This window comes from Tursiops truncatus, chromosome 5 (genome assembly GCF_011762595.2).
Source record: "Tursiops truncatus isolate mTurTru1 chromosome 5, mTurTru1.mat.Y, whole genome shotgun sequence".
In the NCBI taxonomy this organism is placed as follows: domain Eukaryota; kingdom Metazoa; phylum Chordata; class Mammalia; order Artiodactyla; family Delphinidae; genus Tursiops; species Tursiops truncatus.
In genome coordinates, this window is record NC_047038.1 from 90063726 (window position 1) to 90135814 (window position 72089).

The following is a 72089-nucleotide window of genomic DNA, read 5'->3' on the forward strand; positions in this document are numbered from 1 at the left end:
ATCATTTCTTCTATTAAGAATGATAATTTACCTCCTACTATTCAAATATTTTTGCCCCTTCTTTCTCTCTCTCATCTAATGCTGACAATTATACTAGTTAATAATAATTTATCTTATTCCCAGGTTTATTATGAATATATCTAGTGTTCTCCATTAACATGATATGGACTCTTGACTCCATCTATGTATAATAAAAATAAATCCTATTATTTATATTTTAGTAAAAGTATTTTTAAAGTCAAGAATGGATATTGAATTTTATCAAAAGAATTTCATCATCTATGGAGACTGTTATGATTTGCCCTTGTTCTCTTAATATGTTGAATTAAATTAATAATTTTCTTCATGGTAAGTCCTATTTACACTGTTGGTATGAATCACACCTGCTCTTATTTTTTCTATTTTTTAAAATTTGCTGCTGAATTTTATTTTCTCTTTTTTTTCAAGATTATTATTATGTCAAAATTAATATGTGAAATTGTTTTAAAGTTTTTATTTGTGCTTTGTTGGATTTGGGTGTCAAAATCATGGAGGCTGAATACTGAACTGTGATGATAAAAAGCATGAACCCTGAAGCCAGACTAGCCAGGTTCAAATCAGCTCTGCTGTTAGTGACTGTATGACTTTGGGCAAACTATCCAACCTCTCTGTATGTCTAGTTCTTTCTTACTATTAGGATGTAACTCTTCAAGTCCCAAATGAAAGGCTAAGTATGTGGTAACAAGGACCCTCCTTTTTTTAAAATAACTATGTAAACTTTGTTCACTGTCCAGCCATTACATTTTCATTTCTACTATGCCCTTGATATCAAACTTTACACTTTATTTGCAGCTTAGCATCATCCTACACTTTAGTTTGCTTCAACATAGGGTAATGAATGACATTCTTGTATAACGTTTTATTTGCCAGCAAGGTAAATGTTTTTGCCCTTTTTTTAAAAAACTGCAGTATAGTTAATTTACAATGCTGTGTTAGTTTCAAGTATACAGCACAATGATTCAGTTATACATATATATATATATATATATATATATATATATATATGATTTCTTTTTCAGATTCTTTTCCATCATAGGTTATCACGAGATATTGAATATAGTTCCCTGTGCTATAGAAAAGTCCTTGTTGTTACATATAGTAGAATGTATCCGTTAATCCCAAACTCCTAATTTATCTCTCCCCCCACCCCCGCTATCTCCTTTGGTAAACATAAGTTTGCTTTCCATGAAGGACTCTCTTTTTGATAAGATTTAAACTCTAACTTTTGTCCCCATCCTTGTAAGTCTGTCAATAGCTCTGTTCAGTTTTCCTGTCCATCATCCACTACTTTCTTTGTTGAGAATCATCCAAAGTCCAAATTGTGGGGCTCACCACACTCTCTCCCAGATGTGGAGGACCCCTCAATACCTTCTGCTACCTATCTGATGCCTTCAGATCAATGCTTTCTTTTACTTTGCTCCATCTTTTCTAGGTATTCTCAGTGGAAAGGTTAATCCAAAATACCATAGTCTCCCCACTTTTTATAATCAGTCTAAAACCTAAACAAACTAAGATTTTTGGCTATAGTAATTATTTTACTTTTGTTTATATCTATTATTTTACTTGCTTTTCTTACTTCTGTCCTCATGTCCCCTCTTGTGTGTTAAACAATGTCTACTGTCTTGTTTTGCTATTTCAAAAAGGTGTTTATTTATACAAAATTTTACTTTTCTTCTATATTTTTCTTGAGATCTGACAATGTGTGCCTCTGGTCATTCTACTGTCTCATCACAAGGCCCTGAGATCTTCAATGATATCTAAGAGAACTTTGATTAATACTCTGAGCCATGCAAGTTTATGGCAATGTACTGTCATGGTTTGTATCTGCTCAGTGGAAATATCTTTCTTGTAAGTGTTCTAAACGTGCTATGCTTTCTCTTTTTCTTTTCTCATTTTTTCTGGTCATAATTTATAAGTGGTGTTGGGAAAGTTGGACAGCCACATGTAAACCAATGACTTTAGAACACACCCCAACACCATACACAAAAATAAACTCAAAAAGGCTTAAAGACTTAAACATATGACACCATAAAACTGCTAGAAGAGAACATAGGCAAACCATTCTCTGATATAAATCGCACCAATGTTTTCTTAGGTCATTCTCCCAAGATAATAAAAATAAAAACAAAAATAAACAAATGGTACTGAATCAAACTTACAAGTCTTGCACAGCAAAGGAAACTGTAAACAAAATGAAAAGAAAACCTACAGAATGGGAGAAAATATTTGCAAATGATGAGATTGACAAGGGCTTAATTTCCTAAGTATACAAACAGCTCATACAACCCAACAACAAAAAAAACACAACTCAATCAAAAAATGGTCAGAAGACCTAAATAGACATTTCTCCGAAGAAGACGTAAGATGGCTAATAGGAACATGAAAATATGCTCAACATCACTAATTATTAGAGAAATGCAAATGAAAGCTACAATGAGGCACCATCTCACACCGGTTAGAATGGCCATCATTAAAAAGTCTACAAATAACAAAGGCTGAAGAGGGTGTGCAGGAAAGGGAACCCTCCTACACCGTTGGTGGGAATGTAAGTTGGTGCAGCCACTATGGAAAACAGTATGGAGATTCCTTAGAAAACTAAAAATGGAATTATCATATGATCCATCAATCCCACTCCTGGGCATATATCCAGACAAAACTATAATTCAAAAAGATACATGTACCCATATGTTCATAGTAGCACTATTCACAATAGCCAAGACATGGAAACTACCTAAATGACCATTGACAGATGAATGGATAAAGAAGATGTGGTACATACATACAATGGAATACTACTCAGCCATAAAAAGAACAAAATAATGCCATTTGCAGCAACAGGGATGCAACTAGAGATTATCATACTAAGTGAAGCAAGTCAGAAAGACAAATATCATATGATATCACTTATATGTGGAATCTAAAATATGATACAAATGAACCTATCTATGAAACAGAAACAGACTCATGGACATAGTGAACAGTCTTGTGGCTACCAAGGGAGAGATGGAGTGGGAGGTTGGGGTTAGCAGATGTAAGCTATTATATATAGGATGGATAAACAACAAGGTCCTACTGTACAGCACAGAGAACTATATTCAATACCCTGTGATAAACCATGATGAGAAGAATATTAAAAAAAGAATGTATATATATGCATAACTGAATCACTCTGCTATACAGCAGAGATTGACACATTTCTATAGTAAATCAACTATACTTCAATTTAAAAAAAGTTTGTTTTCACTAAAAATGTACTCAATTAGACAGTAAAAGAAATATGTACAATATAAATATAGTTTTAATAGCATTGTATATAATATACAATAAGGGAAGCATAAAAGTTTGGAGGTCAAAAGCAAAGCTCTGATTCTTTACTGCTGGGTTCAAACCCTGGTTCCTTGTGCCTTAGTTTTTTTCTTTTTGCTTTTGTATAAAATAATAAATGAAAAGAGACTAATAGTCATACCCTTTTCATAGGGGTTTGTAAGAATCAAATCTGTATAGTTTCCTAGGGCTACCATAATAAAATACACAGATTGGGTAGTTAAAATAACAGAGTCCTGGAGGCTGGGATGTCCAAGATCAAGGTGTTAGCAGGTATGGTTTCTTCTGAGGTCTCTCTCCTCAGCTTGCAGATGGCTGTATACTCACATGTTCTTTTCTTTGTGCTCGTGTATATATCTGATGTCTCTGCCTGTGTCCAACATTCCTCTTCTTATAAAGACTCCAGTCAGATTGGATTAAGGCCTAGCTTAATGGACTCATTTTAACTTAATCACTTCTTTAAAGACTCTATCTTCAACTAGTCACATTCTGAGGTACTGGGGGTTAGGACTTCAGCATATGAGTTTTGGAGGGTATAATTCAACCCATAACACAAATCATTGTCCATTCTATTTCAAATGATAATTTTTTACCTTGATAGTGCAAAATTATTCTCACTCAGACTGGTGAAATCAACATAATTAGTTTAAAGGAATGGTAAAAGAAAGAAAAAAATAGTGATTCTGTAAATAGAAAAAATTGTTTGTAAAATTTGTTATATTTTAATGCCAGCAATAAAATCATGTGGTCCATGACTAAGGCTGAAATGAATAAATAATGTTATGAGTATCTGTAGCAAATTTCAGTTAACCTGTACTTTTATAGATAACTACAGAATTTATACATTACTGAAACTTTCAGATTTTCTACAATGTCACTATTGTTTAATGATAATTATTTGTAACTTTAGATCAGTAAAATGTATGCTTTCAAGAGTCCTCTACTCCAAAGTTTATCTAGTCTTGTTAAATAACTTAGCTATATCCTTGAACAAAATAAGACTTCAAATATGCAGCTATTTCAAAACTGTTGTAATGTTTATGCTTTCTGAAAAAAATTCTAAAGAAAAAATTAAGCTGAGCCTTTCCAAGTTTATATTATAGCATTTAGAATATAAAATTGATATCAATTCAGGAACCAAAATGAAGACAGACATCACATTTATAAATAAACAAAAACTAGAGGAAGGAATCACATTAAATTATTTCTTCTTGTCCTTCATGCTTGAATATGTAGTACAATATAAACAGCTGAAAGTAAAATTAGTTCTCATACTGTACCTAATGGTAAGTACTCCTATTTTTTTTATTACTTATCCTCCCAAACAAAGTTTAGACATTCAAAAAAATATGTCCTATCACTCAACTCTGTTTTGTGAAAGACAAAGATCCTATTCACTCTATATTTTGAAGAGTCATTGTTTATAATTTAAGTATCCTACAGATATCCAGCAACTGCGCATACATGAAAATATTGCTTAAACTGTCACAACATTGCAACACTCCTCACTGAGGAAGTTTATATCTGTTAAACTTTTATTTATTTAATAATAAAAGTAAAGGACCCTTTCTGACATTTTGGCATGGTTTATCTCTAACCGTGGTCATGCACAAGTTGTGTGTGTGTGTGTGTGTGTGTGTGTGTGTGTGCGCGCGCGCGCATGAGCGTATGTGTTCAGGGGGAACTCACACTTTATTTCTTGAGTACCTTCTATGTTCCAGGGATTATTTTCAACATTTTGAATATGTGAAATTGTTTCAACCTCAAAAGTATCCCCTGATGCATGTTATGTTAACTCAATTCTACAGATAAAACTGTGATTCAAGCTTGCTAAACCACTTCAAGCTAATAAGTGTAGGGGCTGGGATCCAAGAATGAAGTTTAAAAATAGTAAAAATCATCATTAACAGAGTCATTACCCCATGGAGTTACTTAGTCCATTCTCCTGTCTTTGGACAAAATTGCACTTCAAACATAGATAGCAGTCTGCCCTCCACCTCTGCTTCCCCCCCCTTAAAAGCTTCAAGGACAAGACTCTACACCAATCCCTTGTGGTCCATTCCAGTCTCTAGTCTTAACTGCCAGAGTACCTCCTGGAAGCCTCTAATCCTTTAAGAACATTCTGATTTGCCCTGTTGATACCACGCAGGACCCGTGTGGCTCCTGGGCACTAAAACCTTTCTGTATCTCCCATTTCTTGATTACAGCAAATAGGCTTCATTCAGCCTCCAGGACCTTCCTTGAGTTCCAAGGGGAAGGCTCAAACAGTTGCTAGTTAGGGAACAGAGGGGATTCAGAGACAAGGGAGGAACAGTCAAGAGAAACAATAGTGCAGCCTTAGGGCAGGGTCCTGGCTCCCCCTCAAGGGATATACACAACAATATCTTTGAGCTGTTTTGCAGATACTGAAACCCCCAGCAGGTGGGAGAAATTAACGGAAGCCAGCCGGTTGGAACCAGAAGGTTGATGATGTTGACTCCCACTTACCTCACCACCAACCAATCAGAAGAATGTCCACGAGCTGATCACACCGTCTTTGAACCATTACTGTAAAACTTCTCACCACTCCCTCCAGGTTGGGACACACAGTTCTGAGGGCATTAGCCCACTGTGGACCCCTTTGCCTGGCAAAGCAATAAAGCTATTCTTTTCTACTTCACCCAAAACTCTGTCTCTGAGATTTAATTCAGTGTCAGGGTACAGAGGCTGGATTCGGCTTCATTATCTCAGCTAAAGGAGAGAAAGTCTGTTCACCACCACTCAAAACTGAAAGATTTTCTTTCTACCCAACACACCCCATTCCTGTGGCTGTTCTCAGTTGTCTGCTCAGCCCAGAGATTCCAGCATAGACACTGATCTGAGTCTGTTCTCATGTTTCACCCTGGGTTCCCAGGGCAATCCTGCCACCAAATCACAAGTTCAAGTAAACTCCTGGAGTCCATTTGGTAACTTACATGAACAGACTAATCACCAGCATTAATCCATGTTTTCATTTCAAATGGGAATGGCTCTAAGTTGGGCTAGATCTCCTAGGGCTTACCCGGGCGATCTTAAGTACCTGTACGACTGCATATTCAACAAGGAGATCAATAGGAGTAATGGGATAAATTTAAATACCTCCAAGCTTCCCAAATAGATAAACAAAAGAAATCTAATGAGTTTTACCTATATTTTTACACGTACATTTCTATGACCATATCTATGGCATAATTATTTCTCATTCTTAAATGAATATAATAATAATAGTTATCACATAGGTTCTTTTGTGTATCCAATGTTGTCTTTGTTTCCAGTTACAAACAGTAGATTCATAGGCACCTCTTTGCTAGATACTGTCTTTATCAGGTCTCTGTTGTTACTATACAATTCTACAAGCCAAATAAATTCATAGGTTCTGTACTGGGTATGAGAGAAACTCCAAGGGGAAAATGAGTTCACAGAGGTTGACTAAACCTCTGCTTTTCAATGGCAAAGTTGTTTCATCTCATGATAATTTTTATGGACTGTTTTTTTTACAAATTGTAAAATACATATGTTGATCTTATTTGAGGAATGCTGTTAAGAATGAGGTTAATCTATTCGAAGTAAGATTGTAATTTCTGACTGACATCTTTCCTACTTAAAAAATTGTAACAGGGAAGAGTCAATTTTGACTCCATGTTGGATCTGTTTCTTTGACTTTAGCCTTTGCTTTTCGTTGCTTTTGTTATTATAACCATACATAATGGCCTGCCTCAGGGAACCCTACCCACCTGTGAATGGCTGAAAGAAAGAAGATATTAACACATCCCCTCCCAGAGGCTGGCCATTCCAGGAAATGTTTTGTAAGACCCAGGGCCCCTTTTACTTTACTTCCTCCCTGCCTCTCCCTCTCTATTCTGCCTTTTTACTTTACTTCCCTCTCTGATTCTATAAAAGAAACTGGCATCCAGACCCTGATAAGATGGTTACTTTGAGACACTAGTCTGCCATCTTCTCGGTCTGCTGGCTTTCCGAATAAAGTCGTGTTCCTTGCCTCAACACCTCGTCTCCTATTTATTGGCCTGTTGTAAGGAGAGCAGAGAGACCTTGCACTTGGTAACAAAATGTAACAAAATGATTTGATGGCTATCCAGTTCCAGTTCTGACATGCAAAGAACTTAGAAGATATCACTCCCATCCTTAGAATAAAAAAAAAGCTGACAAACTGAAAATCAACAGATTTCCTTGTACCTATCAGAGAACTGAGGTTACAGGACAAACTGTCAGCCAAAAATCTAGAGGACAGATGAATTCAGAGAGTCACTGCTGAAACCTGCTTATCTAATGCAGAAGTCGCTAGAGCTATAAACTGGTCGGCACATTTAAATGGTAATTTTGATGAATTGTTAGAGGCTGAATGTGGAGTAGTATGGAAGTAAGAAACCCCTGGGGGTTGTCATCTTAGGGAGTCTCCCATACTTTCATGGGTTTTATGTCCAGGAATCCATTAGTTTCTCATGGAGAAGACCCAAGAAAACCTCCTGGCTCGGGCAGGAGGAGGGGAAGCATAACCCTATAAAATATGCACAGAGCATTCTCCATAACAGAAGCCTATTCTCCATAGGAAATACTTTACCAGAGCCTTATCCCATCTAGGAGAAGGACATTTATCCAACTCCAGCCCCTTCTATTCTTAGTTCATATAAGGGAGTCAAAAACAAGCTAAGGCACACTTTCGAAGCTCACATCCCTGGGACACAGACTGATTAAAAGGCAGATTTAATCATAAGATTATAGAATACTTCTCTTCCCACACCTAATCACCATGACATGGGGCTCTGGTATAATAAGAGTAGATTATAGCTGAAAGAGCTGTAAGTCGTACAGACTCTTTGAGGAGGAGTACTTAGAGAAGCCCTAAGTAATGAGGGAAGACTGAAAACAAGGACTCTAGAGGAATTTTAAGCCTCTCAAACCTACTGCAGCAAACATTGAATACAGCCCAACTCATAGCCAGATTAACATAAAACCTCACACTAAAAGCCGATTTACCTCAGTTTCTGTTACCTGATACATCATGTCCAATTTTCAAAAATCACAAGCCATGTTCAAAGGCAAGAAAAAACACAGACATATCAACTGACAGAACTCAGATAGGACACAGATGTGGAATTATCAGATAAAGAATTTAAAATAACTATGATTAATATATTTAGGACACTAATAGGAAAAGTAGACAACACACACGAACAGATGTGTTAAAGAGAAAACCACAGGCACAAAATGTCACCTGTGCTAAAGCCCATGATACCAAACTTAGATTTAACACTTGACTTAATTGCTTGACCTTCCCCAGGAATGTAATCTTAATTGGCCAGTCTAGAATTTTCTGATCAGCACCAATAAGGTAGTCTGTCACCTGAGTCCTCTCCATTCCCCAAAGGAAGAAGAGGTAATCCGAATGATTGATCCTCACACTTCCCCCAAAAGAAATGACCTGGCCTGAAATAATCCTTTCTTTTCTTTTACTAATAGCTTCCTTGGGCCACCATCTTTCCGTCTTTGAAAGCCTTCCTTTTGTACAACTCCTTGGAGTGCCCTTCTAATTTATTAGACGGGATGCTGCCCGGTTCATGAATCATTGGTTAAAGCCAATTAGATCTTCAAATTTACTTGGTTGAATTTTGTTTTTTAACAGATGGGTAATATAAACATAGAGATGGAAATTCCAAGAAAGAATCAAAGGGAATACTAAAGATCATAATACTGTAACACAAGGGAAGAATGCTTTTGATGGGCTCAACAATAGAGGGGACACAGCTGAAGAATGAATCACTGGACTTGAAGATAAATCAACTGAAACTTTTCAAAACTGAAATGTAATGAGAAAAATGATTACAAAAGTAGAACAATGTACCCGAGAATGTGGAAAAAATTTTAAAGGTGTAACACACACACACACAGTTGGAATACCAGAAGGAAAAGAAAGGGGATAGGACGGAAGAAATATTTGAAGTAATAGTGGCTGAGAATTTTCTGAAATTAATTATGGACACCAAAGCACAGATCCTGGAAGGTCAGAGAATATTAAGCAGGATAAATAACAAAAAATCTACAACTAGGCAAATTACATTCAAACTGCAGAAAACCAAAGACAAAAGGAAAAACTTGGAAAAAGCTGGAGAAGCATGTTCTTGTAGAAGAAAAAGGGTAAGAATTATAGTCAACTTCACATCTGAAACCATGCAAATAATAGAATGGAGTGACATAATTAAAGTGATGGAAGAAAAAACGACCACCTAGAATTCTATATCAAGCAATATTACCCTTCAAAAGTAAAAGAGAAATAAAGACTTCTCAGAACAACAAAAACAGAGAAGTAATTGCCTGCAGACTTGCCCTGTAAAGAATGTTAAAAGCAGTCCTTCAAGAAGGAAAACAGTAAAAATCAAAGACATGGGTCTACGTACAGAAGAGAAAAAGCACTGAAGAAGGAATAATAAAACATTTTTCTTGTTAACTGACTAAAAGATAGCTGCTTAAATTAATAACAGTAATAGCAATGCATTGGATGATTGTAACATGTGGGTAAATGAAATAAATGACAGTAATGTGATAAGGGATGGGAGGAAAAAAATTGGAAATACCCTGTCATAGGATACTTGCCCTACATGTGAAGCAGTATTATGTTATTTGAAGATGGCTTTAGATTAGTTTAAAATGTGTACTTCAAACTCTAGAGCAAGCATTACAACTTTTAAAAAAGTATTATAATTGATACACTAAAAGGGGAGGTGAAAGAAAATCATATAAAACAATCAATTAAAACCAGAGAAGGCAGAAAAATAGTTGAAGCCAAAAATGGAAACAAAGGACAAATGCAATGAATAGAAAACAGTTTCAAATATGGTAGGTATTAATCCAATTATATGAAAAACACCACTTTAAATAAGAATTGTTCTAAATATAGCAATTAAAAGAGAGATTGTCAGAGGTCATAGATAAGAAGACCCAACTATATGATGCCCATAAGAAACCCACTTTAAATACAAAAACTCAGAAAGTTAGAAGTAAAAGGATGGAGAAAGGCATACCATGCTAATGCTAATGAAAAGAAAACTGGAGGAGTTTTTTGATTTCCAAAAGAACATACTTCTGAATAAGGACAATTACGAAGGATAAGGCGGGGCATTACATAATGAATAGGGCTTAATTCTCCAAGAAGACAGAACAGTCCTAAACGTGTATGTGCCTAGTAACAGAGCATTTAAAAAAAAAAAAAGTGAGGTAAAACTGATAGAAGTGAAGGGAGAAATAGACAAACCCATTATTACAGTTGGAGACTTCAACTCCTCTCTTTCTGTAGTTAATAGATCAAGAAGGCAGGAAATAAGTAAAAATATAGTTGAACTGAAGTGCGCTATAAATCAACATGCCCTAATTGACATCTATAGAATACTCCATCCAACGACAGCAGAAAACACATTATTCTGAAGCTCCCATGGAACATTCACCAAGACAGACCATATTTTAAGCCTCAACAAATTTAAAAGAATAGAAATCATAGGAAGTCTGATTTCAGAGCACAGTGGAATTAAACATGAAATCAACAACAGAAAAATAGCTGGAAAAAAATCCCCAAATATTTTGTAATAAGACAACACACTTCTAAACAACACTTGAGTCAAAGAAGTCTCAAGTGAAATTTTAAAATATTTTCAATTAAATGAAAATAAAAGTATGTCTTATTAAAATCTGTAGGATACAGATGAAGCAGTGCCTAGAAGGAGCTGGGATGCTCTGCTGATTTTGGACGGGCTTCCTCATGAGTCCGGAATTTGGCTGGCGGTGGGATGATCTTGACTGGTTTGGGCTAAGGGCTTAGCTCTGCTCCACATGTTTCTCATCCTTTTCCTGGAACCAGTGGCTAGTCCAGGCAGTGTTTTTCATGATGATGGCAGAGATGCAAGAAAGCACGCCCATCCACGCATGTACTTCTTAAACCTTAGCTTGCACTACATCTGCTTACGTCCCATTGGCCTAAGCAAGTCAGGTGGCAGAAACCAGAATCAAGAGGTAGGGAAGTGGCAAGAGGAGGGTGAATATTTATGAATAATAATCTATTTGAATAATCTATTACAATGATTGTGCCAATTTCAAAGTGTTGTATTGGATGAGATATTAATTGATGCAAGTTATGTTAGCTTTTAGCCTCGTAGCTAGCACATAGTAAGTGTACCATATTTGTTGTCTATATTTATTATTGTGTTAGGCTCTGAAAATAAGACAGGCATAGTCCTTGTGCTCATAGTGCTTATTAAGAAAATAGATAATGAATATGTGAATACAAGAAGTGTCAGGTGCAATATCTGGGGGGCACACTCTTCAGAGATAAGATTCATCAGAGATAAGATTCATCTTGCATACAAGTCTAACAGTATTGACAATTTAAATTCATGCATAAGTAAAATTACAAATTACTCCAAGTTACAACCATTAAGGCTGAGAATAAACAAACTTAAAATATTATACACTTGAATTCCATGGGTTTACTGTATTGCATTAGCCTTTTATCCAATCTTGGTCATTTAAAAAACAATAAGAACCTGGTATGGTTTGTAATTTTCAAGTTGCTAAGTTACTGAACTCTTACTATGGACCAGGCACAGTTCTAAATACTTTATGCATATTTAAGACCCACAACATCCTTAAGGGATAGTAATACTATAATTTCTTCTTTATCAATGGCAAAAAACTGAGGCACAGAAAGCTTAAGTGACTTGCCCCAAGTCATACAATTAGTAAACCGGGTTGTATGGATTTGAAACCAGGCAATCTAGCTCCAAGCACTCTTTTTACCTTCCACCCTCTTCAGTACTTCTGCATATATCATCCTGTTTGATGCCAAACCCATTCATTCCCCTAAAGAACATTAATGGAGCACTGTTTATGTTCCAGGTACAGAGCCAGGAGCTGGAGGACATGAAAGAAATGTGACACATGGTGCCTGGTTTACCATGGGGAAGAGGAAAGAAACTTAAAAAGTTCCTCAAGCCTTTCTAGTGTCGTCTGGGGAAATTCAATCCTTCTCCCACATCCATCTCTGACCTACAAAAGAGGAGGGTCTTTTGTGAATTCTACACCAGAGTTCTCCAGATTGTCAGTAGGATCCCACGTGCCAGAAACCTCTATTCCTAAGGATCTATAAGTCACCTGAGAAAAAGCTCTTGATTGTTTTCTACTACTCAGGTTTCACAGTAAGGAGAAATCCCGTTTTCCTCAACAGCATTACATTCTGTTTTTATGTCACACACACACAAAAACAAAAAAGAAACAAACAAACAAAAAACTACGTCTCTCTACTGTTCATTTTCTACAAAACCAGATGGTACAGCTTCATGCTTGACTTACTCATAATTCCAGCCTTTTTGTTCAGCCTTTGGCTAGAAAACATTCCGAGTTTTATGCCCTCCATGCACCCAGTCACTTCTCGTCCCCAACCACTACTGCTTTTCTACTTCAAGCTTATGACCCTCAACTGTCTTCCCCTCTGAGTGACCCTCTTCCTTATCTGATGAGCTGTTTGTGCTGGGGAAAGGGTTGACTCTTGGCTCTGCAAGCCTCCAATGGCTTTGTCTGGGAACCAGTTGCTGACCTCCAATAGTTTACTCCTTTGGGCCTCTCAATTCTCCAGCTCCTCTAATTCTCATGTAAATAGACCCTCAGATCCTGAACTTAAAGGCTTTCTCTCCAAAGCCTGAGTTACTGTGAGGCAAAGTGTCTGTACCTGTGTTAATCTTATACTTTTGGAGTACATACTACGCTGAGGAGATGTGCCTTCCTTGCAAGAAAGAAAAGTGGGGCTCTGGTATTGCTTTAAGCCAAGGGGCTTATTAACCTAAGGTAGCCTAATGTTGCGTAGTTAAAGGTTAAAGCTAACCTGGGGTCAAGTGGAAGCCAAGGAACAAGTGGAGCAAAGAGTGCTGCGTCTGAAGGGTGAGATGGGCCCCCAAATGGGAGGAGGAGCCACAAAGGGATTGGCTTTTAGAGGACTCAGGAGATGGAGAACAGGATGGAATGTGGCTGGGGATTCAGACCTGATCAGTGAGAACCAGGTGCTTGGGCAGGAGTGAGAAGGGCAATTTACAGGAACCATGCCAAAACAGACCAGTCTTGGGAGCCAAAGGAACACAGGGAAAGACCAGGGATTCAAAATCTCACAAACCAAGTTTCAAACCCCAACTCCATCACTGCTTGACCTTGTAAATGTTATTTAACCTTCAGGCTCTTATCAGTAAATTGGGAATCATTACGTCTACTCAGTGGATTGTTGTGAGGATTAAAAGGAGGAATATGTGTAATAGACTTAATGTTTCACACACAGCAAATATTCAATAAACACAAATTCTCTCCCTTCTTTTGCTTCCTATTCCTCTCCCCCTCCACCATCCACATCCCAATTTGAGTCATTTTTATAAACTGGGTTTGTGTCCCCATATTACACAAATGTGATTTTAGGAAGTTCTAATAACCATTTTCAATTCTTCTTAATTAGTTTAAAACTATGGAATGTCACCTTTGTGCTTGAAATACCACTTATCTTTCTGAGAATAATCTGTTCCCATTCCTGACAGACTGATAAAATCTAAAGAAATATTCTAGTTTTTCTTTTGAATGAAATGAAATGGTCTTTATCTAAACAGGCACGAAGAGTAAAGCAATAAATAAACTATCTTGACCCTTAAAGAAGAGAATGTCTTCACTTACCAGAAACAAAAACAGCAATCCCTCAAAACTTAGCACTGAATTCTGAGCAAAGGGGTTAAAATTTGTGTAAATTATCTAACCAAATTAACACAAGCCCATAATATAAATTCCAAACTTCTGATGTCAGTTTTAAAAGATGTAAGAAAAACTGCATTCTAAGAAAATATAAGGACCCGAGCAAATACTTCAGTTTTACTGCAACTTTGTGCCTAAAGTATTGCTTGAAATACACAGAACAACATATAAGAAAGTTTTTAGTTTATATAGTGACTTCAGGAATAGTCGTTTTTGTCATAAGAGGATTTAACCTATAAGTTAAGGAAATTATTATGTGCAGAGACAGCTGTCAAACTTTTTACCCAATGACATGTTTCCTTAAATGAAATTTCCTATGGAAGACCTGCATATAGAGCAAAATGTAGCAAAAGTGGGAGTGAGAACCTGGAATCCATCCACTCCAAGAACACACATTTTCTCTCCCATTTCTGACCATGACAGAAACTCTGAGCCCCCATCCACTCATATAGCCAATATGGCTTTAAGTCCCACAGGACTCACCACTGCTCTAAAGCATCTCTGATCTATGTGTTTCTTTTTTCTAAATTGCGTATCACAGCCAATTAGTGTGTAATTAAATACATTTTAATGACTCTCACCTATTCCATCTTTCATATGAGATAAAATAGAAGAGATCACAGCACATTTCAACAAGATAAAAGATTGCTTTTAAGACACTTATTTCAGAGAGATGTAATTATATATTCCTGGGTATGCTGCATCAGAATGTAAAATGGTTTTAAGCCTCAGACAAGAAAAGTCTGACAGACCCCACACTACTTCATGAGGTTGAGGAAACTCATGAAAATTATAACTTTGCTAAAATAACTTTGCTAAATTTTGCTAAAATAACTTTGAAACGACAAACTGCCAACTCTAATATACATAATGGAACTGTGTTCAGAAAAAAAGTTACAACTGAACACACGTACAGGCCAATCAATGAAGAATCCGGAGGCATGAATTTTGTTAGTAATAAAAAGAAGTAATTTGGTCTTCTTAGCTGTTTATTTTTATTTATGTATTTATAATTTATTCATTATAAGTACTATGCTATTTTTTCCTCTCTATCAAAAACTGTTTAGTTAAACCTAAGATTGTTGAATAACTTGGGCCGTCTTATGCCTTCTATCATAGTTGCTAAGTTCTTCATACATCAGGGATATAGATGTAAAGGTATTTCAAATACTTCAAATGTAAAAAGTGGCAATAGCAGTAACTTGGTTAATCCATGAAATTGGGTGATGCCACTTCTCTTAATAACAATGCAGATGTGTTTATCTTTCAGGCCTCAGTATCATTCCTGTATTAATTGTCACAATGATGGGCATCCAAATATGATAAGCATATTTGTCTTTTTCATGTGGAACACAAGAGTCTTGTGTTGGTTGGGCTCCTAATTGCTGGGTTACCAACAGAAGGAGTCCCTTGGCTCCTCAAGCTGTAGGATTTTCTCAAAATGATTCATCTCATCTCTGACCAGTTCTCAGCATGATTCAAGATGTTATAGTCTTTAACAAGCAGCATTTTCTGGAGATTGCTTCAAGTATTTCTTTTGCTCAACAGGCTTTTGGCTGTCCACATCCTGTGTGGACAGGATCCTGTCCACCATCCTGTGACACTGTGACTTGTGAGTGGTACTGATCAGTGCAGAGAAGTATTGTTAAATTGACCGGGGGATTTTTTGCAGAAACGAACGCCTACGGCCATAATACGTCTCTGGTCAAAAATGTGTTAAGTGCCTGCTTAATGGGCAAGTGCTCCTTACCATTGGCCCTAAATTTGATTCGTAGATATCTAACAAAACTGGTCTAGGAGCTTGTTGAGATAAAATGCACACTGTTAATGTAATAGGATTATACTGGCAATAGTTATTAACATTGTCATGTTGGATCACTGCCAGATATAGGACAACTGAGTCCCAATGTAATTTCCTTCTCTTCTTATAATTTATAATACGGAGTTCAGCTTTGGTAATCAACAAATTCATTCAACAACTATGTATTTAGTGCCTACTATGGGCAAGACACTAGGTATAGCAGTGTATCCAAACACAAGTAAGGTATTACTTTGGCTTCAAGAATATTAGAATCTGGTATTCAGAATACAACTTTTAAATCACCCCTAACAATAATAAAAGTCAATACTTATTGTGTAACTTATTATGTGCCAGGCAATGTTCTAAAAATTTTAACTTCAAGTTACTCAGAAGCATAGTTATGGATCCTTTCCTCATAGCGCTTATTCTTCCATGAGAGAAGCAAAGAAGCAAATACATGAAGAGCTGATAAGTTTTATGATGAAGAAAGTTCAGGATGTAATAAAGGCCATCACTGGAAGTCCTTAATATGGTCTAGAAAGATGAGGGAAGTTTCCCAGAGGAAGTAATAATAAAGTTGACACTCATTTGAATGTGAGCCAGGACAAAAATTAAACAAAATTGCCAAGAACCTGTGGCTCAAGTGTCATAAAACTATTTTGAACTAAACAGTCACAAAAGCAGAAATGTATAAACATTGAAGCTTCCATCCTCAAATTTATCCTCTAACATCAAAAGCTATCCCTAGCCTATCCCAGCCTATCCCTATCCATTGTTGAGCTTGATTTTGAATATCTTTTATTGACTTGTGATTTTGGAGAGTCAAGGACTTATCAGAGCCACCAGAGACCTTGGTACAACAGACACCAGAACAAAGAGTGGAAGGTTTCCTCTTAGGATGCCATGATATCCATTACAAGACTGGCAGCACAGGGTAACTGCAAAGGGAAGGGCAGTTTACAATCATTCCTTGTGGAGCCCCACAGCTACCTGGGCGATCTTCTTTCCAAATCCAGAGACACACTCTGTCATCTAGGTAGGGTACAGGAGGCCTCTAGGAAATTGGTTCAAGATTCATGTAAAACTCAGGTTTCCTTTTGGTGAGATTTTGGGTTTCCTTTATTTTTCTTAAATTCTTAGGAATGCAGTTACACTAACCCAGGACCGATAGATCTGAAGAACTATTTCCTCTGGTACAAAGCTAGAAAGATAACTAGATTTTACAAATAGGTATGTATTAAGAGGCATCTTTAGAGGAAGGAAAATTAATGCTGTTACAGGCAGTTCGGGGAGTTGATTGGTGAGATGATGGGAGTTTTGAAGAATCTTGAGTCTGAATTTACAGTCCAAGAGCCACAGTAACTTGAGAGGAGACTCTAGGAGTTGTAGGACTGGCATTCCTTTCACATCATTTTTTTAAAAAATACATTTACTTTTTATTTATTTTTGGTTGTGTTGGGTGTTCACTGCTGTGCGCAGGCTTTCTCTAGTTGTGGCGAATGGGGGCTACTCTTCATTGTGGAGCTTCTCATTGCTGTGGTTTCTCTTGTTGAGGAGCACGGGCTCTAGAGCACAGCCTCAGTAGTTGTGGTGCACGGGCTTAGTTGCTCCGCAGCATGTGGGATCTTCCCTGACAAGGGCTCGAACCCGTGTCCCCTGCATTGGCAGGCAGATTCTTAACCATTGCACCACCAGGGAAGCCCCTTATTTTTTTGATCTTATGCTATTCTGAAGTCCAGATCAGTTTAAGTTCTACAGCACCATATAAAGATTGAAGATGATGACCCATGTCTGTTTCTCTAGAGTCAGCTAGTTGCCCTCACTGCAGATACAACAGATACTATATATGTGTGTGTGTGTGTGTATGTATGTATGTATACTCTCTATAGAGAGAGTACCTGTTGTATGTATTGGGTTGGCCAAAAAGTTCATTTGGGTTTTCCCACAACATCTTACAGAAAAACCTGAACAAACATTTTGGCCAACCCAATATCTCCCTGTACCCCCTCACCCTCACGTACAAATAGTGGAATAGGGATAGGTAGGAAAGGAATAAGAGGAGAGACCAAAACATTTAAATAAGGAGTGAATGAGATAGTAGGTATAGAATCTCAATATGTATGTATAGATCACTTTGTCCCTAATCCCTCTATTAAAATATATAAGGATACCTTCTTAGAGCTATGTATAGGTGAAGAAAATTATTTTTGATATTTCCCTCCAAATTAAATAAGCAAAAGATAAGAAAAGAATGTTCTAGTAAGGCCCACCATAAGCAGCTTCCTTATCTTGTTCACTTGAATACTATATGAGTTAAACAGAGGCCTGCCTGGAAGAATGACTCATCTCTATTACATGAGTTTTACACGTAGTTTTGATGACTTATTGGGAGGCCTGTGCTATGAAATATTCCCATGCTGAGGCTCACTGACAACTCCTCTGCTAGTAATATTTAGTATCAGAAGAAATACAGGACATTATGTGCCTGTAATCTGACTTCTGTCCTCTCCATTCCACTGAACTTTCTCCTGAAAGGTTACCAGTGACCTCATTCTTGCCAAACTTCTTCCTCCATTCCTATTGTCTTGACCTCATTGTTCCACCTGCTACTGGTACCTATGCCTCCTGTTTGGAACGCCCACCTTTTGCTTTGGGAATCCAGCACTATCATGGTTGCCCTTTTAAATTTTTGACCCTCTTATATATCTTGGCACTAAATAAATATCTGAGATGAATGCAAGGAACAATTATTTCCAGGTTTTACAGATGAGGCTACTACAGTATAAACAAGCTCATAAGGTCAAAAGACTCACGAATGATAGGAGCCAGGATTGCAACTTAGTGCTTCTAACTATTATTGATTTAGTGTCTTTCTTTCTTTTTCTTTCTTTCTCTTCCTTCCTTCCTTCTTTCCTTCCTTCCCTTTCTTTCTTTCTTTTTCTTTCTTTCTTTCCTTCTTTCCTCCCTTCCTTCCTTCTTTCTTTCCATAAATTTTTTTTTTCTGATTTTTGGCACATTTATCATATACCCTTTTTTCTCTCAGAAAAAAGTGAAATTTTTGTCATAAATGTGATTTGGTTTATACTACAATACAGTCCTCTTTATCTGCAACAGGATCAAGATTTTCAAGTTTCTAAACCCCACATAGTTTTTGTGGAGTTTATGATTTATAAGTTGTAAACAAGGGGAAGAAAATGACCAAAACACCTAAGCAAAAATACTACGGGAGATGAAGGCAAGATTTAGAGAACTGGAGTAGCCCGTTTGGAAGATAAACTACTTTTTCAAATCCTGAGGACATTATCTGTGCTATCACTCTAGGATATTTTAGCCAATGCCTAAAATTGCTCAATGCTTAAAGCACATACAGTCAAGAGATAAAAAGCTGGGCTTCCATCTTCTCAGTACCAGATTCAGAAGTCATAGAAAGCTATACCATTGGAGATCATATGGTTCAAACCTGCATTTTAAGAGTGAAAAAAATCTAGCCCAGAGCTGTTAAATGACCTATACAAGATCACACAAAAGTTTATGTTCAGTCAGGACTAGAACTTGGATCTAAACCATGTGACTCACTATTCTTTCTTTTTTCCATGTTTTAGTTAAAACATCAAGCTTTCTGCTTATAAGGATACATTCATTTGAAGCCCTTCCCAAACCAAATGAATCACAACCTTTGGGAAAGTAAGGCCCAGACTTCAGGAATTTTTTCCGAAACTGACTGAGTTTAAAGTGCAGCCATGGGTGAGAATTGGTGTCTAGCCAGCCGTACAATAAATTATTAGCAATTACACAAATCATTCCTTACAGAGTAAGATGCATTGCAAGATAGAATACAATCTCATTTGTGTGTAATTTTATTGGGGATAATTTCTAAGTCAAATAGATATTACCAGCGATAGCCAATGCAATCTTGGCTTTAATAGCTATTGTTTTATTGCTCTCACTAGCAGGTTTTTAACCTGTCTGTTAGTGGTAGTGCTAAACTGAGAAAAAATATTAATCATAAAACAATTCCTAGGATTTTTGTGGCAGTCTATCTTCTAGATATTTTACCCCCAGGGTCTGCATCAATTAAGCAATCCTAGGTAATGTTTATTGAGACATAGATTTAGAAAGTAATTCAGATATCTTTGAAGAGACTGCCAGACAAGAAAGTTTCAAGCTTAAGTATCTATTGTGTATGTTTTGTCCTTTTCCCACACCTGATAATGACATTAACATTAAATATTTATGAAACTACATAAATCCATAAGCAATCATGCAATAATCATGCCGATGATTTAGAAATGAATTGCAAAGTTTCTCAAAGGGTGATGTGTGGTTGTATGAGACATAAAATGCTTATGGAATGATTGTTGAATCAGTGACTCTGAAAGTTAACCTTTTAACTGTAAAATGTTGCTTAAGGAGTAGAAGCACCAACGTAGGCAATGTATGATCACATCCTACTAGGAGTTAGGTAAACATGAAATAGCAGTGCTTTAAATAGGGATAGCTGCATTCCTAATTCATCATCACTACGTGTGCAATTAATGCTCTGTGGGTATAAGCGACGGAAGGGGAGGCTCTTCTATTACTAGGGCACAGTTCACGGCAAGTACAAGAAGCAGCAGCGTCAGATATCAGGTTCCTAATATCACGTAGTATCTGTCTTTTTCTTAATTACTGAATGATTTTTTCAGAGGATTCTGTTGATGAAATTCACAGGTGACATTTCTGATGGGACATTTGTAGAATAAAATGTTTTACATAAGCACAATGAACCATAAAATAGTAAGATTAACAAATGCTTTGGCAATGGAAGCTGGAAGGCTGGCACACCTGATTTTCTTCTTAATAGGATAACAGCAACATAGGACATTCGTCTTAAGGAAGGAGTATAAAAACTATCTGCAAAGGGATGTGAATGCTCTTTGCAAAGAATTTGAGACTAGAAAACTCCAGAAACGTGGATTTTAATGAAAATATCTGAGAGCGTCGCACATATAACAAGCACTGCACTTTCAGTGAACCAGGTGTTGCTATGGGTCAAAGCAATACAGTGTGATGGTGAAAGAGTCTGGTACCACCTGGAGTCAGGTTGCCTGGTTTGAATCCCGTCTCTGTTGTTTATGAGCTGAAGGGCCTTGACCAAATTCCTTACTATTTTGCCTTAGTCTCATCTGTAAAACGGAAATAAAAATGTACTGACCTCATGGGTTATTTAGAGGAATAAGTAAGCCATTATATTTTAAACTACCTAGTGAGTTAAAAATGTTAGGTATAAACAGTAGTTGTCGTTATTATTATTATTATTAGGCACATCCATCCACATTTAGATTTAAGAACAAATATCCACTACTTTCATGTTCCTTTCCACCTATGGTTCTGAATCTAAACGGAACCACAAACAGAAGATAGTGTCTTTGAGTGAATTCACTGATCTAATCAGTTAATCGGCCATCCACACCATTCAGTCAACATTCAAATGGTACGTAAATTTTTAAATGTTTTGGAATCATTTTTGGTTTCAGAAAACTCCTCAAATTATCAGGTCAATCAATAAGAAATAATAATTTACTATTTATTAGACTTTAAAGCTTTCTAAATTTTTACTTTCCTCTACCTCTGTATATACTGAAAGAAAAACAAGGAAATTTTCCTTTTTGAATTCTTATACTAATTCTCAATTAAGAATGGATTAGTCCAGAGGAAAATGACTTTTTAAAAAAAAGTCTATGATAAAGGTTATTTAAAAAAAGGGAGGATCACTACATTCAATATATATTCCTCCCTTCTTTATTTTTGTCTCTAACTGTATATGATATGAATAAATAAATCACTGAAAGATGGCATGGCAGTCTGTTGATTTTTGGTCAAGGAGAAAAGCAAAGCAGTCACTTTTCCATAAAGGTGATATATGGGGATAGAGAGAGCCCAGAATTTTGCTTGGAAATCTGTGTTTTATTTGTAGTTTATAAGACACTATTTAGCACACAGTTTAAAAATTATCCTGAAGGACATAAATTCTTCATTCAAGTGGAACTTGCTAAAAAGTTCCCATATGGTTAATATTTGGCTAAATTTAGAATAAAATCAGTTTTCTTTTTTCAGAAGTTAGCATCTGATAGAACAGAATTCATGTTCTAGGACTCATATTTTGAATATCAAATTTAATAACTTGATCTTGAACACTTTCCTATATTTTTCAACACCTTCATTGTAAAAAAAAGTAATCCAGCACCACTCCACTGTAGCAGTTCTTGCTAAGGATTAGCTAATAAAAGACTTTAAACATTTTGTGTTATATAAAAGCTAATTCACCAAAGCAGGTATTATCTGTTGTTAGTTTGAAAAGCAGTAATTTCATAATAAACAAGTGCCCGTTGCAGTCCCAAGGAGCACTGACTTGAGGAGAAAAGCAAGAGATGGAAGAAGTATTGTGAGGTTTTATCCATTCTTGTCTGAGGCTAGATGCTAGTTTTTTAGGTCTGGCCCAGGGCTGGATTTGGCTATGGTCTGTAATAGGTTTATTGCTGATACCCATTCAGGCCTGTATGTGGATGCTGCCAGCCCAGGGTTTCCTAAGTCCCCTAAGAAGACCTCTTATAATGTAAAAAGATTATTTTGCCACATCTCCCCCCCTGACAGAGGTTACATGTTTGTTATGTATCAATTAAACTACAGGTGCCACCAAGCCACCTTAAATTCATTAGCAATTTAAAATGAATACATTTTAATAATCACAATACTCAATGTACTAGATAGATATTTAGACTATAAATATTATTTATATTTACTAACCATTTGACAAAGAAGATCCCCAAACCTCTCAGATTGGGAATTGCTGATCTGGTTGATGTCTTTAAGTCACTTCCTAGTTGGAAAATTCTCTATGACTTGATTATTTTCTTCCCAAACTGTCGTATCTTCAAATATATTTTGTGCCTTTAAGAGGAATTATGATTGTACTTCATACAATGATACGTTTAAATGAAAGATTAATGAAAACTGTTTCCAATTATTAAAAAAAAAGAAAAAAGAAGAAGACGGCTATTTCGCACAGGCAGTGGCAAATCTTCCCTGATGTATCATGATGGAGTCATTCTTGAAAACTGATGGCTAGAAAATTGAGTAAACATAGAACCAATAAAGAAAAGATTTCTTCACACCATGTGAACTTAACCCGTAGAGGAGGTCCTTGCTGTGGAAAATTTTGGGATAAGCACAAGGATTTTTTTCACGATGATGATATTTCATGCTTGCAGGCATTAGCTACGAAGCCCCAAAAAATTCCTCTTCACATATCAATACCAAAGAGTTGACTGTTGCTGCATGACCCCATTTTCCCCAATGTGTTCCCACCCCATCCTTCTTTTGAGCACAAACCACAACACTGTATTTATGGAAATAAGACACTAATTAGGACTAAGACATTCTTCTTCCTGTCACTCCTCGTAGGTCAATGACAGGCCATTGTGCAAAATAAGGAAATGCTCCCAGTTGACCCCTCATTCTTTCCAATGAATTCGGCTTTAATTTTTCAGACACTTGAGTTATTTCTTTTCCAGATCCAGTTTGTAAAACAGAAACTATTACGAGCCAGCAGTCCCTTTTCCTAATTCTAATTTACCAAATCTGGGATCCCTGTCAATGTTCCATAAAACTAACCCATTGCCAGGATCATCTTTCTTGGTTCCATTTATTCTTTTACAAAAGAGCAATTAAGTGACAAATTACTTACTGCTTGTTTTCCCTCTGGATTCAGAAGTTAAGACTTAGGAACCCATAATCCTACCTCTACCTTACCATGCATTCATTCATTTAGCTCATGAATACTGCCAACCTATTAAGTACCATCATCCTAACATGTGTTTACATATCACAACAGGTATTTTTAACGAGTGCCAACTCTGTACTAGGCATTACAGAAAGCACCTTCATTATCTTCCGATGAGTTAGATACTATTATTATCCCTATTTTACATATGAGGAAATGGAGAGAGGTTAAACAACTTGTCCAAGGATTCACATGCAGACAATCTAAATCCAGAACCCATGATCTTAACCACTGAGGGAAAGACAAAGTGTTTGTTTCCAACATGAGAGTTCTGGTGAAGGAGAAAGAGGGAGAAAGAAAGGAAGAAAGGAAGGAAGGAAGGAAGAAACAAAGGGAGAGAGGGAAGGAGAAAGAAAGAAAAAGAAAAGAAAAAGAGGGAAAGAAAGAGAGAAAAAGAAAGAAGGAAGGAAAGAGAGAAAGAAGGAAAGAAAGGAAGGAAGAAGAGAGAGAGAGGGAGGGAGGAAAGGGAAAGGAATAATAAGAAGAAAACAAAAAGTAGAAAGGTAAGGAGTTAACCAACATCCATTAGATTCCATTTTCCATTCAACTATGCTGTCAGTACTGCTGTATTGACACACTGTTTTCAGGCCCTACAGGGGAAATACAACAAGTAAGGCAATTTATGTATTCATACAGATCTGAACATATGACTGACAAACAAGAAAAGTTAACAAATCAAAGTAGTTTCATCAGGTATGAAGTACCAGATCTAGAATTCTGAGTCTAGGGGAAAGATAAACAATACAAGCTGTAAGAGATCAGAATGGAGAGAGATCCCTGTAGGGTCAAGAAATCCAGGCCCTTGAGGAGAACCAGGAAAGTGAGTAGGATTTGACCAGCTCCAGTAAAACGCAGCCATTTCCCCAAACTCTGACTCCACCAGCACAGGGAGGAAAGTGGGAATAAGTAAAGGTAGAGTGAGTTTCCCAGCCTGGCTGGGGTGCGAAAATTTGTCCGGTGAACTAGTGGGAGCTGAGGCTGAAAAGACTGTTGGCTTTACATTTGTGTCTGGCCTTGTCCAAAAGGCAACGGGAAGTTACTGAAAGATTCTGTACAGCGGAGTGACAGGATTAAGGCAAAGTTCAGAGAAGTTAAATCATTTAGGGGAAGAAATGATGATTATGAAGAAATAATTATGATTATTTCTTCATAATCACTAGATTTTGAAGCCATAAATGCCTGTACCACGTAGGAAGCCGAGGGACTTCGAAAGAAGGTGTAGACACAAAAAGCAACTCTGGGCAGTGGTGGGTGTGAACACAAAGAAAGTCCTTGAGCCACTGACAAGTTTCAAGAACTTCCGTAAGTCACTCACACACACACAGCTCTCCAAATGCACGTACTGGGAACTCCAGCCCTGGCAGGAAGACTGGCTGACTCAAGTTACGCCTGTCACCCAGAGCAACTAAAACCGCCCACTATCCAGCAGGCGGTCCCACAGCGCAAACCAACGCTTCTGGTCCATGCTCCCTACCTCCGCCCGCAGGAGCCCGAGAGGGAGCTGCAAAAGTGTGGGGAGTAGTCCCCGGCTCACCCGAAGAGCATTGTTTCATTCCTCAGCCACTCGCAGGTGTTCAGAGAGGGAGGATGACATCCGGACAGTCCTCCGGCCACTCCTCCCCCGGAGGCGATTATGAAACTCCGGACAAGCAGTTAGTCCTCAGTCCCCAGGCCCCGCCCCGTACTTATAAAGGTCTGGCGTGGGCTGTGGAGTTCACTTGCCCTACAGACCGGGTGTCGGAGGGAAAAGCTGCTTAAGTGACGCGTGGCCGCCGGAGCTCCCACAGCGCCCGCCGCCGCCACCGCCACCGCCGCCTCCGCCGCAGCCCCTCCGGTCCCCGCCCGCCCGCCGCCCAGGCCACGCCCGCGCCCCGCACAGGCTGACGCGGGGAGGAGGATGGAGCCGCGCCGTGCCCCCTGGGTCCCCGCGCCGCTGCTCTGCCTGGGTGAGTCCCCCGCCCCTTCCCGCCGCGGAAGACTAGACTGCGCGGCCCCGGGGCAGCTGTCCTTTCACAAGTACCGCGCTTTTCACCAGACTCAGGTGTACTCCGTTTCGAACGACGTCTCTCGTTAGGCGAGCCCGTCTTTCCCTCCAGCAGGCGATGGAAGAGGGTGGGGTAGGGGAAGGGGCTGGTGTTAAAATACCTTGCACGGATAGATGAACTTGGTCTGTGTGTTCTGCATGAAGTAATATAGCTCCGTATTAGGCGAAATAAAAAGTTGAAAAGATTTCGGGTTTGTTGTTTCCTTTTGAAAATCTGACGGTTCTAGAAATCCAAAAGACGGGGGAAAACCGGGCTGGGGGCGGGGACAGGAGGCGGGAGTATGGACAAGACCCGCGCCTAGGAAAGACCTTTTGGAGAGAAGCGCTGTTCCGCCTGTCTTGCCTTAGGTTTTCTAAATCAAGGCTGGTTAAGCGTCTGGGGGCGCTGGCGTGCGGCGGTGCCAGCTTCGCTGAAGCTCCAGAGAATGAAAAGGCTGTTTGCGTACCCGGAGCGGGAGGGACACGCGCAGGTCCGGGTGCTCCTGGAGGCCCTTGGACGCCAACACCTGCTGCTTCCGGTTTCCCCCCGCGGGCTGGTCGGGCTCTTTTCGCTCGCTGCTACTTGCACCCTTGTATTCTGTAGTGGCTGAGCGTACTTTAATGCTTCTTATTTGAGATAATTTAGTTCTTGTGGACAGGGAAAAAAAAATCTTTAACTTAACTGGTTTAAAAATATATATTGTGAATTCCTAAACGTCAAGAGGAATTTGGAGCTGTATATGAAAATTTTAATAAGGAAATAAAGGTTGTCAATCTCGCTTTTTTTCTGGAGTTGCAATGAGGCGAATTCCCCTAACTCACTCTACCTGTGCAGGATGTGACTGTTCAATTATTATTTCGACACGCCTTATGTTAACGGGTTGGGAAACCTAATGAAATGCATACTATGCATAGTTGTAACAACTATGCATAGTCGTCCAACTTCAAGGACATAGGTGGAAACTGGATCTGCGGTTTCTACCAAAACTGTACTAAGAACGACGTACTAGAAGGTTCTCAGTAAATAATGTGGCTTTGCTATCTTTGTTTTGAAGTCTCCGTGAAAAGAATGAATTTACAAAGGTGACAGTCTTCCTAAAGTTAGAAATTAACCTAGAGATCAGAATAGCTTAGCGCTTTTTTTTTCCACCTGTAAGGTTGCTCTGAACAATGCAAGTGAGTGTCTGTTCTGGGCCACTCATTGAATATGCTAATTTGAGACAGCAAGAGCCTCTGAATAACCTGGTTACTACCTACCTAGCATATGTGTCGTGTGTGTTTTTGTTGCCATAAAAGTGCTTAACTCCTTTATTGCATTACTTAATTATAGTTCACCTATTTCATAAGCGGCCAAGCCCATTTACAAATGAGCTAAGTCAGTTTCTGTTTTCCCAGTTTGTTTAGATATTTCCCTGCCACTAGGAAGTTCCTGTTTGAAGTTCTATATCATATCTCTGTACTCTATTCAGGTATGCAAGTTCAATAGTCTTATTCCAAAGCACATGGAAAAAAGGCAAGGCCACCGGTTACTTGTGAAATTGCCATTTTCCCCCCAGACAAAATATTACCTAGAAATACTTTTCCCAAATGTCTAGCCTTCAGAAGAAGGAAACAGTTATTTTAGATTTCAGCATTTTATTTTCGCTTTTTTTTGTGGAATTCACATGTATTTATATCTGTGGAAAAAATACAGACACTTTCATTTCCATCCTCTGTCTCCAACACATGCAGATTTAAATTGCTACACACACCCCACAATCATTTGGTTACCTTTACATTTTATAAATATTTGATATTGATGTTCTTGCTTTATATATGGGGAAACTGTTACCCGGTATCCCATAGAAAAGCAAAGCTTCGCTGAAAAAGTTCGCACCCAGGTTTGCTGGCACTTTTAGCTTACTCAACGTTAAGTAAAAGGGTTGAGATACCTCAAACTAGATAATGCATTCTAAATAATATATAATTTTAGAGTTAAATAATCTTTTTTTTTTTTTTTTTTTTGTGGTACGCGGGCCTCTCACTGCTGTGGCCTCTCCCGTTGCGGAGCACAGGCTCCGGACGCGCAGGCTCAGCGGCCATGGCTCTCTTGCCTAGCCGCTCCGCGGTATGTGGGATCCTCCCGGACCGGGGCACGAACTCGTGTCCCCTGCATCGACAGGCGGACTCTCAACCACTTGCACCACCAGGGAAGCCCTAAATTATCATTTCTAATCTTTGATTGTTGCAGGATGAAGAGGAGAAATTTTTCTCTTGAGTTCTGCAATTAACGTTTAGGGGCTCTTGATCTAAAAGTCAGACATGTTCATTTAACCAAACGGGCTTTTGAGCGTGTTCCTGAATGACAGATCCAAGACAACTGATGTCCACTTCATTGCACAATGACAGAGAATTGAGCAGAATAAACATTCTTTCTTGAAACCTGAGAAGCGGGGATCTCAATGAGGCAATGGCTCACCTCAGATCTTTTCCTTTGACCCTGAGAGTTTATGAGCTGCCTGGTGCTGGCACAACCTGAGATGACACATCATAGGTAGAAACAGGATGACAGGCCTCTCCGGTCTGGGTTTTGGTCTAGGTATTCTAGCTGCCTTCCGCATCATCTTGCCACATGAACAACTTGGGCAATTGGGGTGTGTGGTTCAGCACTGAGGCCCAAATCCAGGAGCTGGGAAGGGAGCTAACAGTTACCAAATGCCTCCTGTGAGCCGACCATGTCGTGTGTTAGGTGTTCTCCACGTTAGCATCTCCTTTGCTCCTTAAAACACTATAGGAGGTAGGTATGATTAGACCAGTTTGACAAATGAAAAAACTGAGGCTCAGTGAATCAGGTACCTTACAAGGATTTAGAGATGGCAAATGTCAAGGTCACTCTGGAGCAATGTGTAAAGAGCCAGAGGTTCTCAGAGTTATCAGAAGCATAATAAAAGTAACAGGTTCTAGTAGAGAAGTTCCAGAGTAGTCTGGGGACTGCCCCAGGGCTTAGAATCTGTTATGGGGACTGGTATTTGTGCAAAAATGGTACTTTATGGTATCACTCAAAATCAAGCACAGAAAAGATACAATTATTTCCTTAAGCTCAGCTGAAATATGTTAAATTTTTACTTAACCTATTTCAGCATTTTTAATACCCAGGAAATGACTTTTATTATGAAGCCATCATTGACATCAGTTGACTGAGGCCTTTGTTTCTATTTTTATACTTTCCTAGATGTATAGTAAGTAAAGAAATCAAGGAGAAGGAAACCCACATCCTTTTTGTTCCCTGGATCATTCACAATATTGTGAACTGAATGTAGTATTGATAAGGGGTCAAGTTGGAATCTACAGCACACTTCTATTAACAGTGAGGAAATAGACATAGTTCTTTGGTTAAAAAAAAGTGTAATATTCACATAATCACTTTGGAAAAATTGAATTTGAATGTCTTCTGTTCATTTTTGCCCAAGAATCTCCCATTTCCTGGTTAATAATCACCCAGGAGATGCAAATGTCAAGTAAGGAATCCTTTTTAAAAAGACTGTAAATTAAGGTGTGGCTGGGCTTCCCTGGTGGCGCAGTGGTTGAGAGTCCGCCTGCCGAGGCAGGGGGCGGGGGCTCGTGCCCCGGTCCGGGAAGATCCCACATGCCGCGGAGCGGCTGGGCCCGTGAGCCATGGCCGCTGAGCCTGCGCGTCCGGAGCCTGTGCTCCGCAACGGGAGAGGCCACAACAGTGAGAGGCCTGCGTACCAAAAAAAAAAAAAAAAAATTAAGGTGTGGCTTCCTCATCTGTCAGTCTTTGCCCTGAATATAGGCCTCTGCAAATTGTCTAATTCATATGGCTGTAACTACTGTTGAGAACATTCCTTCAGAAGACAATAGGAAGACTCCCTAGAGCTGTAATAGGAGAGGTCCTCAAGGAGAAGCACCCTGAAAACCATTGCCTTGGTATGGCAATTCTGGAACCTTTGGAAAAATGAAGTAATGCGACAGACTCAGTGTCCTCTGGCAATGCAGTTTATGTAAGAGTGCCTGTCTGGTTATAGGGCAAATGAAGCTTCAGTGATATTCTAGGTTAATGATTTAATTAACTAGTATTATATTTATAACACACAAGACAACTTGATAATTGTCCAGAAAAAAATGTTAACCCTTAATTACTTAGGTCAAAAATCCTGAATTTTAAATTTGAGGCTTGAAAGTGAGTTAAATACAAATCCTCTTAAAAGTCCTCAGGATAAGGGGAAAAGCCTCTCTTCCTCATATATATGTATAAATATATATGTGTGTGTGTGTATATATATATATATATATATATATACACACACATATGTATATGTTTATATATACACACACGCACACGTACGTGTGTCAAACTGTATATTTTTTAAACGTTTTTATTGGAGTATAATTGCTTAACTATGGTGTGTTAGTCAAACTGTATAGTTTTGAATCAAGAGACATAGTATACAGAATATAGATTTCACACCCCAGTTCTTTTATTTCATACTTTTGGAAGGATTTATTCCTCTTTGGGCCTCAGTTTTGTCATCTGTAAAATGGAGATCATAATAACTATGTCATCAGGTTATTATATACGGACATTTTAAATATCATAATATTAAAATACTAAAAAACACTTTTGAAATTAGAGCTGTTATCAGTAGCAGCAAGTGCTTTTTTAGACAAATGCCTCATTTGATCTTTATAATAACTCTCTTTTAGCCAGGAAAAGTGTTACTATTCCCAGTTTCCAAATGAGAAAACAGACTTAAAAAGAAGTGAGTTACCCAGAGTGTAAGTCTCCACTTATGAATATGCTGTATCATCGACTGTGGATGCTCCCAACTCACTCTTCACTTTCGGTGAAAGTTCCCCCCATCCTTTAAGACTGAAGAAAAGTATCAAGCCTTCTCTGATAGCCCCTTTCATCTTTCCCTCACCACTGGAAAATAAATGTGCAGTCTTCCCCCCACCCCTTTGCATCCCTCTGAGTCCTTCGGTCCTACCCTTTACACGTCACCCTGTAAGTGTGTATCTGGCCCTGTCTCTCCTAACTGGTGCTGTACTTATCTTTTATCATTCACATTGTAACAGACTTACGTTAATCACTCAATAAATGTTGTTGGATGGGTGATTAGAATGGTATTTTATTTAGAGTTCTCAGCACTATGTTTTGACTCAACCAGCTGTTCTTTGAAAACATGCTTGAGAAGCAAAATATTATGACTGAGCAATAGTTTTTGAAAATTCAGTTCTATTTAATAATAAAGTTGAGTCTGTCATACAGAGTGAAGTAAGTCAGAAAGAAAAAGACAAATACCGTATGCTAACACATATACATGGAATTTAAGAAAAAAAAAATGTCATGAAGAACCTAGGGGTAAGGCAGGAATAAAGACGCAGACCTCCTAGAGAACGGACTTGAGGTTATGGGGAGGGGGAAGGGTGAGCTGTGACAGGGCGAGAGAGAGTCATGGACATATACACACTAACAAACGTAGTAAGGTAGATAGCTAGTTGGAAGCAGCCGCATGGCACAGGGATATTGGCTCGGTGCTTTGTGACAGCCTGGAGGGGTGGGATAGGGAGGGTGGGAGGGAGGGAGACGCAAGAGGGAAGAGATATGGGAACATATGTATATGTATAACTGATTCACTTTGTTATAAAGCAGAAACTAACACACCATTGTAAAGCAATTATACCCCAATAAAGATGTTAAAAAAAATAATAAAGTTGAATACCTTTTCTTCCCTATTTTCCCCATTTCTATCTTTAATGTAGTCTGTATTCACTGATGGTATGCCTAACAAAATTTAAGTATATCACAGTGTGTGTGTACGTGTGTGTGTGTGCGTGTGTGTGTGAGAGAGAGAGAGGGGGGTGGAGAGAGAGAGAGAGAGAGAGAGAGGTCGGGCAGTGATATGACTAAATGATGGATAGTCAGTAAGAAAAAGAAAAGTATTGTTTTAGAAATGAATGGAACCTTAGAGTAATCTAATCTAAATTCCATCTCCGCCTCCACTCCACCCCAAGCCTAGGTGACATTTTCAGAGATAAGGAAACCTAGCTTCAGAGGGATAAACTTAGTATCTGAGCTAGAACTGTACTCCATACCTCACGGTCTACTGCAGGGTTTTTCAGCCTTGGGTCTATTTACATTACAGACTGGGTAATTCTTTGTTGTGGACTGTCCTATGCATTGCAGGGTGTTTAGCAGCAATCCTGGTCTCTACCCACTAGATGTCAGTAGCACCCCACCCACCCTGAGTTGTGACAAACAAAAATGTCTCCAGACATTGCTCAGTGTCCCTGGTTAACAAAATTACTCCAGGGTGAGAAGCATTAGCTAATGTGTTTTCCATTGCTGTAACACATTGCCACTCATAATTCACAGTTTGAATAATCAGTGCTTGAGTTACCAAGACAAATAAAATTCATATTAATGGTAAGCTGGATGCAAATATAAAGCCAATTCTAGTGTTAAAAAAATCAACTTAGCAATTTTTATTGCTGATTTTAACACTATTTTCCCTGAATAATGATGAATCTTATTTATGATGGAGTCACTCATACTTTCTTCAATCATTGCATTGCTGACCACCCCATGCCTCCTTTATCTATCTTTTTTTTTTTTAACATCTTTATTGGGGTATAATTGCTTTACAATAGTGTGTTAGTTTCTGCTTTATAACAAAGTGAGTCAGTTATACATATATATATGTTCCCATATCTCTTCCCTCTTGCGTCTCCCTCCCTCCCACCCTCCCTATCCCACCCCTCCAGGTGGTCACAAAGCACCAAGCTGATCTCCCTGTGCTATGCGGCTGCTTCCCACTAGCTATCTACCTTACGTTTGGTAGTGTATATATGTCCATGCCTCTCTCTCGCCCTGTCACAGCTCACCCTTCCCCCTCCCCATATCCTCAAGTCCGTTCTCTAGTAGTTCTGTGTCTTTATTCCTGTCTTACCCCTAGGTTCTTCATGACATTTTTTTCCCTTAAATTCCATATATATGTGTTAGCATACGGTATTTGTCTTTCTCTTTCTGACTTACTTCACTCTGTATGACAGACTCTAGGTCTATCCACCTCATTACAAATAGCTCAATTTCGTTTCTTTTTATGGCTGAGTAATATTCCGTTGTATATATGTGCCACATCTTCTTTATCCATTCATCCGATGATGGGCACTTAGGTTGTCTCCATCTCCGGCCTATTGTAAATAGAGCTGCAATGAACATTTTGGTACATGACTCTTTTTGAATTATGGTTTTCTCAGGGTATATGCCCAGGAGTGGGATTGCTGGGTCATATGGTAGTTCTACTTGTAGTTTTTTAAGGACCCTCCATACTGTTCTCCATAGTGGCTGTATCAATTCACATTCCCACCAGCAGTGCAAGAGTGTTCCCTTTTCTCCACACCCTCTCCAGCATTTATTGTTTCTAGATTTTTTGATCATGGCCATTCTGACTGGGGTGAGATGATATCTCATTGTAGTTTTGGTTTACATTTCTCTAATGATTAATGATGTTGAACATTCTTTCATGTGTTTGTTGGCAGTCTGTATATCTCCATGCCTCCTTTTGTAACCCTGCTCTCTTGGCTCCCGCAAGACTGAATTTCCTTTTTTCCCCAAATTCCTTGGCCATTTCTATCCACTCCTTATCACCTATTTCCCAAAGTTCATTATTTTCCATTGCGTACTATTTTCCGTAGAACATTTGAATGACTCCTGTGCCTTTAAAGGTGATATTTCCTCATTTGATTTTCAAATAGACTCCATCAACTCCATTCTTATTGTTTTACTCCAGATGTATTTTCCCAAGTGCCTCATAAATATAAACAGATGATATATGAACTAAAAACTCAAATTCCTTCTCTCATTATGTCCTTCTTCATGTCTACTAGCTGCAGATGCCACCACAAACCTGCTGCCCTGCCTATGTTGTCGACTCTTTTAATGACACCACCTTCCTTGGTATTTTCTGGCCAGAAACTTGGTGTCATCTATGAATTCTTTCTCTCGCCACCACCTGGAGTCTAGCCTCATTAACTCTAGCTAGAACAGGAGCTATGTCCTTTGCATCAGTTTTCCTTTCAGCAGCTCGTTCAGTATCTTGCATATAGAAAAATCTCAGTAGATATTTATTGAACAAATATTCTTAGAGACATGTAGTTACTAAAAGTAAGTATAAGAGAGCTAAGCTGCTCTCCTCCTTTCCCATCTATCAAGCATAATTAAGCCATTCCCGCCCTACCATCATACTACAGATGAACTTGTGCTTCTCACGAAAGTTGGAGTCTCCACTGTTAACCAAAAAACTATATATTTTCACAAAATAAAGTTTCTTAGCACCTTCCATTATGCTAGGTGCATTACATAGATTCTCGGAATGAAGTGTAATTAACTTTAAGCCTTTTAAAATTATCTTTTATGTACTCATTTTCTCCTCTTTTTTGATGCTTACCGATTAAAACTCTATCCTTTTGCAAATTCGTTTTTGGCAATAGGCTTCTATAAAGAATGAATGATATGATAGACAATATGCTTCTAAAAATGTCATTAAGTTTTCAAAGCTGTAGTACACAATATGACCATAATGAAAAAAAGGCAAATGACAAACGCTTATAATCTAAACTGTTGCTCCTTTAGAAGATTTTTTTGAGACAATAATGTAATAGTCATTTAAATTTCTGAATTGGATCAATAGGGATAGTGTGAAAAGCATGATGGAAGGGAGTGAAGACAGAAAAGGTTCTAAAAAGACCTTCCTGTGTAACATTATCTTAAAGAAAAAAAAATACAATTTCAATAGATCATTTGAAATAATACTATAGAGATGAATCTTTGGTTTTAGGAGGGGCAAGTTCCATATTTAGAGCTTTTAGTCACAAAATTCCAAAACACCCAAATTAGTACAAAGTGTATCCTTTATATAATACTTGATATGATTTCTCCTGCATTGTGAGAGCATTAAGTATTGTATGATCACTAAAATATATGAGCACTTTGAAGTATGATTTAGAAATTACTACCAGAATTGAAGAGTTTAGTTTAATGTCTCTGAACTGAAAAACATGGCGTATTAAATCTTTTCTTGACACTTGACAAGGAAGATCTTATGGCTATATTTGAAACTCAAACTTAAAGACTTGTTAGTAACCCATTATCACATCAACCTCTGGTTTCATCCTGTTATCCTGTTTTTATCTCAAATAGTTGTTGGCTTTTACTTTAATGAAGCTTAGTGATAAGGTTAATGTTGAAAAACTGTAGGAAGAAAATGATTGCTGGTAGGAAGCAAGATTTGTGATATATAGATATATATTATGATATATATGTATACACACACACACACATATATATATATATTCTATTCTCTGAAAACATAGGCTGTTACTGGAAAGTACTGACAATAGTTATTTTCAGTGATGTGAAACTGATGTGATAGTTTACAGTTATTTTAATGAAGTGAAGCAGGACTTTATCTAATAGTGGATTTGAGACAAAAAGGCATCTGGAAGTGGTAAAGGCATATTCACTCCTTGAAAGTATACAAGACCTAACAAGCCTACTATGTTACAGACAAATCCTAAAATTACAGACTGCCCTGGAAGAAGGTAGAAAACTAACAGTCCATAAATAGGTAGGCATGTGACCACAGCAAAAGTGTGAACAAAGCAGATTTTGCTGCCTGTTTTGGGGTTGGGCAAATACTACGATTCATTATGATTTGCTGTTCCAGTCCAAATAGCCTAAAAGGTGCAATTGGGAAAATAAGGTGCATTCTTTTCATTCTGTAACCTATCTTATTTTATTTCGGGTCGTTTTTATTTGCTTGATTGTTATTCAGGAAAGCCATTTTATCTCTGAGAATTGCAGTTGATTATTGAGGAATAGGCTTGGTCAGCCAGTCACCAAATCCCAGCCTCCTTCGAGATGGCCCCTCAGTGTGGTCATAAGGAAGCAAGGACAAAAGAAACCATATACAATAAAAAGGGTGCTTTCTACATCTGGCATTCCTCCTGACTCTCAGGCGAGCACTTCTTACTTAGTGCTCCCCCCACTGGGGTCATGGTACTCCACCGTTCCCACGCGCTGTCCCCAGTATCGTGCGAGGTGTAGGCTCGGCCCTGACCCACGGAGTAGAGGTGGTATGTGTGCTGTGAGTCACCGGTGTCACTTCCTGCTGGCACATTTGAGGTTTCATGGAAACAAATCTCTGAAAGATGAAGGTAGAGAGATGAACAGGTGAGCTTTACATTACTGAAACCCATCTGGAAATTTGACAGGAATAATGGCCTCCAAAGGGAGTTTTGTTTTCATAACATTATTGAAACAGAAGTTCCAATGGCCAGTTTTGAGTTTACAGATTATCATTTAGCACGGAATTCCTCTGTATCTTAGTTACCAATGTAGAGCTTGCTACCAGATCTGTTTTCTGACACACTGACCCTGTCTAAAATCTTTAATATCACAGGGAATTATTTTCTTAGCTGGGACCCATGGTCAAGATTGAAAACTCAAATATAAGATTTGCATTTGAATTACAGAGAGATCATTATGTTCAAATAACACTAAAGTCATGAACAACTGAAAGATTAAGGAAATATATGGATAGGACTTTAGCATCTATTCCTTTCCTGTATGACTGTAATGAGTAGTGATTTATGAGGGTGACAGGGTGCTGGATATCAAAATTCTCCATGGGTGGACTTTTTCAATCTTTTGATCATTCCCACTTACTCCTCTACCCGATTTTGCAAAGCCCTGGGCCAGAGGTGAGGTTGAGAAAAACCTGAGGACCACTGCTTTTAGGCAATAGAGCTTTGCAGCTGGACACACGATTTAGAACCAATTTTCATAGTTTACTGGCTACATGCATCTATGATGGAACTGTAGTGTAAACACCTTCATTTGAGAATAACATTTAAAATTATTTACAAAAGACATTTTCAAATCACTGAAAGGTGATGAGGCTTGATGTCCAAAGATGGACTCCTAACTCTTATCTTCTATGGTCACTAGATAATTGGTCTTGGACCAGACATGTAATTTAACACTGAGGTTGTTTGGGGCTAATAACTACTTCACAGGATTGTTATGTGTCAAGTTTGAAACATTAAGAAATTGCAAATTCTGATGCTTATGTGTAGTTTAGTTTTTAATTTCAGTTTTACCCAAATCATATGCAATTTGCTTAACATATACATACTCCTGTGATTGTGAAAAAATAAAATAAAATTCTCTATTACATGGATTAATTATCCTTTAAAATACCAAAGTACAGAGAGATTTATAACATTATTATAGACCAGTAGAGGGCACTACCCACATATACTACTGCTAAAACCAGAGGCTAGATGTTGAGTGGCATGGAACATTCATGAGTCTCTGGTATGTTAGATGTTTCAGAAAAATATAATTTCATTTAATTCTCCCCAAAGCTCTATAAACTAGGGAAAATGGAGATCCAGAGAATTTAATTAATTTGTCCAAAATTACATAGCTCAAGTTTTCTCCCAGATTGCCTTTCCACGTACTTTGTTGCCTCCCTATGGGGTTAAATACTCTGCTTCAGTTACATTTATCTGAGTTTGTTCCCTGTGATGTCCATTATACTCGAGTATTATTGCCTGTTGCCAGATTCTGTAATGCAGCCCATTAACAACATTGCTATGTACTCCTGGGAAAGTTACTTAACTCACTTTTCTCATATGTCTAATGGGGAGAACAGTAGTATCTTCTTCAAAGAGTCAGTGAGTGGATTAAATTAGATAGTATAGGTAAGGAGGGTAGAACCATGCCCACATACAGTACGTGGGCAAGAAATGTTAACTGCTACCTACTACTCTCACCATCACGAGTAATGTTTCTTATTTAACAGTTACTCATATAGCCTGGAAGAGTGAAGAGCAACTACATGACTCCTAAGGAGAGTAGAACTCTCTTCAGTCAACATCCGTGCAATTAAAAGGTTTCTCTTATTCTTACTGTGCAATTCAGAAAACTACATGAATCATTCTGGTGCCTGTTTCCCAACATTTATCTTTTCAGTGGAGAAACATCACGAAATGCCTTGTTTAAGCTCTTACTGGGCTGACAGAAACCAGATTCTTGGGCACAGTGTGGTTCATCTAGCATGTGTGTTCCTTTCCATATTAGATAAGATATATTCCGACTTTACTTAGATTACATTTCATTCATTAAAATGGATTTTAATGTGTAATGCAAGGAGTAACTTAGGTACTTAAATCAACAACTGATGTATCTTAGGTTGAGAGTCCTGTTTAGTTGTGACCGTAAATAGAAGCTGAGTTTTATTTGAAGCCTTCTTTGTGATAGTTTCTACCTTGGAGCATTGCTCTGAACACATCACGACGTAAAACTGTGGAAATTTTCCAATTTTCCAATGGCTAAGCTTCTTAAGAAATCAATCTTTAAAATCAGGTCTTTGAAAAGGTTACTGTGAAATGTTTAGAGTAGGTCAAATCTGAAACTCTGAATGTAATGCCAGGGCTTTTACCCTTGGACAGAAGAGCTGGGGGTTCATTTATTTTCAATGATATGCCTGTTTCCATGAATTATTTTTTTTATGGTTTCGATGAATCAAATTCTTGAAATAATTAAAAGAACTTTATAAATACTGTAATTATGTGGAAATCTGATTAAGGTTTCTTTCCTTGAAGCATTAGTTATATATTTGATTTTTCTCCATAAGTAGGTTTCCATCTTCTACAAGCAGTTCTCAGTACAACTGTGATTCCTTCATGTATCCCAGGAGAGTCCGAAGATAACTGCACAGCTTTAGGTAAGCCCAGCTTTGTCAATGTTGCATCAAAGAATTATACATTCTTAACAGAAATGTAACTCAAAGACTATAAGTATGTGATAGTGGAAAAAAAGGGGGAGAAATAGCTGCTGTATTAACAAAAGAACCCAGTGAACTAGGGATCTGGAAAAATTATATAAAGGAATAACTGGAGGCAGAGGGACTGAGCACCTAGTTATATATATAAAGATCTGATCTTAAAGAGATAGAGAACAAAGAAAATCAGATTCCCTTTGGTCATTTCAGAGCGTCGCTGAGAAACCATTGTGAGGAGTTGGATCCCAGGCAAAACAGGAAAATTTAAACTTTTTACACAGTGGACAGTCAATATATTTTGTTGTTATTTTTTGTAAAAGGAGCAAATGATGTCTTTTATTTTGAGTTACAGCATTCATTCAGAAAAATCTACGGAGTACTTAATACATGCTAAACACCGTGCTTAGGCATAGGGTTACAAAGATAAGTGGTGCGGGCTTCCCTGGTGGTGCAGTGGTTGAGAATCTGCCTGCCAATGCAGGGAACGCAGGTTCGAGCCCTGGTCTGGGAAGATCCCATGTGCCGCGGAGCAACTGGGTCAGTGAGCCACAATTACTGAGCCTGCGCGTCTGGAGCCTGTGCTCCGCAACAACAGAGGCCGCGATAGTGAGAGGCCACGCACCGGGATGAAGAGTGGCCCCCGCTTGCCACAACTAGAGAAAGCCCACGCACAGAAATGAAGACCCAACAGAGCCATAAATAAATAATAAAAAAAAAACATATTAAAAAAAAAAAAAAAGTGGTGTATGGTCTTATCTTTGGGGCCCAGAGTACTCTGAATGTGGTTCAAGAGAGATCTGCTTTATAGCTGATTCACTTCGTTGTACAGCAGAAACTAACACAACACTGTAAAGCAACTATACTCCAGTAAAAAAAAAAAAAAAAAATTAAAAATAAAAGAAATAAAATTTAAAAAATAAAATTAAAGTAATAGCACCTAGGCACCAAAAAAAAGAGAGAGAGTGAGAAAGAGAGAGATCTGCTTTATATTCACTCTGAGTTATTAAGTCCAGAGTTTTCCTGAGGAACCAGAGCACTTCCTGCAACAACTTCACCTCCTTTCTTGTCCTTCCTCTTTGTGCTCTCTAGAGGTTTGGTGTGCTTCACTGCCTATTTCTGGCTATTTGAACAAGAGTGTTACAATCAAGATGATTTGTTTGGTTATTTCATAAAGATCCGTCACATTTTAGTAATTAAAACGTTCTAAAGTGAATTTTATGTGTAGGTTGCAACACTATTCTAAAGAGACTACTATTTTCATTGTTGTATTTGTGTAACCGAGGCATTTAGAACTCAAGGTTTGTCTAGTTCATGTCCAGGTCTCATCGTTAGAGACTGTGATTGATTTCCCCGAACCCGGAAGTTTGGGAATGCACACCAAAACAAACCTTGCTGGCTTAAAACCCACTATAGATTTAAGCTCTCTTAAATTAATTAATGGATTCAGTTTGCAATTGCTTTGGGAGTAATGAATGTCAGAATTATTTTGAGATTTGAAAAAATTATACACACTTTGTTTGGATAAGTGAATAACTGGGAAGGATCGTGATTGCGTGTGTGTGTCTTCAGCTTACCTTTTCTATCTTAAACGTTGTCGTTTGAGAATTTTACCCCCAGGTTTTATTTTGTTTTGTTTTGTGTAGCCTGTTGGCCGTTTTCCTTTGGGGGTTCAGTGTTTGTTTATTGGTCTAGGGAGCGTGACAACTAGAGTGACTTTTTGTCCTGAAAATACCTGACCTGCTTTGTTCCAGTAGCTCAGTAGTTACTATTATGAAAGGGTGATTGATTCTTCAAAGAAAGCAACAGACTATATTCCACTTTCCATTTCTTTCACAGTTCAGACAGAAGATAATCCGCGTGTGGCTCAAGTGTCAATATCAAAGTGTAGCTCTGACATGAACGGCTACTGTTTTCATGGACAGTGCATCTACCTGGTAGACATGAGTGAAAATCACTGCAGGTAATATGCCAAATACAAGCAAACAAAAACAGTTTTATAAAAACCCGCCTTCTCTTTTTTATTTTTGTAATAATTACTCTATTGTTTCCATGGGCTGCCGTTTATATGTACTGTTAGCATGCAGTTTATATGTACTATTAGAAACTTTATTGAGTGAGTTTTTTTAAAGTTAGGGAACGAATAGTAGAGCAAACAGCAGTTATCAAATTGTACGGATGCTTCAGGGCTGCAGAATGGGCAGGGCTTCACATGCCTTCCTCTCATACTTACCGCAGTAGTAGCTTAGCCTTGAATCTGGACTTAGTGTCAGCCATTGTTATAAGAATCGATTCCACTGACTTAGACAAAAAGCACTTCAGACTTACAAACCACCACTGTCAGCCACCCTGGCAGGTGAACCAGACTATCATTCTAATACAGCAGTTGAGCTTGAGAGCAGTGTGGGCCTCTTTTATCCAAGTTGGGCCAGCTTTAAGGTCAGTCTTTGAATTCATCTTTACAACTTTTGGCAAACCTTGTCAGTATCTTGCATTACATTGTAAGATTAGCTCTTACAAAACTAATTCAGAACCATGATTTCTTTCTTAAATAACTGACCTTTCTCTTGCATTGTCCTTTAGGTGTGAAGTGGGTTACACTGGTGTCCGATGTGAGCACTTCTTTTTAACCGTCCAAAAGCCTCTGAGCAAAGAATATGTGGCTTTGACTGTGATTCTTGTTATCTTGTTCCTCGTCGTAGTTGCTGGCTCTGTATACTATTTCTGCAGATGGTAAGCCACTGTTTTTGTTTTTAACACTCTGCTTTTGTAAATTACCTTTATACAATCCACACTTACAAACTGGGTAAAAATATGGCAAAGTATTATTTAGTGGGATAAGATAGACTCTGCACTAATGATATTTATAAAGAAGTTTTAGCAGTGGAACATCTGGACTAGTAGAAATGAGTGTCCAGATAATTATAAGAGCTGACTTTTAAAAACTGGTTCATGTCAGTCCCCCAAAGTTCCATCTTCAACACTCCATCTTCATGTACTATGCTGTACTGATATATGCTAATAACTGAGAAAATATAGAGTGGGCACCAAACTACTGACAGTATATCAGATTGGCCATTTTTTAGGCTTAGGACCAGGGTATAGGAATAGAATGACTTAGTTAATAATAGCTGCCTTTAAAATGCCTCCATGAAACCCTTCTTATTTTGGAAGTGGTGCAGATTTTTCAGTGTAGATTTGAGTGAATTTCATTTTATTTTTGCTGACAGTAATGCACTCCTACTTTTGAAGCTCCAAAAGTGTTACTTTTATAAGATTAAATTTATTTGGTCCATGCTTGAGTCTGAGTATTCACCAAATTATAATGCCTTTTTAATTGGTTATGATCACATAACTGAATATTATTAAAACTGAAATGCACCTGAAAGGTCTTTGACTACAATCCTTTCTTTTATAAAGATGGGAAAGTAAGATCCAGAGAAGTAAATTGACATGTCCTGGCTCATCTAGTTGACAAGTAGCTAAATCAAGGCTAAACAAAGGTTTTCTAATCATATTCTTCCACTAAGCAAAAACGTTATGCAGTTTCCTTAAGGCTACATGCTTCATCTTCAAAATGGGTAGAAAATGAACTCAAAATATTAGGAAGATAGCTTTAATGAATGAGTGAATGAAGATTCTGAATCGTGATAGATTTATGAATCCTAGCTGGGAGAACTTGACCAGGTTATGTAACCCATTTGTACTTCATTTTCTTCATCTGTAAAATGAGGATGATAATGGTAAGTGTGAGGATAAAATAAATAATGGATATATAGCATTTAGAACATTGTCAGTCACTTAATAAGTGCCCGATTTATTTTCATTATTATTGGTGATAGCATTATATCAATGTGATGGGTAGGATGAAAGAAGGAAAGAAGGAAAGAAAGAAAGAAAGGAAGGAAGGAAGGAAGGAAGAAAGAAAGGAAGGAAGGAAGGAAGAAAGAAAAGAACGGAAGGAAGGAAGGAAGGAAGGAAGGAAGGAAGGAAGGAAGAAAAGTCAGAGGGAAAAAAAAGGATAAACAGACCAGGATTAAGCGTGGTCACATGCTCTCCTGGAATTTTACAATTTTCATGATCATGTGAAAGCCTTTGAGAAGTCCTTTAACAGCATTTCACCATTTCCTCCCAAAATTATTTGTTCAGAGAAACTACCCCTTCCTCCCTCCTTCTTCTCTAGCATCCAACCTAAACCTATTCACCTCTGTCATTTTGGAAACACTATGCTAATATACCTTTAGCATCCATATATTTGTTTCTTTTGTTAACATACTTTGATCCTATTACTGTTAACTTCAGTGTTAACGGTTTAATTTCTGAATATTTCTAGGTACAGATATCGAAAAAGTAAAGAACCAAAGAAGGAATATGAAAGAGTGACCTCAGGGGATCCAGCATTGCCACAAGTCTGAATGGCGCCATTAAGCTTATGGGCAGGGATGAACTGCATACCTGGTTATGTTAATACTCCTATTTTATTAATAATATTTATGTGGGGTCATGTGTTAAGTCAACAATGATGTATTTTAATATACTAAGAAGAGTTTTTATTTTTGTTTTTTTTTGACAGACTGTTTGCTAATGTATAATGTACACAAAATATTTACTGTAGAAAGAAAATAGATATTTCTGTAAGAAATCATTTCCTGGGCTAAGTGCTTTATTGAAAGCTTTTTTGCCTGCTGTACAATGCATAGGAGTGAGCAATGCCCAGTTCATTGTTCAGGAAGTGTCAGCAAGTGACAGGTTTCTGTAAGCCTAAATATATGGTCAAATCAATTTAATAAGTATATATTTCTACTCCTCGAATCAATGATAGTTGGTTTGACTATATCATAGTCTGATGTATGAGTCGGCACCACTGTGCCATGTGTCAAAACGGTAATGCTGTGGAAATTGGGGAGAAGCAAATATAGATCACGTGCTAAACACTACATATTTGAAACAAACTAAAACCTGGAGGGCTCTGCTCCCTCCACACACATCCTTAGCTATAACTCGCTGTTTGTCTGCCTGGAGAGAAGGTGCATGATTCCCTATTCCCAACCACAACTCCTACGTTATTTGTCATCCATCTAACAGAGTCTCCTTAAGAAAATGAATTGAGAACTTAATTTTATACCATCTTTTATGTAAATAGTAGATAATTTATAGCTTCACAATGTTCTTTTTTTTAGTATGACATTTATGCTAGGTAACTGCTCATGAGGCAATTACAGAAATCCACACGTGAAGCCAAAATTTGTGCTTCTTTTCAAGATTATTTATTTCTGTAGGGACTTGGCTGAAGAATTCTAAGATTAAATCATAGTCCAAAATTTGATGGACTAATTATTATTTTAAAGTGTGATATAAGACAATAAGTCTATATATGGTCTAAAGAGATCTAAAAGGATATTTCTGTTTCCCACTAATACAGCTGAAGTCAAATGTGCTGTGTAAAAATACGTTTTAAATCCTACACATACTTATTGATATCTACTGTATGTAAAGGAGGTCTGCATATTTTGAGTGACCTTGAGTGCTTCAAAGAAAATGTATTGACTAACCAAGAAATCAGCTGCAATCCTTGACTTTGTTACAAAATGGAGTCATACTGGTTTATCTTAAGCATCTGAATTCATATTACATAACTAATTGTAGATAATAGTTTGGGGTGCTTTTTCATCTTTATTTAAAAACTAACCCCTGTAAAAGTTAAATTTTTATTTATAAATGCATATTAAGTAATAAAAAAGGTATGACACAGATTACTTTTATGGGAGAAAATTAGTAAAAAAATTATTGTTTTAATGAGGTTGATGCTGAACAAACATAAAAAAATGACTGCTAAAAAAAAAAAGATTTCTGGCAACTCATGTTTCCTGCAAACAATGGAAACATTTTGGCTCATATTTAGTCTATCTTCCTTATTTTACAGATTTCTCACTGTATATATTTCTAGAAAGGGCTATCTATACCCTCCGTATTGAGAATAAATGCAAATCCAATGCATAAATCCATAGTTTGTGGCTTCCCACCAAGGCCACAAAGTAACCCAGTAGACATACTCTATAACCAAATAGGTAAAGTTCTAATAGTGGTACTAAAGATAGAACCTCATAATTAAGATTTGTGTAATATATTAAATATTTAAAATACAGTCAAATGCTACTATTCTTTTGGACATTCTTTTGCTCTTATCTCTCTGCCAAAGTCAATGCAAGGGGAGAAATGGTGCACTGGTAGGACAGATTTTTATTTTTGAGTCCTTGAGAAGAGAATTAGCTAAATTCAACTGCTGTGAGGTATCAAATCAATTTTTATGTAGCAAGTACATGATACTAGCTTCTAATTTCTGTTGAATTTAGTTAAAAAACTTATGTCTGATCCATTTTGCCATTTTTGCTGCAATAGTCTGTCAGTAGACTTTTGGAAAAAATGTGTTTAATTTGCTGCCCAATACTTTCTGATTTTTTTCTACTCTTATTTGTATGGGAAAAGGGGGAGTAACAACTGGTATATGCAGTGCTGCTGGAGTACGTTTTAATGTTTTGACTGAAGAATAATTTTATCTAAAACATACCTGTTGTTCAAACTGGATGAGGTTAAATGTAAGATAGTGAATTTCTCTCTGCTTTTTTTGCACTCTGTAATTGCACTTTGATGAGCCATTTTGGTATAGAGTTTATGTGAAAGATGCCATGGAACATAAAGTTGTATCACATGCAGTTTAAAGTAACTTATTTGACAATGAATTTTATCAGAGTACTGAATTGTATCAATTTGTTTGTGTTCAATATCAGCTTTGATAATAGTGTACCTTAAGATATTGAAGGAGAATATAGATACTTTACAGGATGTTAATTTTTATTTATTTTTGTTGGAAACTGGAAAAAAACAAAATTGAAAAATAAAAATGAAACACCTTGCATTAAAAATGTCACTGATAAGTTTAGTCTCTTTCTTTCTTTTTTTTGTTTTGTTTTTCTTTTTTTCCATACTACATTAAAGGGTTAAAAGCAGTGACAGGACTATAATGTGTTTAGACATAAAGACATATGGTTTTAGTTTGGGAAAGCATTATATAAATTTATCATATTTTATGGCCTACCATAGTGAAGAATCTCTTTGAAATATAAGGAGTCACATTAATTATAAAATTCTGGGGGTTAGTATTTTTTTAAAAGAATATTTTTAAAGAGTATGTTAAAAAATATTTCTAGGGGCTTCCCTGGTGGTGCAGTGGTTGAGAGTCCGCCTGCCAATACAGGGGACACGGGTTCGTACCCCGGTCCGGGAAGATCCCACATGCCGCGGAGCTGCTGGGCCCGTGAGCCATGGCCGCTGAGCCTGCGCGTCCGGAGCCTGTGCTCGGCAACGGGAGAGGCCACAACAGTGAGAGGCCCGCGTACCACACACACACACACACACACACAAAATATATATATATATATATATATATGTGTATATTTCTAAAAAGAATAAATATTGTATTGAGAAATAACTTTTGGAAGGACACATCAGCCAGAAGCATGTCCCATGGTTCCCTCAGCATCTGCCAACCAAGAGGCTTGGCTTTCCCAAGCCTTCAGAGCAGGAAACATCATTCCTCTGAACCTCCATCACAGTAATGGCTTCCGAAGTACATACTTCAAAACCTATAGAGTACTTTGCCCATTTATTAGCTCCTTGGACCACTTCATTAGCCTGTGGTTAGGGCAGGGAGGCATAGCTATGACCATTTTCCAAGGAGGTAAACCAATTTGTCCAGGGTCACAGTGGTAGTAAAAGATGAAGTTGGCATGAGAAACAAGGTCTTCTGATCCCCGATTCTACCACAGCCCTGGCCATGTCAGGGCAGCAGAACAAACCATCATGTGGAGTTAGTCTGAGATTTAGTTTGGAATTTTGTGGGGGAGAAACAGAAATTCCTGTAAAATGAAATTCTTGGGGTCTCATAACCATCAGACTGACTCTATTTGAAGTCTGAGCACCCAGAGGGTTAATTAAGGAAAAGAACTCCTTGAAACACTTCTCACTCGGCTTACAGGATGTCACACTCTTCTGGTTTTCCACCTGTTTTCAGTCTCATGCTGGATCTTCCTTAATATCTTCCATCCCCCACCACTCATTTGTAAATGCTGGAGTGCCTGCAGATCTCAAATTCAGAACTTTTTCTCTGTGTATCCACTCCCTTCTTTATTTCATACAGTCTTCTGCCTTTAATAGCCAACTATATACTGATTATTCCTAAGCTAGATACTTTCCCTGATTTCCAAACTTCATTATCCAATGACCTATCAAACTACCCATCCACTTGGATATGCACTGGACATTAAAACATACATGTTCAATAACTGACAGTCCCCTAAAAAGTCTTTCCTTCCACAATGTTTCCATTCAATTAAATTCAACTCCATCCTTCTTGTATCTCAGGCCAAAAACCTGGTATCATCCTCTGGAAGGTGCAGAATGGCTCACTTTCAAGTGATTTCAGAGAGGATTACCCTAAACTTTTTACAACAGTGACAGAATTGGCCATTTTGAAGGCATTATGCAGAAGGAAAAAAGATTCCAGAAAACCAGACTTCGATTATCACAACTTTTTAAAAAGAAGAAACTGTAGGCACTGAATTTGGTCAATTCTAGAACATATTTCTCCCCAAATGGTCACAAGACATTATAAAACATAAGTGCTGTTCATTAGGATCCAAACATGGATTCATTAAGGAGGAGACATAAAATATGGATCTTTTTTTTTTTTCCTTCGGTACGTGGGCCTGTCACTGTTGTGGCCTCTCCTGTTGCAGAGCACAGGCTCCAGATGCGCAGCCTCAGCGGCCATGGCTCACGGGCCTAGCCACTCCACGGCATGTGGGATCTTCCTGGACCGGGGCACGAACCCGTGTCCCCTGCATCGGCAGGCGGACTCTCAACCACTGCGCCACCAGTGAAGCCCTAAAATATGGATCTTTTAAAAATATCCTGTCTGATAACCAGCTAATGGTAACTACCCATTATATAAAACCAAACACAGGTACGACATTCAGTTTATTTGAATTCAGAGAAATATTTGGGAAAAGTCTTCCAAAAATTTTGTATGAGCCTTTAGTGCCATGTGCCTATTAAGAAATAAGCACAGCCAAAGCTAATATAATGCAGGTATTGTTAATGGATCCAACACATGCGAAATGGAGGCCATGTGACAGGATGATACAAAGCTTTGGGTAAGGGCGTGGTTATACTCATTGGAAATATAGAAAATATACATTAAAAGATCAGTGGAATGGTGACTTTTCCAGTCAATCTATCAGAAGGGAGCAATGATTTTCTATTTACTCTCTTTTTCTCTGGATGGCAGGATAGATAGCAAGGAAATATATGTCATATTCCTGGCCCTCAACTTGCCATCAGGGGTAATTCACATTCTGGGAAAAAATGATAAAAATTAATAGTTTATGAATCAGTCAATATTTATTGAAAATCTTTTTTTTTGTATCTAGTAATGTATAAGGGGTATAGAGTATTCAAAAGAAGTATAAAATGTACTGTGGTTTTCAAGAAACTTAGAAGAGGAATTTGAAGTTATGGGGACATATAAAGAATAACGCAAGGCTTTAGTAGTTAGAGTTCTTTGGTTTTTAGGGACCAAAAACAACTCTCGCTTAACCAAGAAGAAATTTGTGAGAAAGATATAGGGGCTTCTATAGAATTAAAAGCCAAAGAATCAGAGAAGTTCTAATGATTTAGTTAGCAGTGCACTGCTTCTAGAAGGTGTGAACTGCAGCTATTTTTAGTTCTTGGCTGCATGTGGTCAAGGGAGACAGCGTCTGATTACTTAGCTGGGATCACAGGCTCACCTCTTGGCCAGGCGACCAGTACACTGTAGTTGAAAAGCCACCAAGTTTGTATCTAATGGGAGACATTTTTCCCACAGGGGAAAATCAGAGAGCTATTACTAGAGGAAGAATAAATGAATTCTGAACAGGCAAACAACAGAAGTCCACCATAGATACTAAATAGTATCAGATCAAACAATTTAGAGAAAGTGATGTCAATGGGGAAGCTTTTATTGAGGAAGTGAGACTTTAACTTGACTTGGAAGATTGACAGGACTTTGATAAGCAAAGGAGGGACTGTAGGACATTTCAAATGGAAGAATAATCGGGACAATCATAGCATGTTAAAGGTATGTAAGGGAGACTACTCTGACAGTAGTATAGGATCTCTATTTGGGAATAGTTTAGAATTTAGTTTGAAGGATCTTCAAAGCCATACTGAGAAGATAAACTTCATATTAATGGGTAATAGGCAATCATTTAAAGTTCTTGATCAGGGGATCCATGCCATAAATTGGTATGGTAAACAGAATAATGCCCCCCGTGCCCCAAAGATGTCAATGTCCTAATCCCTGGAACCTGTGAATATGGTACCTTACATGACAAAACGGACATTGCAGGTGTGATTAAAATTACAGACTTTGACCCGGCGAGATGATTCTGATTAGCCTGGTGAACTCAGTCTAATCACATGAGCCCTTAAAAGCAGGGAGCTGTCCCAGCTGTGGTCAAAGCTGTAGTCTGAGAAGGACTTGACCCATAGTTACTGACTTTGAGACAAGGAAAGAGGCCATAAACCATGAAATGCAGGTGGCCTATAGCAGCTTGAGAAGACAAGGAAATGGATTCTCCCAGAGAGCCTCCAGAAAAGAATGTAGCCTTGCCAACACCTTACTATTTACTCAGTGCTGACACCTTGATCTTAGCCCAGGGAAGCCTAAGTTGGACTTCTGATCTACAGGATTGAAAAATAACCAGTTCTATTGGTTTAAGGCACTGAATTTGTGGTAGTGTGTTACAGCACGAATATAAATTGAAGATAAATGGTGTTTTGGGAAAATTGAAATGAGCTTATTTGAGAAGACTGATTGAGAAAAAAGATACTGGAGACAGAGATCCCAGCTAGTAGAGTGTTGTAACAACCTAGATATAAACTGAAGAAAGCTTATGTCTGGGAGAACAGAGAGCAGGAGGAAAATTTTAGACACATCACAGAGAGAAAACTGGAAGTGTTTAGTGATTGGATAGGCGAAATAAGAGAAACTGGAGTCAAAAAGAATTCAGTTTGGGAAAAAGGAAGTTAATTTAGTTTAAATATGTTGAATTAAGATAACAGCAGGGTATATTTGTAGAAATAGCATGTTCAAGGTATTTGGTAATACCTCAAAATTATATATACTATTTTACAATTTGCAGAATACTTTCACATCTGTTAACTCTTTGTTTAAATGCACTCTCTGAGATGGAAGGAAGAGATTAATAATTATTACCTATAAGAGAATATGGTCTCCTGAAAGTTTGTGGTTTGCTCTGAGTCACAAAACAAGTAAAGTCACAGAACTTACGTGTTATTCCAGGTATCCTGCGCCCCAAATTTCCATCTACTTAAAGCTGCCTCCTTGATGTGGAACTTGGTGGTGTGGTGTGAGCTGAAGATGTAATGGGAACTCCCAGCCCAGAGACTACAGTTGATTCCAGAGAAACATTTCAAGTTAAACACTTCAAAGGAGTGAGGGTAGAGGAAAAATGCCAAGAAAACCAATGATTGACACCAAGGAAACGTCTTCACTTGAGGAATTGGTAAAAGGAAAAAGAGCCAGTGAAGGCAAAAGGAATGGTTAAATATTTCATTCATTCATTCAGCAATTACTTACTGAAGGCTTAGTATGTGTCTTACTGTTCTACATCCCAACAGTAAGTGATGAACAAGAAAGATAATGCCTGGAATTTGTATTTCTAGTGGGAAAAGAAAGAAAATAAATAAATACTAATAACAATAATAGTATCAAACACTTATATAGGACTTACCATTTACTGTAAAGCTTTTAAAATGTAATAACTTATTAAATACTTATAACAACCCTATGAGGTATGTAACTACTTTTATAAGACTCAGATGAGGAAACTGAAGCAGAGAGTAACTGCCCGAGGTCTTGTGGGTAGTGATAAAATAAGGTAGTAATACATAATGTACTCTGGTTTTGGGGCTGCTTTAGCTAGGGTGTCCAGGGAGGCATCTATATGGAAGTAATATATGACCATAGATGTAGAGATGTGTGGCAAACTCGGCTATGCAAATTTGTGGAGCCAAAGTATTTTGGACCTGGAGCAGTGTTTGGGGTGCAGGAGGGTTGGATTGGGAGTTTGGGATGAGCAGATGGAAACTATTATACATGGAATGGATAAACAAGGTCCTACTGTATAGCACAGGGAACTATGTTCAATATCCTGTAATAATCCATAATGGAAAAGAATATGAATATATATATTCATATTCTGAATCACTTTGATGTACACCAGCAACTAAACTAACATGACATTGTAAATCAAGTATACTTCAATTTAAAAAAATGTGTACTCCAAAAAGACCAGTCTATCTGCTCTGGGGAAAATAGACTAAGGAGGGGCAAAACAAGCCTGGAAGACAAGGTAGGGGGTTATTTTATTCATCCACTTAAATTATAACATGGCTAGGACAAAGATAAAAGTAGTGAGGGTCATGAGAAGTGGTTGAACTTGGGCTGTGTTTAGAATGAACCTCATATCAACAGGACTTGATGATGGCTATAACCAGGAGAGCAGGTGTGGGAGCACAGTGGCATGAAAATCAGGAGAAAAAAAATCTAGGATTTGCAACAATAGCCAACACTGTCCAGTACACAAGAAACCCAGAAGAAAAAAAAAAAACTGAAGAGTAAAAATGTCACTGCGTTTGACTTCTGAATGTCATGCATTTGAAAGAATGTTTTTAGTAGTTGTTGAAGTGGATGATGAAGTTAGATCGCTCTAGATTAAAGGAGTTGGTGTTGGCTATTGTGTTGGCTGGTAGAAAATACTTATCCAGCATCTTGACTGTGAAAGAGAATGGAAATGGCAAGCTCTCAACTGTTCAATAATTTTTGATTTACCAGACCCTATGCTTTTCTCTTTGGCCTTTTCTGTGTTCATTAGAATCAGTAGTTAAAGAAAGTTGACATCAGGGAGGAGGTTAACATTATTGGCTAAAATGCAATTAGGACTAACCAATGGATTTTAGTACTTCCAGTCAACTCTGGCATGTATGCCACAGGCAACTGAGAGTTGGCTCTCATCCCAGGTTTCAGGAAAGGGACCAATGCATATGAGTCATGTGCTTACATAAGATGAAGTCTAGATTACAGTAGGAGAATTTGGCTGGGGATATATAAATAAGCCCCTATAACTGGGTAGGGCCTCTTTATAAAACATGGGTTGGACTACAGAACAGAAAGTTGAACTGGAGAACATACACAGCAGCTATATTGAGAATTTATTCCCCTCCAATGTATGTGATGGTTCCTGATCTGCTGGTCATGTCATATAATTTAGAAATCATGAGTAGGAGATTTCAGGTTAGTGGATACAATCATAGCTGACTTCTCAGAGGTAACAATCTGCTCTCCTTTACATGACTAGACTGGGAATCCTAGTGAGATCTGGTAGTTGAAATAAAGTGCCACATTATAGCATTGTTTCTGCTTTTTTGATTTGTGCTTCAGAATCTCCAACAGTCCATAGACTCCACTGTATTATTTCATAGCTTGGGACCCAATCTTCAGTAGTTTTTATGCTTAATATATATTTGCTTTCCAGCCATTTATCATTCTGTGATACTTAATAGAAGAGTTCAATATTTATTACTAAAATGATAATGTAAGTCATGGTTTGTAATTAGGATCAATCTAGACTGTAAAAAAGCCCCAAACCAAGACTGTACAGACAGTGTCTACCTCTTTAGGCATACACATACAGACAGACAGACACACACACACACACACACACACACACACATAAAATGCAGTTTGTTTTTAGCAATCTGCATATAAAACTACAAATAAACACATCCAGAGTTGAATGACAAAGAAAAGATTTTTAAAAATCACAGAAATAGGTTCTGAATCTAGGCCTATGCTATTGGAAATTTAGGTCTTAAAACACATGTAAGAAACCAACCTTGGAAATAAAATCACAAGAGAATGGAATTCCTTTGAAAGTCCTTGACATTGAGAAAATGCAAATTTAGCATATAATAAAAAAATTGCCTTTTTTCACAGATTTTAATAAATTTGTATTTTCTTATCAGAATGGGCAGCATTAGTTTCAGGCTTGATACTTCATCAGGAAACAAATCCAAAAGGCCATGGCCCTTAGAGCAGCCACAGATCTGTTTACTACAATGGTAAGAGGATTACCTGGTATTGGGTCACAAACTGGTCCCCATACAGGGAGGGCAAGGAGATACCAAAGAAAGGGGCAGAACACTCCAGATTGTTAGGTGGCAGATTGAATAAGAAAGGAACTTATATATGAGGGCTTGGGCAGTGGCAAGATGGGTAAATCTCCAACACCACCTGCCAGATTCTTAAAACTTTATATAGAGGGCTTAACGGGGTTCAGTCACATATACTTTCCAGACGATCTCAAAGACACGTTATTTTCTCAAGGCTGCATCCTTGAAAATGGTTCCCACTGTGGGAACAGTGGACAGAATGTATGTTCCAAGGACAGGGGATGGGATGAGGAAACTAATTGCCCTGGTCCAGCTCTAGTGTCAACAGGTGATCATGTCCTTTAGCTGACCTCTTCCAACGCCTGCATGTATCAATATATTCCACTAAAGGAAGAGTTTAGGGGTCATGCTCTAAATGTCACTCACCGACTTCAGCTGCAAGATCTTGTGTCATTGGAAAAAGTTATCGTATGTAACAGGTGTGTGTATAACAAGAACCAAAATTTCATTAAAATTTATGGTTACTTATGCCTTTTTTAAAACTATGTGCTCTATGTTTGCAATAAATTATTTGTTTTATATAACTAGTTTTTAATTACAAAATAATGTTTGTTTTTAGCAAAATGTTAAAGTACTATTAAGTAGAAATAGGTTTAAAGTTACCCCTTTTCCCTACTTCTTAAATTACCACATCTTGATTTATAGTTTTGCAGTCTTTTATGTGAATGAGATTGGGAGTATATTTATATGTGCAGGAATGGAGTAATTCTGTGTGTACCATTTTGCTTCTTGTTTTTAACACTTAACAATGGTGCTTTCACATGCCATTAAATATTATTCGATAGCATTTTAATGACTGTGTGATCTCGAAGCAAAGCTATATTACTGGATGTGTAAATTGTTTCTAATTTTCCAAATTTGTACAAATTTTGATGAATGTACCTGTAACACAACCATTGTTTCCTAGAATAAACACTGGAAAGTAAAATTACTGGAACAAAGTTAAGGATATATAAAATTTTACTTTTGATACAACTTGCAGCAATCATTCTCTAAGTTCCAGATGATAAAATAAAAGATACATTTTAATACCAATAAAACACTCTGGCAAATTAGTTGATCATGAGTTACCTATGAGTTTTTCATCCCATTCCTCCATCATTCCTTCCTTCTCTCTCTGCACAATTTGGGAAAAGTTCCAGATATCTGGAACTCTGCTTCTAAATACATCAGTATTTATTTCCAAAGAATATGGATACTCTCTTACAGAACCACAGCAGGTTATTAAAATCAAGAAATTTAACATTGTTATACTACTGTCTGATATTCATTCATATCTAAATTTCATCAACTGTCCTAATATGTCCCCATGTTATCTCTTGTTTTTTTTTTTTTTTGGTTGAGAATTCCATCCAGGATCACACTTTGCACTTAGTTGTCAACTTTATTTAATTTGCTTTAATCTGGAACAGTTCCTCAGCATCTTGATCTCCTAAACCATAAATGTTCTTCCCAGAATTAACGTCAACCCTTTAGATTAAGCCAAATGACTCCCTTTAAAAGACCAGTGTCACGGAGGAGGGATAACTCATTAATTCATTAGCACTTTTAACTACATTAGCATATTTTCATATGTCATCTTAGCAGTAAAGTGAGACCCACCAGGAGAGGGATTTTAATAAGAGGAGAGTGAAGGAAAATTGCAGAATATGGAAAGTTATTGAAGATGATTATCCTGGCTAAAATGTTAGAGTGATTTTGTGAGAATTGAGACAACAGAAGAAGGTTTTGAAGGCTGGAATCGTGATGATATATAGAGAAAGGGATGTTACACAGAGATATGGAGGACATCAACATATAGTTTTGGTCTTTTTACCAATTTTCCCAAATATAAGAAAATTCTGTAACTAATGCAATGGAGTTTATAAAGTAAGCTAACTATATCACTCTCTTCTATCTGTAATTCACCTTTCTCCTCCTGGTAACTAATAATACTTTCTCAAAGAGCAACAGTATGATCTGGGACTGATTATTTGTTTGCTTTTTAAGTCAGTTCTCAAGTACATTGGTTAAAAGAGGAGAATTCCCACTTGGTCAGTTAACTCCATAAATATCTCATTGAACTAGTTAGGACTAACATTATTCAGTATAGTAAAATTCACAGCATAAGCAACTAATAAGAATTGTAGCAGTTTTATGGCTACAAGTCCTAACTTTCTGAGGTTAAATTCATTTCACCACAACTTTGCTAAATAACTCTCATTTGCTCTGTCCATGCTCACCTGTGAATGTCCCCTGGGAACATGCATGTGGTCAGACAAAGCCATGTTTTTCTTAGTCTGCTGGGAGAATGCACTTCTTCTAAGGAGGAACTTTTTATAGGGTTTGGATCTGTGCTGGATGCTTTTGGGGAAAATATGAGGAAGCCAAGGTTTTTTCTGGATTGGACGCTGTCAGAAAGCTTGGGTAATTCAACTTAGGTACCTTAAATGTTTTTATTTAAGAGGCAGGAGGAAGTATGCAAGGCTAGATTTGCCAGTGGTTAGAAAATAATAGTCACTCAGGTTAGTGGGGATAGAAGGGCATTTGAATATTTTTGTGATTGCTTTGCCCCCTGTCTCTGTTCACACACAGTGGGATGTGGTCTTACTTTTGTTATGTCTCACCATGGTCACGGTGTGGCCCTGTCTGACTCTTGATATTTGGTGGATGTAGTTTATATTTAGTGGAGGACACCATGGCCTAGCTGTGAGATGCAAGCTGCCAGGGCCTTTTATTTTATCTTATTTTTAATTTTATTCTTACTCTTTTCTCAGCTCATTTATTCCTACATTCAACAAATATGTATGGGTTGTGAGATGTGCCTGGCACTGTGCAAGGTACAAGGTATGTATGGATTGGAAAAGAAGACAATCAGGTGGAACTCAGGTAACAATAAAGTGCTCAAGGGTATGGCTTTGAGTTAAAGTCCCAGGTTTAAATCCTGGCTTTATCACGTACTGTCTCCTTGGGTAAGTTATTCAATATCACTAATTCTCAGTTACCTCATCTGTAAATAGGAATAATAATAGCTCCCTAAGGAAGTTGTTATTGATATTAAATAAATGTTATCATCATCATCATCATTAAGGAAGACAGATATTAAGTAAAAAATCGTAAAGTCATTAAGCGCTACAGAAGAGGAACCAGAGATGCTATGACGGTATATACGAGAAGGACCTCAACTCTGGGGAATCGGGGAAGTGCCCCTGAGGAGGAAATGCTTAAATGGAGCTCCGAGCACATTTTAGTTAAGTGGAAGGAGCGAGGAGAAGGGTTTCCTATCCAAATAGAAGCAGGAATTTGAGCAATGACTGAGATGGAAGAGATGTGTCACATTTGAAGCCCTGGAAGAATGTCTATGTGGTCAGGTTAGCACAGACGAGGTGGGTAGTGGGAGATGAGACTGTGAAGAGGGCAGTTAGGTAGGGCCTTAAGGCCGTATTAAAGATTTGGGATTGTTCTAGAAGCAATGAGACACCGCCACCAACTGTGTCCTGCCTCACCTTTCACAGGAACTGCTGTGAACAGCTACAATAAGGAACTTGAGTTTTAATTTCTTTATTCCCCTCTCTGGCTCCCAGACGTGCTCCAAATGAAGGGCTTTGAATTGTCAGCTCAGATAACTAGCAAAGCCCTACTTATGTCCACCTCTGGGAAGAAAAAAAAAAAAAAAAAGATCTATTTAAAAAGAAGAGGAAAGAGGAATATCAATGGGCAAGTTAGCTTCTATAAGTTTCAGATAGTAGAATATATGACACATGTTTTTTTTTAAATCCCTTTATCCAAGTATGTTTGACATTACATGTTGTATTTGAGAGTCCAGTATTTCACAGATTTTCTTTTTTCCTACGTCTGTAATTTTTTTTTCAATGCCTGTAATTCACTTAGCTGCCAAGTCATTTAATTGTTATGGAATCACTTGAGTACAAACAAATAGTCTAAAATATAGATGTAGATTTTTTTTCAAATTATATAACTATATCTATAAAAATTAACATGATGAAAAATTTGAAGACATAAAAATTAGTTATTCCTAATAATTTTTGTTTTCTTCACTTTAAAATTAGTATAATTATCTCCCGTAACTTCTAGGATTGTGATGTGAATTACATGGGATAACATATCCAATGGATATACGGTATGTGCTGGTTACCTTCCCTTGTACTGAAAGAAGGACTCTCCTCAGCAGAAGCAGAGGATAACCAGGAGAGCTGACCCACTAAGTTTGTCTTTCATTTTCCCCAGTCTGATTTGGAGAGTGTCACTGCCAGGGTAACAGTGGAGTTGACTTGAGGCCATGATCAGTTAGAGGATGTGTAATAGAGTTGAACAAAATCATCAGTGAATGCAATGCTGTCTTGCATTCCTTTTATCATCAAAATTGCTTTCGCCAAAGAAGATCTTTGCAGTCACGAATCCACAATAACTTGTCAGACTTTGTCCAGGTGGAGCTGAACTTAGAAAAGAAAAAAAAATCTAGCAAAATAAACTGCCCTAGGCTACAATCTCATATGATTCATTTGAACGGAAATGTGAAATTATTTGAAGGCATAAGGAAAACTTTATGTTAAGTGATCTAAATAAAATGAATTAAGTGTTGAGAGATGAGTCAGTTCTTTTATCCAGAAGTGCTAGAATTACTGCTGACATCATTTAGAATCATTAGTTTTCCTGTAATTATTCCACCTTTTCCTTCACCTTGTATTCACCCCTCTGTTCTTCTATATTTAAATCACATAGACGCTCTCAAGATTATAAAAGCAGCATGCTATTACTTAAATTTTGAAATTAAGGTTGTTAATTTTGCCTTTGATGAAAGGTATCTGAGTTTTTCAATAAACTTTCAATTCTGTAATACTTTCTTTTTATAAACAGTTGATAAAATGCATCAGAAGGAGACACATATCAATGGTTCTGAGAAACTGGTAATTCAAGAAATTTCCAAACTGTGTTGTGGGTTATACAATAGAAGTATTTACAAACTAAGGATAGTTGAAATAACACAATGTTTTGTTTTATCCATGTAAGATGTGCAAGGGGTAAACACATTTCCTTCCCACATGGTAGTTTGTATAGGTGGTGACATCTGTGTTGAAATGATCACACAGGCTTGCACGCTATTCATGCCCAGGCTTTTTCTGTCAAAGAGAAATGACTAAGAGTGACCACACCAGCTCACAGGCCAAGAATTCCAGGGCAGTCTTCTTGCCTGCCCAGACCCAACCTGGCATAGGTTCAGGGATAGAAACCCTTTCTGATCATCCTCATAATCACTTATGAGTGGGAAAAATTAGGTAAACAGGGTAGTCCTTTAAACTGGATATTACTTCGTTATTACAGATGATCAGTGACAAAAACATATTTTTCCCACAATTAGATATAATTTTTTGTTATTCCTTAACTCTGTGTTTATCAACCCTGGTTGCACAGTACTAAAGAATTTAAGAGATTTAAAAAAATATATCTACGTCTAGGTCCTACTCCAGACAAATTAATCAGAATATCGTGTTTTTAAGGCTTGGTTCTTAGAAGCTGCTTGTGATGCTTGCTTACGTGCAGAAATGATTAAAAATAATGGTTTTAACCAATGGGATCAGTTGACATCCTACCTGTAGAGATCCAGACTTAATTGGTCTGGGCTGTGCCTGAACATTGGAAGTTTTGAGAATTCCTAAGGTGATTCTAATGGGCAACCAGGCCAAGATGATGATCTTATAAACTGTCTGCATCTTTTGTTTAGAGATGGGTAGAAATCCACAAAGAAAAAGCCTTCTAAAGCAGTGGCACCAACATTGGATCTCTTCAGAGACAAAAGACATTTATAATTATAATAATTTTTCACATTTAGTTAGCATGCAGTATATTTCAGAGTGTATCCCAAAGCATTAGATCATATTAAATTGGTATGGAAATATCTTGCAAATAACTTAAAAATATAAAACTAATACCTGTCTAATATTGCCTATCTACTTTGTATTATCAGTTATTTTAACTCATACTTAGCTCCTCTGATAAACTAAAAATTCCTTAAGGTTCTGTATCTTATTTATCTTTGTATTCCACACAAGTGTTCAATAAATATTTATACTTGGTAAGTATTCAGTAAATTTATCTTGAACAAATGATTGGATAATTCCATTTGCTTGGATGAATACTAATAGGTACTCCAGGCTCACCTCTACCTAGGCCTTCCAGATACAGTGAAATTTATGCTCACAGCTCCTGTTTTCATGGTGCTTACCTTCCAGGGAATGAATGAAATCTTAAGATTTCAACTTCCAGAACTACTCCATAAGCCTGGCATCAGTACTGACATGCCACAGCAGAGTTCCAGACTGGCACAGCCAAAAACTCAGGAGACACATGCCTTTTCCTTTGCTAACAGTCAAGAATCAGCCTGTCTGGAATCGTTGCAATTGTTCTATCATTTGAAATGAACAACTTCCTATTACTTTGAGCTTCCTCACACAGGGATCTTGAAAAGCACAACCAAAGGAGGATATTGGCAATGTTTAGAACAGAAACCTGAACGCTTAACACATGATGCAGATGCCTCAGGTTACCGAGTAATCTACGTTTAATTTCCCCATTGGAGGGACTGTACCTGAGGCTTCTCTTTGAACTGGTGATTTACACCTGCAATGTATAAAATGGGTATATGTGCTAAGGAGAAGTCTTGGCATTGAGAGAACATTTCATATCCAATTAAAAATTATAAATATACATGTGTAATGATTCCATTGACAATACTGAAGTGAATAAGGGTGGCTTTTCCTTGGGAATTGGAGAAGTGACTAAAAGCCTCCAAAAGCCTGCTGATAATATAAACATTCCCTCTCCCAAATGACTCCAGAGTCAGATGCTAGTTTAATCATCCTTTTAAGCAAAGACTAAGTTCTATACTCCCCTTTCAAGGGAAATGGGGCATCATCATCAACACGGGATGGGGACTATAACATGATCTGTAAACAGGAGACAGTCTCATTGGCCCTTCTGATTCCAAAACTGCCCCTGAGAAGGAAGAGGAGAAGACATTTACTCCTGATTCACTGGCACCTTGATTCTGGGGTGGGCTAGATGAGGTTTGGCCTCCAATAAATTTGCCTTTAGCTATTAAAATTCTGCTTTGGATTTTAGAATTCAGGCTTGTTGGACTCATAATCAAATATATTTTAGGAGTATTGATAGGCCTAATGGAGCAATGGCAGTAATTCCGTTAAAAAAAAAACAAACCCCAAAACCAAAAACCCTGGGTTTACCTTGGAGCCAAGATAATATTTCAGGCAAACAACTGACTAAAGAATTACCATTTTACTGGGAACTGAACTGTGGAGCTAGAGGTGGGGAGAAAAGTTATTTTGAGTTTTGAGGCCAAATATACAAGTGATAAACACAGAAGGAAAAATATTAGTTTACTTTCAAGTTCAACTTCCAACTGAAACCATTTATCATAGTAACCATAATTATTTTAAAAAGCATTTTGAAAAAATTTGGAGAGTGGAAAATCATCTGAAGATCAGAATCTTAGAGTCTCATCTAAAATTAGTGTTTTCTTTGTTAATAGTCCTTTCTATGTTTCTACAAATGCTAATCTCAGATATATGTTTTCAAAAACAGTAGCTGTTACCCAGTCCCTTATTACCCTTTTGAAATGAGGTAATAAAAAGAGCTAATTAATAGGGAAGGAAAAAACAAGAAACCTCCTTATCTAAGGAGCTGACCCATATTAGGTATCACTTTCCTTTTCTAAGGCAGGACAGGATGATGATCCAGTGACTACTTTTAAAGACTGGAAACTAACAGGATATAATCGTCTTGTCATGAGGCTTGTGTAGAAGAGAATTTGGTTAACACCAAGTAATTAAGCAAGATGAAAATATCAATTGATTCTTGGTATAAAGGCAAGGGAAATTTTATTAAAAACACATTTCTATGTTGCAAATATTAATATTTAAAGGAAGAAATATAGTTACATTGGTTTTCTACTAACCAGCATTTTATTAACCAGAATTCTCTATTAATTGGCACTTCTGAAAATTTCCAGTACACATAGAGTTATTATTACAAGACTGGGATATTAAAATATTGTGAAGAATTATTTAAATTCTAAGCATATTTGTATTCTCTAATACTGGAAAATAAACATGTAAATCATGTTTGGTATTTCATATAAGCCACACCATTATTCCCTAGAAATCCCAGATATTTTGAAAATAACTTCTATTTTAAGAATTCCCTCCTAAGTTACATTAGTTGAAAAAGATTTGTCATTGAGGCCAATTAGAAAAGTGAGTTACATTGGAGAAAAATATTAATAAGTGTCATCAGTCTCATACTTCAAGTGACAATGAATTTGAACTCATCGGTTTCCCTTCTCCATCAATTTTCCGATAGTAGATTGTTTCTCATTAAAGTTGGTTCTTCTTGACTTGCCTGTCACTTTTATAATGGTTTAGGCCCCCATTACTGAGTTCAAGCACAGATGATCAGTGGTGACAGTGATTACAAATTGTAAGAGTTGTGAGAGCTCAATCACTAAAAGGGATTAAAATGGCATTTTTCAAGGCACAGTCCTTGGACCACTTGCAACAAGAAACCATCTGGGATGTTTGTTGCCCATGTGATAAGTAACTCAATTTATTCTTACTCATACGAAGAATGAAAATATCTGCCTTAAAAAGACTTCTTTTCCTAATTTTTAAGACCAAAGTGTTATAAAATCTGGGAGTACTTAAACATTTAAACTTTTGCTGAGCTTTAAGCTCTGTCTAATGTAAGACTGTTTCCGATGGAGCTCATCAAGAGCAAGTCTTACGAAGCCTCTAGGAAGCTCTTCCAAAGTTACATGATTATTATGGTGATGGTGATGGTGATGATGATGGAATCACATTAATTTTTGACCAAAATTCCAGGCTGTTTCTTGAAAACTTTAAGCACAACACTCGTCTCAGGACTTTTGCATTTAATCATGCTGTCTTTGCCTGAAATATCATCCTCTAGATTTTAAGTGGCTTACTTTCCATTTGTGCTCAAAAATCACCATATCTGAGAGATCTTCCCTGACGACCCTAAACTGTACCACCTTCCCTTACTCTCTGTCCTCTCACTTGGGCTTATTTCTCTTTATAAAAGTATTATCATGCTATATATACTTAGTTGTTTACTTGCTTAATTTCTTCTGCACTAGAACATAAGACTGATGAGAGCAATGTCTTCATGTGTTTTGTTCACTGCTCTGTTCCTAGTGCCTAGGACGGTAACTGGCACATGAGAAATCTTAATAAATATTTGTTGGAAGTGCATGAGCCCACATACATAGTTGTTAGTTAATCCCTCAGGAAACACATGTTTTAAAGGGGTTTAAAGGGGAACTGGAATGTGAGCTTGTAAAACCCTAACTTGCCTCATGCTTTTCATGCTCCCGCAGTTGCTTACACAAAGAGTGTGCTAAATATAAATTTGTGTTCCAGTGTTTTAAGACACTCCCCTAATAAACTAGTCTCCTTGTTTCCAGTATAGTCATCAGCTTAAATCCACCCTGCTCCCCACTCCCTGACTTGACCAGCTCCTACTCATTCTTCATGTTTCAGGGGAACTGACACTTTGTCTCAGAAACATTTCCTGACCTTGCCATTTAACTTAGTTCTTCTTGATGCATTTTCTGCTAGCATCCTATAATTTTCTTCCATAATATGGATCACAATTCATATAGTTTTTCATGGTATAATTATTATTAAAAAAATACTTATCTCTACTAAAATCTAAGTGTCATTTTAGAAGATCTTTGAGTTCTTTTTATATCCCAACTACAGGCACAAATGCAGTGTGGACTCTCAATCAATATATGCTGAATGAATGAATGAATGAATGAATTGTCCCAAGCTAACCTCTGGGAAGAATGGAGTTAAAATATAGCCATTTTACACCATTGTGAGTGCTTTGAAGTTCCCGGAAAGCTGAATTTTTGTTAATAGTTTTATTTCAATTCTAAGGTCCTCTTTTATTGTTAATAGTAACTCTTGAATTATCTGATGATTTGATTTAATCCTTTAAAATCTTTCCAAGGTGATTATTATTGTTTACTCAGAGATGAAGCTCAGAACAAATGATGGACACCAGTATTTGAGCCCGGTCCTATTGATTCCAAAGCCTGTGGTTTAACCTCTCCACTGTACTGCCTTGGCAGGTTTCTGGTTCCTTCCTGAAGCCTTAGACACTTCTATACTTGGGGAGTGCCCTGAGTTCACATTAGTGAAACTTAGTTCTTCTCTGTTTATTTGGGTATTTACAGAATCTAATGGAAGTAAGCTAAAACATCCTACTTCATCAATAGATACTGTAACCAAATACTCAATTGAGTAATCCATTTATGGCCTTGTGTTTTTAGGTTCTGGGTTTGGGGCCTTGGAAGGCAAATTTGTACCTTACCTTATTTTTCAACACTATAGTCAAAAAATTGTAATGAACACAATGACAATTATATGTATCAGGTTTGCCTAATGTGCAAGATTTGTATCTGACAGCTACCCGGCATGCTAAACACTGAGCTTAAACATGCCTTGCCATGTAAGAATGAGTTTACTTTCTCTGCCCTCTTTATGGCATTCTGGCTGATAAAGAAGGCCCTGGAGTCAATGAGAATGCCAGATCAACTATGGAATTTGTAACGTTATTTGCTTTGAATCAAAGTTCATTTGATCACCTCTGGCATTCCGGATACTGACTTGGGTCCTCCTAAATTGTCTTTGTTTATTCTCAGTTGATGTTTTAAAATCTTGTTTAACAGGAAATCAATGGACTCTGGTGAAGTAGGCAAAAGGCAAAAATTCTTTCTGTGTGAAAGTTCACTGGGCCTTTGAACACCTGCATAAATGACACGTGAGTCACCGATATGAATGAGTTTATTATGCATTACTATGATATTACCTTTAATCACTAATTTTTTTCATGTGAGACAATTGTACTTATTTTAAAACCATTGCAGATTTTCAGTACTCTATATACCTTTATGTTTATTTTATATTAGACCCCCAAATCTGACTATTCTTGCTTAGATTAGGGCAACATGCCAAGAAAGGAAATCAGAAACCTAACAGAACTATCTATTTTGTTATACGATTTACAAGAAAGACCGAGGATAGCATTTAAGAAGTTTAGAATAACTGGCAAAATTTTCACCCACTTTTAAAATAGGAATTAGCTCATTTGATAGGCCATGAAGGTTGCTTAAAAGTGAAATGAGTATGAGTAGTCATTTAGCTTCTTGTTCTTCCAGGCTTATTACATAAATGTGCACCAAGTTAGTGCATTTGGACTTTAATGTACAATTGGGATCTCCTGGGTATCTTGTTAAATAGAAGATTGTGATTCAGCAGGTTTGGACCTGAGATTCAGCCTTTCATCAGCTGTTGCTGATGCTGAAGGTTCTTGAACCACTCTGTTCATGCCTTACATAGAGTTAGAGTTCAATAGAGACTGATTTTAATTGAGCTCCTGAAAATTGATTTCATGAGGTCATGCTATGACTTTGTCATTCTTTTATTTATTGAACAAATGCATTGAGAGCCTACTATGTTCTAGGCACTGTGGTGGGCATGGGATATCCCTGGTGAAAAGACTAGATTCATAGCAACCCTTTAAAGGCCATTGTAGAGAAACAGCTGAGAACCAGTCCTGTCCCTGCCTCAGAGTCCTGTGGAGAAGATAAATACTAAAGAAATAAATACATATGCAAATATAACATTATAAATCTTAACATTGCAATAAAGAGTGTAATAAAAAGACTAACAGATTTATACTGGGGTGTGTAGATGTGAATTTCAGCAGACTTGAACGATGCCTAAGTGTTAACCATAAAAAGGAGAAATGTGTTCCAGGCAGAAGTGTGTCTTGGGTGGGGACCCTAAGACATGAAAGAAACTTTATCTTTAGACATTTTTGCTTCCTCATGAAACTTTAGACATTTTTAGATGACCAGTGTAGCTCAAATGTAGTTAAAAAGTAGAAGGGGCAAAAAAAAATGAGATTGGAGTTGAGTGACCACCTACTTAATTTATTATCAAACAGTATTTTGGAGAGTGACAGAATGCATTCTTAATAATGACTTTATGACAATTAGTTATACACCAAGATGTATGGTGACCACCCTAGTGTGGATAGGCAGGCAGAGGTCAGATCACACAGGTGCTTTGGGCTACGAAATTGTTAGGGTTTTTTGTTTGTTTGTTTTTTCCTCTTATGAGAAGAACTTCTAGTTATAAGAGTAACATAATCTCACTTGTGGTTTAATAGATCATTCTGGAAGTTGTAGGAGTATGATGGTAAAGTCAAAGTCTTTATATTTTATTTCCAAATTTTTTTTTTAGTTTACTTCAGAAAACACAGTCAAAAAGTTAGAACATTAATTTGGGAAAGATTAAGGTCATGTTTTTATTTTGTCCATTTATTAGTTTCCTGTGGTTACATAATATTTAGTGACTATATATAGCATATGAATTTACATAGCATTTCCATTTGTTTAATTAAAAGTGAATAAGGATTAAGTAAGAAAGTCCTATAAAGAATTTTAAGAAATATCAAGTGTTAACACAAATGTAAAGAATTTTTAGATGCTTGGAATGTAAATATGGTGAACAGTGGTTTACCATATCTTTAAGTAAGGTTAGGAAGAAGTTGGACTATGGAATGTGGAGAGGATACATTAGGAGGAAAGAATTAGCAGGTGAAACTTAGTTTTACATTTTGTACATTAGATTCCCACAACTTATTCATCTTATAACTGGCAGTCTGTACCCTTTGATCAACATCTTCCCATTTCTCCCATCCCTCAACCCCTGGCAACCACCATTCTACCCTCTGCTTCTATGAATTTGTCTTTTTAGAATACATATAGAAATGAGATCATACAGTATTTGTCTTTCTCTATCTGACTTATTCTACTTAACATAATGCTCTCAAGGTCCATCCATGTTGTTACAAATGGCAGGATTTCCTTCTCTTCTGTTGCTGAGTAATATTCCATTATGCTTGTGTGGGTCTGTGTGCATGTGTGTATGTGATATATATATATGTGTATGTATATATATATGTATATGTTAATATTTTATTATCCATTCATCCATCAATAAACACTTGTTGTTTCCATATCTTGGCTATTGTGAGTAATGATGCAATGAACATGAAGAAGAGATTTTTTTTTTCAAAATAGTGATTCTATTTTCTTCAGATATATACCCAGAAGTGGGACTGCTGAGCCATATGGTAGTTTTGTTTTTAATTTCTTGAGGAACCTCCATGCTATTTTCCATAGTGGCTCTTCCAATTTACATTCCCACCAACAGTGCAAAAGTGTTCCCTTTTCTCCACATCTTTGAGAACACTTATCACTTGCCTTTTTGATACTGGCCATTCTAACAGGTGTGAGGTGATACCTTGTTATAGTTTTAACTTGCATTTTCCTGATGATTAGTGATATGTATTATTTAGATAAATGTATACTTTAAAGAAAATAAAGAGTATAATCCCCTCTAATTGTTCAATCCTCTTCATCAAGAATCAGGGTATTTTTCTTTTTTTTACTAATTATCATCTCCATCAACATTTTACCCCAAAACTAAAGCTTCCACTCTAATAATGTCAAAGAATTTTAAGAGTCACAAAGTACCAAAGGCCACAGAATTCTATGTCCACCAAACACTGATCAAATTTTTTAACCTGTGTTAAGCATCATACTTGTCTTCTGAATTTTGTTTTTCCTCATTTCCCTTGTTCACACTTTGACACTTTGATAAAAGTTCTGGTTTTAAAGGGTCTAATGCTCCAGCACAAGGCCATTTCCAGACCATAACAAGGGGAATAAAAAACAGTTCACCGAGTACATAATGAGTCCCCAAGTTATTAAGAGCTGATCGTAATAAACTAAGAATAGCATGTAACTAACTTCCAAGTCGTTGATGTTAGCTCTATCATGCTGACAACAGGGAAAGTAAACAGTCAACAAAATTATTATGACTTAGACGTAGTACACAATATGTTTATAGAAAGCCATATCTGGCTCTTTCTTTGTATCCCACATAGTTTCTCCTTATCCTGAGTTCCTTTTGAAGTCAATTAAAGCTCTGTGATGTAAATGCACTAAGAAACATGTAGAAGAAAACAATAATGTGATGGTCAGTGGTTTAGATAACAGTCATTTGGGAAAAAAATTACGTCTGATTAGAAATGTATCTCAAATGATTTCTAACATCATACAGATGACAAGCAATTATACCAAAACTAGAAAATGGATACACAAGTGTTCTCTCTTTTTTAACACTTCTTTTGCATAATTACATATATTTTATAAGTATGCTTTTGTTTATATAGCATATTTGATGATAAAAATGGAAAAAACGCATTATAACACATTTCCCATTTAAAGACACATCAAGAAACTTTAATGCTGTCCTCCATTTCATCATCTGCATTATTAAGCTTTTTTATTTGTTGCAGTAACATTTCAGTTAAAATTATTTACAGCTGGAAAACTTAAGTTTACTTACACATGAAAGCGTTAACAATTCTTAGTAAAAGAGAATGATAATCTTCTTTTTGAGTTAAAACCAATATCTAAAATCCATAACCATATGTCCTAAGAGAAAAATCCTAAAAGCTTTCACAGAGACAAATGAAAGGTGTCCTGAAAAGAGTGAGAGTCAGGCTGATGATGGTGAACCTCTCGGCAGCAACACGGAGCACTAGAAGGCAAAGAGCAGTGACTATAATGTTCAGAATAGAATTATTTTGAAACTAGAATTTGATACACAGCTAACTATCAATCAAATGTGAAAGAAAAATACATTTTAAGATGTATAAGAATGTGGACAACAGTTCACAAATCCTATGTCAGAAAGTTTATTGGAGGAGACATTCCAGGGAAAGAAGGAAGTAAATAGAGAGAACATGAAAGAGGATGACACGTGGTTCAAGAAAGAGTAACAGCTGATTGTAACCTATAAGTAGAGAAGGAAACTAAACAAAAGACACTTTGAGACAGATGGACAGATGGAGATTCTAGGAAGGTCCTCCTTTGAGCAGCAAAATTTAAGTGACATCTCTTTCTCTACAGATGCAATATATGCTCAGTTCTGTAATGTCCCAAACGCTATTCATTTATTTTCAGTTTTAAAATCATCTATATAAATATGCAAAATGACACTAATTATAGTAATAGAATAGGACCTCAAAGTTATAAAATAGAGTAAGCTTAAGAAGAAGCTAAGAAGTGAAAAAGAAGAAGACTAAGAAGTGAAAAAGAGTAAAGTGAACTCATTTCAATTTTTTATTTGAAGGCAGTCAATATTCTCTATATAAATTCAATAAATCCAAAGCAGTATTTTAAGTTTGTTGTTTGAAATCATAAAGGCAACTGATAAAAATACAACTACAATATAATTAAAAAATTGAGGGCCAAATGTGATTGGGTGACAGTGTGAAGTATTATATTTCTTTTCCTTCAATGGGGGAATTAAATAATACCTAAAACTGATAAGTCAAGAATAGAGCTATCACTGTATTATATAAAGTTATAAAAAATATCAGAAGAGCCAAAAACAAATGGACACCAGTGATAACATCTGAGAAATGGCACTGGGGAAGTGGTAGTGGAGGTGAATTATTTTATTCACACTTTGTCTCTTGATCTGATCTATTCACATCTAGTAATTACTTTGAAAATTTAACAATGAGGTGAATAAAACAACTTGTTTTAAATTGTCATAAAGTCATAAAGTGTCATAAAGTCATAAAATGTCATAAAGTCAGTTATTTTTAATTCACTGACATTCCAGAAAGAAATTTATTAAAAGTTTTTTGTGTCATAAACAAAACATTTTAAATTTGTTTTTTTTCCAAGATACACTTTGGACATCTTGAGTATATAAGAAGTTGAAGGAAATGTTCTTAAAACAAATCCATGGTTGCTGCAAGGAGACATGTTAATGATTTAGAAGGCATCAGAGAATCTCATCTTCATTATCCAACACTGACGTTTCTTGTGTCCTTGTGTTGAGAAGAGCTTAGATCAACATTAGATGACACACAAGTAAGCTTTCTTTTCCTTTTCTTTTCTTTTTTTTTTGCTGCGCCACACGGCTTGTGGGATCTTAGTTCTGACCAGGGATCGAACCCATGCCCCCTGCAATGGAAGCACGGAATCCTAACCACTGGATCACCAGGGAATTCCCCCAGTAAGCTTTCATATGTAGGATATGTCAATATTCCCTATTATTCTATACTATTCCCAATATTATTCTATACTAAAATTCACCTTTATCATGTTGAAATCTTGAAGAACATTCTCTTCAGCTTGCACTGTGAAAGCCATTCTTTGATTTCTCCTATATTTTACAGAACTATAATATACTAGAGGCTTCTAAGGCCAGGCTCCAAATCCCTGAACTCTGTCATTTGCAAACAGTGCACATATTGAGAACTCCTGAATACATGACGGGTTCTACATATATTAAAGTGTCCAGGATGACTCATGTTTAATAGAACTGCCACAGCAACTGTTCCACAGTCTTTCTCAAAACATGAGGAAACAAATCAAGATGATGTCATAGAGGATCAAGTCCAGAGGTGTGCCACTGACTGCCTGGGCTTTGGCTTCCTGTCTGTTTATGTGGCTTGTGTAAAAGAAAAGCGGTCAGAGAAGAAGACTATTTGTTGTTACAAGGACGAAACATCAAATATGTCTTAGGTGATCTATTTCATCATAATGTTGTAAGGCTGCTGACATGGGCCCAGATAGCTGATAGACAGAGCTGTCAGCAGCTAGTCCCTGGGTCCTGATGAGACACAGACCTTTGAAAATGCTGTTAGCTTTGACTGGAATGCTAGCATTCTCCTCACTCTCACCCCCACTCCCACAATAAACTTATATATACAATCATCTACTCTTCAGCTAACTAGGCCAAATCGTCCTTCCCAGATATCATTTCTCCTAGGAAACCTCGCTGAATCTCCTAATTCTAGGCTACATTCCCACACTCTGTAAATCTCAGGGTACCATGTCTTTTTCTTAGTACCATGCCACTTATCACAATGCATTTTAATCGTCTGCTTCTCATCTGTATCTATTTCTGTGCTGTAAACTGTTTAGAAGAATTGTCTTTTTCGTTTTTGCATTCCTAAGGACTATCATAGTTCTTGGGATATAATAGGTAACACATAGTAATACATAATAGGTAATAGGTGTTGAATGAATGAATGACTTACACATTCAGAACACCATCATGGCCATTCTTGAAGGATAAAGCTGACTTTCAGAGGGGATCTAAGCAAACTTGCAGAGTGAGGTAGAAATCCAGATGTCAATTTAGTAATTTGCTGTGAGAAATATGACTGCTGATATGCCTGATTATAGGACTCTTTCTGGTCTGTACTGACCTGGGACAACTAAAGAAGACAAATTCTAATTAGAAAGTGGCAATGGCGTTAGATTGAATGAAATAGATATACCTTTTTTTTTCAATAATGATGTGCCAGCTACCAGAATAAAAGAGATGGACTCCTTGGGCCAGAGAAAATCCTTCCTGGAAATGTGTTCCAATGGACAGAGACAAATTTCGCCTTCTTAAACCACCTTTCTGATTTGTCTTTCAGTTTATTAAAACAGTCAATGTTTGTAGACCTATGAGTCATTTGAACTTTTAGAGTTATTTCACGCCTACTCTGCTCTTAATTATAAACTTAGAGGCCAACTTATTTCTAAGTTCTCTTACACTATGATATCATTAGTATTTCAGTTTATCAAGCAATTAATTTCCATTTAAAAAGCACTTGTTTAACATCTACTGTATGCCTAGTGCTGTGCTAGCCATGATATATAATAGCGATTAAATTCATGGGCTTTGAGCCAAAGAGACCAAGGTTTGGATCCCACTTCTATCAAATAAAAGTGTTACCTTCTAACAAATCATCTGAACTTTTGACTTCCTCATCTGTGATGTGGGGATGATAACACTTAATTTAAAGGGTTTTACAAAGATCAAATGACATGAAATCTAATAAGTACTTAGAATATAAATGCTCAATACATGTTATTTAAAATATATGATAATATTTACAGCTCAAAGGTACTCTTTCCAATGATAGGCACTCCTTACTGTAAAGGAAATGGAAACCTAGCCTAATGGTTTCAGTTTCTTAGCATGGGAAATACTTAATGGATTTCTGATCTTATCTCAGGACCTATATACAATGATAAATAATATTGTTTACTGAGAACATCCAGTAAATAAAAAATTGTTCTAGGAATTAAGGGTGATAAGCAGATAGAGAGAATACATCCTTGCCCCTTTTCTCACAAATTACCCATGTTGGTTATGGTTAATTCTCATTCCTGGTATCTTCTCAAGTATCTCTTTCACTTAGCTTTGGTAATCATATTAACCTAATCACTATACAGGTTTCTTATGAGAAAAAAATTATTCTAAAGAATGATGGAAGTCAGAGGGCAGACAGCAGGAGCAAGAAGAACTACAACCCTGCAGCCTGTGGGGAAAAAACCACATTCACAGAAAGATAGGCAAGATGAAACGGCAGAGGGCTATGTACCAGATGAAGGAAGAAGATAAAACCCCAGAAAATCAACTAAATGAAATGGAGATAGAAAACCTTCCAGAAAAAGAATTCAGGATAATGATAGTAAAGATGATACAGGACCTTAGAAAAAGAATGGAGGCAAAGATCAAGAAGATGCAAGAAATGTTTAACAAAGATCTAGAAGAATTAAAGAACAAATAAACAGAAATGAACAATACAGTAAGTGAAATGAAAAATATACTAGAAGGAATCAATAGCAGAATAACTGAGGCAAAAGAACGGATAAGTGATCTGGAAGACAGAATGGTGGAATTCACTGCTGTGGAACAGAATAAAGAAAAAACAATGAAAAGAAATGAAGACAGCCTAAGAGACCTCTGGGGCAACATTAAACTCAACAACATTCGCAGGATAGGGGTCCCAGAAGGAGAAGAGAGAGAGAAAGGACCAGAGAAAATATTTGAAGAGATTATAATAAAAAACTTCCCTAACATGGGAAAAGAAATAGCC

General features: G+C 37.2%; 1 protein-coding gene and 1 long non-coding RNA gene across 3 annotated transcripts; one reads left to right on the forward strand and one right to left on the reverse strand.

Annotated features, from left to right (window-relative positions):
* Positions 1–20924: 20924 nt before the first annotated feature.
* Positions 20925–26653, reverse strand: LOC109549572 (uncharacterized). Its single transcript, XR_002175893.2, has 4 exons — positions 25935–26653; positions 25324–25512; positions 22754–22897; positions 20925–21132 (listed from the first exon to the last, which is right to left on the reverse strand). It is a non-coding gene; the product is annotated as an uncharacterized lncRNA (long non-coding RNA).
* EREG (epiregulin) lies at positions 25502–45588 on the forward strand. Of its 2 annotated transcripts, none has more exons than XM_019932717.3 (5): positions 25502–25735; positions 38517–38606; positions 40500–40623; positions 41244–41393; positions 42994–45588. In XM_019932717.3, the coding sequence occupies exons 1-5, from the start codon at positions 25687–25689 to the stop codon at positions 43073–43075; spliced, it is 495 nt and encodes a 164-aa protein (XP_019788276.1). In that variant the 5' UTR covers positions 25502–25686; the 3' UTR covers positions 43076–45588. The 2 variants fall into 2 exon arrangements, with proteins under 2 accessions (XP_019788276.1, XP_019788277.1); XM_019932718.3 differs by having other exon boundaries at positions 25507–25735; positions 38520–38606.
* The last annotated feature ends 26501 nt before the right edge of the window (positions 45589–72089 follow it).

Bases quoted from the DNA above. Each gene is read 5' to 3' on its own strand.
- EREG (XM_019932717.3), top strand. From the start codon at position 25,687: ATGGAGCCGCGCCGTGCCCCCTGGGTCCCCGCGCCGCTGCTCTGCCTG. The intron at 25,736-38,516 runs GTGAGTCCCCCG...TTTCTCCATAAG, and splicing joins CGCGCCGCTGCTCTGCCTGG to TAGGTTTCCATCTTCTACAA. The intron at 41,394-42,993 runs GTAAGCCACTGT...GAATATTTCTAG, and splicing joins GTATACTATTTCTGCAGATG to GTACAGATATCGAAAAAGTA.